Genomic DNA, 72,089 nt, shown 5'->3' on the forward strand with positions numbered 1-72,089 from the left:
CTGTGCTATATGCCATGTGATGCTGTGCTGTATACCATGTGGTGCTGTGCTGTATACCATGTGGGGCTGTGCTATATACCATGTTGCTGTTCTGTATACCATGTGGGGCTGTGCTGTATACCATGTTGTTGTGCTGTATACCTTGTGGGGCTGTGCAGTATACCTTGTGGGGCTGTGCTGTATACCATGTGGGGCTGTGCTGTATACCATGTGGGACTGTGCTGTATACCATGTGGGGCTGTGCTATATACCATGGTGCTGTGCTGTATACCATGTGGGGCTGTGCTATATACCATGGTGCTGTGCTGTATACCATGGTGCTGTGCTGTATACCATGTGGGGCTGTGCTATATACCATGGTGCTGTGCTATATACCATGTGGAGCTGTGATGTATACCATGGTGCTGTGCTGTACACCATGTGGGGCTGTGCTATATACCATGTGGTGCTGTGCTATATACTATGTGGGACTGTGCTGTATACCATGTGGTGCTGTGTATCATGTGGTGCTGTGCTGTATACTATGTGGGGCTGTGCTATATACCATGTGGGGCTGTGCTTTATACTATGTGGGGCTGTGCTGCATACCATGGGCGGCTGTGTTGTATACCATGTGGTGCTGTGCTATATACCATGTGGGCTGTGCTATATATCATGTGGGGCTGTGTTATATACTATGCGGCTGTGTTATATACTATGTGGGCTGTGCTATATACTATGTGGCTGTGTTATATACCATGGAGGGGTACATTGTACATTATGTTCTATGGGAGAGGCTGTGTTATATAATATGGGGGGCTACATTATATTCTATGGGGAGGTTGGCTGTATTATATTCTATTAGAGGCTACATTACATTCTATGGGGGGGCTGTATTATATTTATTATATTCAATGGGGGTGATTGCATCATACTCTATGAGGGGCTACATTATAAAATATGTGGAGGCTACATTGTATTCTATGAGTGGCTGCATTATATTCTATGGGGGGTAGATTAAATTGTATGGAGGCTTCATTATACTTTATGAGGGGGCTACATTATATTCTATTAGGGCTGCATTATACTATATGAGGAGGGCTACATTTTATTCTATGGAGGCGCAACATTATACTATATATGGGACTGCATTATATTCTATGGGGGGCTGCATTATACTCTATGAGGGGGTTGGTGGCTGCATTATACTATAAGAGGAGGGCTGCATTATATTCTATGGGGATTACATTATATTGTATGGCGGGGCTGCATTATACTCTGGGGTGGCTGCATTATACTCTGTGGGGTGGCTGCATTATACTATATGTGGGCTGCATTATACTGTATCAAGGATTATGGGGAATACATTATACTATGTGAAGAACTATGGGGTGCATTATACTATGGGAAGTGAATTGTACTACATGGATGACTGATGGTGTATTATACAATATGGAGCACTATGAGGAGTGTATTATACTATATGGAGGACTGAGCAGTGTATTTTAATATATGGTGGACTATGACGAGTGTATTATACTATATGGAGGACTATGGGGAGTGTATTATACCATATGGAGAACTGAGGAGTGTATTATACTATATGGAGGACTATGGGGCACATTATATTACATGGAGGACTATGGGGTGTAAACTGTGGAGAAAGTACATAACGCCCCCCAGTGTCGGATTTTCTCCTGGGTCTCAGCTGCCAGGGGTAGCTGAGACCCCAGAGAACATGAATCGGTCGGTTTTTACTGACCCCGCTTTTGCAGTCGCTGTTATTAACCCTATAACGGCAACCGTAAAAAAAAAGAAGCCGCGATTATGCATTAAATTTCTCTTTCCTCTGATGTGATCGCACATCAGAGGAGAGACAAATAGGGTCCCCGATCCCCCCCCGATTCCTCTCCGTGGTCCTCACTTCCCTCCCGGTGGTCCCGCGTCCTGCCGGCGTCCTCCGATGGGCGCCGCCATCTTGAAAATGGCGGGCGCAATCGCAGTGCGCCCGCCAGGAATCTGCCGGCTCCAGCTGGCAGATTCCATTCATTATTTTTGATCACTATTATAAACGATCATGGTGATAAAAATAAAAAAAATAGTACATAACCCCCCCGTTTATCACCCCCTTATATAGGCAAACATAATGAAATAAAGAAAATATTTTTTTTCAGTTTTCCATTAGGGTTAGGGTTAGGGCTAGGGCTAGGGCTAGGGTTAGGGTTGGGCTAGGGTTGGGCTAGGGTTAGGGTTAGGGTTGGGCTAAGGTTAGGGTTGGGCTAGGGTTAGGGTTGGGCTAGGGTTAGGGCTAGGGTTAGGGTTAGGGCTAGGGCTAGGGTTAGGGCTAGGGTTAGGGCTCGGGTTAGGGCTAGGGTTAGAATTAGGGTTAGGGCGAACTAGGATTAGGGTTAAAATTAGGATTAGGGATTAGGGTTGGGATTAGGGTTAGGGTTGGGATTAGGGTTAGGGGTTTTGGGGTTAGGGTTGGAGCAAGAATTGAGGGGTTTCCACTATTTACCAACTTTTGGGGTCTAAAAATTGGGGTCTAAAAAAAAATCACTTTTGTGGAAATAAAAAAGACTTTTTATTTTCACGGCTCTGCGTTTATAAACTTCTGTAAAGCACTTGGGGGTTCAAAGTGCTCACCACACATCTATATAAGTTCCTTAGGGGTCTAATTTTCAAAATGGGGTCACTTGTGGGGGGTTTCCACATGTTTAGGCCCATCAGGGGCTCTGCAAACGCAACATGATGCCCACAGACCATTCCATCAAAGTCTGCATTCCAAAATGGCACTCCTTCCCTTCCAAGCTCTCCCATGCGCCCAAACAGTGGTTCCTCCCCACATATGGGGTAACAGCATACTCAGGACAAATCACACAATAACTGTGGGGGTATGATTTCTCTTGTTACCCTTGTAAAAATAAAAATTTTGGGGCGAAAAGATCATTTTTTGTGGAAAAAAATGGATTTCTTATTTTCACGGCTCTACGTTATAAACTTCTGTGAAGCACTTGAAGGTTCAAAGTGCTCACCACACATCTAGATAAGTTCCTTAATGGGTCTAGTTTCCAAAATGGGGTCACTTGTTGGGGGTTTCCACTGTTTAGGCCCATCAGGGGCTCTGCAAACGCAACATGATGCCCGCAGACCATTCCATCAAAGTCTGCATTCCAAAATGGCACTCCTTCCCTTCCAAGCTCTCCCATGTGCCCAAACAGTGGTTCCCCACCACATATGGGGTATCAGCGTACTCAGGACAAATCGCATAATAACTGTGGGGGTATGATTTCTCCTGTTACCCTTGTAAAAATAAAAATTTGGGGGCAAAAAGATCATTTTTGTGGAAAAAAAATGGATTTCTTATTTTCACGGCTCTACGTTATAAACTTCTGTATAAAAAACTTCTCAGTTCAGATTCATTTTTTATTCATTTCATTGTGCATTCAGTGCATACATGGGTGTGACCGCCCTTTTTCTGAGCTGGGAAAACCATCCTGTCTGGCCTAAGCTTTTACTAGTGGTTCAGTCGCTCGACCCTTGCTCACATTTACGTCACTTGGCAAGTGAAAAGGTTTTAAATACTAGAGTAGGGACTGTCCCACAAGGGTTGCCGTGATGTGGCGGGATAGCTTGTACATTATTTTGATCAAAATTATGTTTACTAAATACCCTTATTATTATTATTACTACCTTTATGCATTATTTGCAGTTTATTTTTTACCTTTTAGTTCAGGATATTTGTGTTTTTTGCTTTTTGTTTTTTCTGTTATAAACTTCTGTGAAGCACTTGAAGGTTCAAATTGCTCACCACACATCTAGATAAGTTCCTTAATGGGTCTAGTTTCCAAAATGGGGTCACTTGTTGGAGTTTTCCACTGTTTAGGCACATTAAGGGCTCTCCGAATGCAACATGGCATCTGATCTCAATTCCAGCCAATTCTGCGTTGAAAAAGTCAAACGGCGCTCCATCCCTTGCGAGCTCTGCCGTGTGCTGAAAAAGTGGTTTACCCCTTCATATGGGGTATCGGCGTATTCAGGAGAAATTGTACAACAAATTTTGTGGTTGATTTTCTCTTTTAACACTTGTGAAAATAAAAAAAATTGGTTCTGAATAAATTTTTTGCAAAAAAAAGTTAAATGTTAATTTTTTCCTTCCACATTGCTTTAGTTCCTGTGAAGCACTTAAAGGGTTAACAAGCTTCTTGAATATGGTTTTCAGCACCTTGAGGGGTCTAGTTTTTAGAATGGTGCCACTTTTGGGTATTTTCTGTCATGTACACCCCTCAAAATGACTTTAAATATGATGTGGTCCCTAAAAAAATGGTTTTGTAAATTTTGTTGTAAAAATGAGAAATCGCTGGTCAACTTTTAACCCCTATAACTTCCTAACAAAAAAATTTTGCTTCCAAAATTGTGGTGATGTAAAGTAGTCATGTGGGAAATGTTATTTATTAAGAAATTTGTGTGACACATCTCTCTGATTTAAGGGCCTAAAAATTTAAAGTTTTAAAATTGCAAAATTTTCAAAATTTCTGCCATATTTCTGTTTTTTTCATAAATAAACACAAGACTTATTGAAGAAATTTTATCACTAACATGAAGTACAATATGTCACAAAAAATCAGACTCAGAATCAGCGGGATCCATTAAAGCGTTCCAGAGTTATAACCTCATCAAGGGACAGTGGTCAGAATTGTAAAAATTAGCCTGGTCATTAAGCTGCAAACTGGCTCTGTCGCTAAGGGGTTAATACTATAGTGCCGACATATTCCGCAGCACTTTACATTTTAGAGGGGACTTGTCTAACAATAGACATTACAGCATAACAATAAACGCATAGAACACACCAGATACCAAGAGGAGTGAGGGCCCTGCTTGCAGGCTTACAATCTATGAGGAAATAGAGGAGACACGAAAAGTGGATGATAACAATTGTTTTCATTGTTCAGACCAGCCATAATGTAAGAAATCAAGTGTTCATGTAATGCTGCATGAACTGGTTATCAGCCTAAGTATGTCACAGTACAGGCACAGAGGGCTATTAAATGCATAAAGCATGTGAGAACATGATTCGAGGAACCTGGTTATGGTTAAAAATTTGAATGAGCAACACAGGGATAGGTTACTGTGTTGAGGAGGTATGCCAGCCTGACCAAATGCATTTTTAGGGCATGCTTAAAACTGTGGGGATTGGGGATAAATCAAATTAACCTGGGTAGTGCATTCCAAAAAATTGGCGCAGCACATGAAAAATCTTGAAAACGGGAGTGGGAGGTTCTGATTTTTGAGGATGTTAATCTCAGGCCAATAGCAGAACTGAGGGCACAGGTAGGGTGGTAGACTGAGACGAGGGAGGAGATTTAGGGTGGTGCTGAGTCATGGAGTGCTTTGTGCGTGAGGGTAAGGCTGGAGACTGACGCCACTGAAGCTGCAGGGAGTCCCTGGCTGATCTGTGAATGAACTAATGGAACTAATGACCGTGGAAAAAAAGTCAGAAACTTTCCCACGGAAATTAGTTCATCTACAGGCAGCCATTGAGGCTGCGCAAAGCTGAATCAATTCATTTTTAGTAGATTACAGTGAGGCTGGTCGCATTAGCAGTGGTCCTCATTGTAAACTATTTAACCCCTTCTGATGGATTGCAGCGTGGGACTGAACGGCAGAGAGGTAAGGATATTGGTGATTTTTTATGTCATTTTTGTTGCAGGTCATGTTTTTTTTGGGATTACCAGACTAATAAAAATTTGTCAAAAACTTGGTGCATTTATTTCATTAAAAAACTTTTTGATTAATGTCTGTGTGTGGTTTTCAACCCTTGCTTAGAATAGGGTTAATAATGGATCGGTGTCTTATTGACATCTCTCTATTATTAATCGGCTTAATGTCACCTTACAATCGAATGGTGACATTAACCCTTTGTTATATTAACCTATTCGCCACCACTACAGGGCAATGGGATTAGAGAGGATAAGTGCCAGAATTGGCACATCTTATAGATGCGCCTTTTCTGGGGTGTCTGGGTCAGATTTTTGTAGCCAGGGGGGCCAAAAACAATGGTCCCTCTCATGGCTATTAAAATCTGCCCTCACTCACTAACTCACCTGCTTTACCTCTCTGGTTGACAAATTACAGTGGGAGCCCACGCATTTTTTTTTACAACAAATTAACCCCTTAAATTAACACCTACACCTCCCAAATTTTGCACACAAACCCTAATCTAATCATTAGTCAGGGACATATAAAAAAAAACATGAAATGAAATGGTTTAGGCTGAGTTCACACGTGGCGTTTTTTTCGCGTTTCCGCGGCAGTTTTAACCGCGCGATTTTGCCACGAAAACGCAAAAAATAAGCATCCCATGCATTCCTATGGGATTCCGCAATGCTGTGCTAATGCTGCGTTTTTTACCGCGGCGGAATCGCTTCGTGGTAAAAAAACGCAGCATGCTCATTATTTTCACGGAATCGCGGCGGTCCCGCACCCATAGGAATGCATTGTTCTGCTTACTTTCCGCATGTGGCTGTGCACACCATGCGAAAAGTAAGCAGAACATTTGCAGATGGTACCCACGGTCCAGAGGAGAGGAGACTGTCCTCCGGGCTTTGGGTACCATATCCCTGTAAAAAATAGAACTTAAAACAAAAAATATTGTTATTCTCACCTTCCGACGTCCCGCGCAGCCTTCCCACCTCTCTCCACGCTCCCGGTCCCTGTAAGCCTTTGCGAGCGATGACGTCCGTTCTCGCGGGATCGCGAAGTCTCGCGGTCATTCACGCGACGTCATCGCAAATGACCGTGAGATGTCACGATCCCGCGAGAAAAAAAGTCATCGCGGTAATTGTCGCAAAGGATTACTGGGACCGGGAGCGTGGAGAGAGGCGGGAAGGCTGCGCGGGACGTCGGAAGGTGAGAATAACAATATATTTTTTGAAATTATTTTTTACATTCTATCTTTTACTATTGATGCCGCATAGGCGGCCTCAATAGTAAAAAGTTGGTCACACTCGTCAAACACTATGTTTGACGAGTGTGACCAACCTGTCAATAAGTTCTCCAAGCGATGCTCCAGTTCGCTTGGAAAGCGCTAGCAATTCTGCGAGCTAATTACGCTTGCAAAATGCTAGTTTTTCCGTGGGAAAATCGCGGGAATTTAAAATGCGATTTTCCCGCGGAATGGAATTCCGGAATTCTCGCGGTAATTTCCACGAGAGTTCCGCTACGTGTGAACCCAGCCTTACTGTATGTAAACCATGTGTCATTTCATGTCGGGTTGGGGAATGATTTGACAGAAGCCGGCAATTGAATTAGCAGCTATTCTGCTATGAAGAACTCTGTGAAATATAAATCTAATATATAAAGCTCAAAGTGTGTATATATGTATGTATGTACTGTATGTGTGTGTGTGTGTGTGCATGTCTGGGATAGGCATCCGCACCGTCGCAGCTACAGCCACAAAATTTGGCACAGTCACACGTCTGGACCCTGAGAGCGTCCTAAGCTATGTTGTGAGGCAAAATTTTAACCCCGCATGTTCCAATTCACCAAACAATTTTGCCCCTATCTACATACTGGGGAAAAAGTGTGTGCGTATCAAGCCCCGCCCCTCATTATGATGTCACAATGGTTGCCATGGCAACGCTGATGTCATCAAGCCCCGCCACTCATTATGATGTCATAATGGTTGACTATGGGATGGAGGATGTGTGATGGGTATATGGGCACTGGACTATGGGATGGAGGATATGTATGACGGGTATATGGGCATGGGACTATGGGATGGAGGATGTGTGATGGGTATATGGGCACTGGACTATGGGATGGTGGATATGTATGATGGGCATATGGGCACGGGACTATGGGATGGAGGATGTGTGATGGGTACTGTATATGGGCACTGGACTATGGGATGGAGGATATGTATGATGGGTATTTTGGCACAGGACTATGGGATGGCGGATATGTATGATGGGTATATGGGCACAGGACTATGGGATGGAGGATATGTATGATGGGTATATGGGCATGGGACTATGAGATGAAGGATGTGTGATGGGTATATGGGCACTTGACTATGGGATGGTGAATATGTATGATGGGTATATGGGCATGGGACTATGGGATGGAGAATATGTATGATGGGTATATGGGCATGGGACTATGGGATGGAGGATGTGTGATGGGTATATGGGCACGGGACTATGGGATGGAGGTTGTGTGATGGGCATATGGGAACTGAACTATAGGATGGAGGATATGTATGATGGGTATATGGGCACAGGACTATGGGATGGAGGATATGTATGATGGGTATTTGGGCACAGGACTATGGGATGGTGGATATGTATGATGGGTATATGGGCACAGGACTATGGGATGGAGGATATGTATGATGGGTATATGGGCATGGGACTATGAGATGAAGGATGTGTGATGGGTATATGGGTATATGGGCACTCGACTATGGGATGGCGAATATGTATGATGGGTATATGGGCATGGGACTATGGGATGGAGAATATGTATGATGGGTATATGGGCATGGGACTATGGGATGGAGGATGTGTGATGGGTATATGGGCACTCGACTGTGGGATGGAGGATATGTATGATGGGTATATGGGCACGGGCCTATGGGATGGAGGATATGTGATGGGTATATGGGCACGGGCCTATGGGATGGAGGATATGTATGATGGGTATATGGGCACGGGCCTATGGGATGGTGGATATGTATGATGGGTATATGGGCACGGGACTATGGGATGGAGGATAATTATAATTTGCTATATCTAGCCACAGTTAGTTACTATGCCCGGGCAGCGCCGGGTTCTTCAGCTAGTATATATATATATATATATATATATATATATATGTGTCTCAATGACATGTATATATACAGTGGGGCAAAAAAGTATTTAGTCAGTCAGCAATAGTGCAAGTTCCACCACTTAAAAAGATGAGAGGCGTCTGTAATTTACATCATAGGTAGACCTCAACTATGGGAGACAAACTGAGAAAAAAAAATCCAGAAAATCACATTGTCTGTTTTTTTTTCATTTTATTTGCATATTATGGTGGAAAATAAGTATTTGGTCAGAAACAAAATTTCATCTCAATACTTTGTGATATATCCTTTGTTGGCAATGACAGAGGTCAAACGTTTTCTGTAAGTCTTCACAAGGTTGCCACACACTGTTGTTGGTATGTTGGCCCATTCCTCCATGCAGATCTCCTCTAGAGCAGTGATGTTTTTGGCTTTTCGCTTGGCAACACGGACTTTCAACTCCCTCCAAAGGTTTTCTATAGGGTTGAGATCTGGAGACTGGCTAGGCCACACCAGGACCTTGAAATGCTTCTTACGAAGCCACTCCTTCGTTGCCCTGGCGGTGTGCTTTGGATCATTGTCATGTTGAAAGACCCAGCCACGTTTCATCTGCAATGCCCTTGCTGATGGAAGGAGGTTTGCACTCAAAATCTCACGATACATGGCCCCATTCATTCTTTCATGCACCCGGATCAGTCGTCCTGGCCCCTTTGCAGAGAAACAGCCCCAAAGCATGATGTTTCCACCACCATGCTTTACAGTAGGTATGGTGTTTGATGGAGGCAACTCAGTATTCTTTTTTCTCCAAACACGACAAGTTGTGTTTCTACCAAACAGTTCCAGTTTGGTTTCATCAGACCATAGGACATTCTCCCAAAACTCCTCTGGATCATCCAAATGCTCTCTAGCAAACTTCAGACGGGCCCGGACATGTACAGGCTTATGCAGTGGTACACGTCTGGCACTGCAGGATCTGAGTCCATGGTGGCGTAGTGTGTTACTTATGGTAGGCTTTGTTACATTGGTCCCAGCTCTCTGCAGTTCATTCACTAGGTCCCCCCGCGTGGTTCTGAGATTTTTGCTCACCGTTCTTGTGATCATTCTGACCCCACGGGGTGGGATTTTGCGTGGAGCACCAGATCGAGGGAGATTATCAGTGGTCTTGTATGTCTTCCATTTTCTAATTATTGCTCCCACAGTTGATTTCTTCACTCCAAGCTGGTTGGCTATTGCAGATTCAGTCTTCCCAGCCTGGTGCAGGGCTACAATTTTGTTTCTGGTGTCCTTTGACAGCTCTTTGGTCTTCACCATAGTGGAGTTTGGAGTCAGACTGTTTGAGGGTGTGCACAGGTGTCTTTTTATACTGATAACAAGTTTAAACAGGTGCCATTACTACAGGTAATGAGTGGAGGAAAGAGGAGACTCTTAAAGAAGAAGTTACAGGTCTGTGAGAGACAGAAATCTTGATTGCTTGTTTCTGACCAAATACTTATTTTCCACCATAATATGCAAATAAAATGAAAAAAAAAACAGACAATGTGATTTTCTGGATTTTTTTTTCTCAGTTTGTCTCCCATAGTTGAGGTCTACCTATGATGTAAATTACAGACGCCTCTCATCTTTTTAAGTGGTGGAACTTGCACTATTGCTGACTGACTAAATACTTTTTTGCCCCACTGTATATATGTATTCTATGTGTATATATCTATTCTTTCGTTTCTTTATTAAACCTGTCAATGTGAGTTTACTGTATAGCGCACTGAATTGCCGACTTTTGTAAAAGACACCGGGTGCGTATTTCTCGCAAGTCACACATCTGGTCCATGTGTAATGCGTATTTTTAGCGCACCCATAGACTTGCATTGGCATACTATGGCCGTAGTACGCTGACAATCGCAGCATTCTGCGATTGGCATGGACCGTAAAATATATGCAAGAAAAATACGACTGATGGGAGCTACCCAATAGAGAATTATTGGTCCGTGTACAATGCATTTTTTTAACGCCTCTCACTCGTCCGTATTCCTCTCTAGTGTGACGCCGGCCTAATAAGTTTATACTGAATTAGCATTATTTACTTAAGACACAAGACATACTGATTCAATTGGTGCCTTCAGGGGTAGGAATGCAATGCCAGGGGTCCACTACCGATACAATACATCACTGGATTCAGGGTCTTTGCACTTGCGTCATGCTGCTCTCAGATGGGATAAGAAAAACCTGGTGACAAATTCCTTTTGAGAGCTTGGTTTTTGACAGTTATGATTATGCACTAATTCTTTTATGCACACTAGATCAAGTGCATAACTTGATCCAGTGTGCTATCCATTATGTCAATCTCACTCACTGGCCACAACAGATATGGAAACACAGCTTTACTTAACATTATGTAAGTGATAACACAGCTGTTGACTTCTGCTACACACAGTGAATGGCAGCATCATTAGGATCTACTATAATTTAGCAAAACATACTTTCTCATTAACTCTGATTACTAACTCTGGCTCCAGGTGACAGAACTGGAATCCATGTTTGCCTCATCATCAAAAAATAACTCATGGATTTGTTTAAATAATGCTATGTGAACCCAAAAAGTTTTTTGAAACAGATGATACTTTGTTCATAAACATCTGTCTCTGTTAAAATGGATTTATGAGATGTCTCCAACCTCAAAAGACTTGGAGAAGTAATTAAGGCAAAAGGGGGTCCTACAATTTATTGACTCAGGGGGACTGAATACAAATGCACATCACAATTTTCATATTTATATTTTTAAAATAATAATTTCCTCTACCTTTCACAAATACTTGCCACTTAGTGTTGGTATATCACCTAAAATCACAATAAAATACATTTAAGTTTGTGGGTATACTATGAAAAAATGTCATTGGGTATGAATAATTTTTCAAAGCACTGTATACAGGAATGCTTTGATCCTTATGCCCACCAAGAAAATGTGTCAGGGGAAAGTCGATATTGCCATATAAAGATCAGCTGATGCAACCAAAATTGGTGGGTTTGTCTGTCCTTCATCTAATGTGTGTGGAGAACTTTTGACATTGCTCTACCAACTGACATTCTGTATCAACTCTGCTGGCATCACTGCATGGCCTCCCATCCCCCACACATCAACTTACTCACTGCTCCAGGACTTGCTGTGATTTCTGTCTGCTGCCAGCTCCATGCTCTGTGCCGCTTTTCTCCTATCTGCTCTGTGCATGTTTCCTGGCTGTGTGCATAGGGGGGCGTCACCAGAACTCTCTGGTTCTTATGGAGTCAGGGTGCACCTGTCTAATGTGTCCCAGACCAATTACCAAGAGCCCTCTAGTATTTAGGGCAGCTCCACCCAGTGGAACCTTGCCTGTGCAATGTGTTAACTCAGTTAGTGTCTTGCTACTAATATGCCAGGTCTTGCTCTGTGTTCCTCCTTCTCTGGAGGCTTTACTCCTAGCTTTGCTTGGTACTTCTCTGTCTTCCCTCCAGGAGGCAGAATATCCTGGTATCTGTGTCTTTATTCTTGCCTTGCTTTGTACCTGTGTATACTCTGGTCCCTGTGTCCTTGGCCATGTCTTGTACTGTTGCCCTGTCTGAACTCTGTCCTACCTTTGTCTGTCTGTCTCCTTGTCTGTGGCTTCTTTCCCTGCTGTGTCTTTCCTGTGTCTTCCTGTTCGTGCTCAGCTCTCTTGCAACTCTGCCTGCACTGTACACTTTAGGCTCTGCCTTTGCTCCGTACTCTTGCGGTTCTGCTTGGTTCTGCTGCTGCAGAACCTCTTGCTGCTCTGCTACTCTTTTCTGCAGTCTTGCGCCTCTGCTCTTGCTCCGCTCTCTCGCAACTCTGCCTTCTCTCTACTCTTTAGGCTCTGCCTTTGCTCTGTACTCTTGCGGTTCTACTTGGTTCTGGTTCTGCTGCTGCAGAACCTCTTGCTCCTCTGCTACTCATCTTTGCAGTCTTGCGGCTCTGCTCGTGCTCCGCTCTCTTGCGACTCTGCCGGCTCTTTACTCTTTAGGCTCTGCTTGTGCTGCGTACTCTTGCGGTTCTGCTGCTGCAGAACCTCTCGCTGCTCTACAACTCTTCGCAGCCTTGCGGTTCTCCTCCTGGGTGAACAGGTCCAAATCTGTTCCGTCATACTCCACTCTGTCCTGTCAGTACCCATACCTGCTCCTCCTGTGTGAACAGGTCCAAACCTGTTCCATCATACTCCACTCTTACCTGTCTGTACCAATGTAATACTCACAGGTACGCGGGATGCAGTGACGAGGCGTGAGACGGGTTGAACTTTAAGGTGTAACTTTTATATATATAGATGCCTATAGGGGCTATCTTGAGCAACCAAAACAAGCTAACAATAATTGACCTCGCAGGGATCAAGACAAGAATACACTAGTAATGTGAACATGACCAGGGGAAGAGTCTTGAGGAGATCATTTGCATATTCCCAGTGCCTTCTGGGATAAGTGAAGAGTCTCCGCGAGCTCAACGATCACTGGGTTTTGGCCGTTGCAGCTGAAAAGAGGAAATCGGAAAACCAGGGGAAGAGTCTTGAGGAGATCATTTGCATATTCCCAGTGCCTTCTGGGATAAGTGAAGAGTCTCCGCGAGCTCAACGATCACTGGGTTTTGGCCGTTGCAGCTGAAAAGAGGAAATCGGAAAACCAGGGGAAGAGTCTTGAGGAGATCATTTGCATATTCCCAGTGCCTTCTGGGATAAGTGAAGAGTCTCCGCGAGCTCAACGATCACTGGGTTTTGGCCGTTGCAGCTGAAAAGAGGAAATCGGAGAAACCGCGCGAAAACTGTCGGCGCGCGAATTTTGGCTCATCTTTCATCGTTTTTAAGAAATCTCAAGATGGAAGAGGCCAGGAGCCATTTGGTGAGCTGCATTTCTTGCTACATGTTCACAGATTTACCAGTGGAAAAGCCAAACTTCACATGCCACAAATGCAAGCTTGTGACCCTGTTGGAGGAAAAGTTGCAAAATCTCGAAGAGAGGTTAGCTACGTTGAAGATCATTAAGGAAGGTGAAGAGTTCTTGGACAGAGCAGAAATATCTCTTCATGTTACAGAAAGAGAAGAAATTCGAAGTGCACCTGAAGAAACAGAGGAATGGAGACATGTGACCCAGAGAAGCAGGAGGATCAGGAGGCAGTCAGCACCCATACTGCTCAGAAACCAGTACCAGGCTCTCACGCAGGAAAACGATGAAGAAATACATCAGGATAAGACTTTGCCAACAAACAGCAACCTTGTACGCCTTCAGAGTCCTCCTGGATGGAGAAAGAAAAATGTTGTGAAGAAGAAACGGAGAGTGGTGGTCATGGGGGATTCCCTGTTGAGAGGAACAGAGGCCGCTATCTGCAGACCAGATATAACTTCAAGAGAAATGTGCTGTCTTCCAGGTGCAAAAATTAAAGATGTGTCTGACAGGATATCAGGACTCTTCAGACCTACAGATGACTACCCATTCCTGCTACTACATGTGGGGACAAATGACACCGCAAGAAACGACCTGGAAACCATCTGCAGAGACTTTGAAGACTTAGGCAAGAAAGTGAAAGAACTGGGAGCGCAGGTGGTCTTCTCTTCCATCCTCCCAGTGGATGGCCATGGAACAAGGAGGTGGAATAAGATTCTGCAGGTGAACAACTGGCTACGTCGATGGTGCCGTCAGCAACGATTTGGATTTCTGGATCACGGAGTGAACTACTTATACGATGGGCTACTTGCTAGAGATGGGGTGCACCTTACGAAGACTGGAAAGCAGGTATTTGGAAGTCGCCTTGCTACACTTGTAAGGAGAGCTTTAAACTAGAACAACATGGGAAGGGAAGAAAAAGACCAGAAAAAGCCATACACCTGACAAATGCTATTGAGAACTCTGCTATTCGAAGTGGAAAGGAAGAACAAAGACGAAAGAATCTAATTAATAAAAATATTGGAGAAAGAGAAACCTATCACAAACTAAAATGTTTCTATACTAATGCACAAAGCATGGGCAACAAACAAGGAGAATTGGAACTACTAACACAGGAAAAGAAATATGATGTCATTGGAATCACTGAAACTTGGTGGGACAATACACATGATTGGAATACAAGACTAGAAGGATACAACTTATTTGCAAGAAACAGACTTGATAAACGAGGAGGAGGTGTCGCATTGTATGTTAGAAACGCGTATATCTGCACAGAGATTGAAGCTTCAGAGACTGGGAGTTCTGTGGAAACTGTTTGGGTAAGAATACAAGGACAGAACAATGGAAAGGACACCATTGTAGGCATTTACTACAGGCCGCCTGTGCAAGCTGAAGATATGGATGAACTCTTTATGCATCAAATGGCCAAGTTCTCCAAAAAATATGACATAGTTGTCATGGGAGATTTCAACTATCCAGACATTTGTTGGGAATCTCTCTCAGGCAAAACTAACAGGTCAAGGAAATTCTTATCCTCTCTTGCTGACAACTTTATCTTCCAAAAGGTAAAGGAGAAAACAAGGGGAACTGCTACCTTGGATCTAATCCTTATAAACAGGGAGGAAATGGTTGAGGAGGTAAAAGTGGCTGGGACCCTATGAGGTAGCGACCATGCTATTTTAGAATTTTGGATAACTAGAGGCGGAAGACCTGTGATGACTCAGACGTCAAGGTTAGATTTCAGAAAGGCAGATTTTAAGGGATTCAGAAAGAGAATTGGAGGGATCCAATGGCTGGATATCCTTAAAGACAAAAATGTCCAGGAAGGATGGGAAATCTTGAAAAATGAAATTCTCAAAGCACAGTTGTTAACAATTCCGAAAAGAGGGAAGAATAGGAAGCATTTAAGGAAACCAGGATGGATGAACACAGAACTTAAGCACATGCTAAAAAGGAAGAAAAAAATGTTTATAAAATGGAAAGAGGGAGGCATATCTAAAGAAGAATATAATGCTGTCTGCAGAACCTGCAGGGCACAAATCAGAATAGCTAAAGCTGAAAATGAATTGAGGCTTGCAAGAGATGTCAAAAGCAATAATAAAGGATTTTGGGGATATGTCAAAAGTAAAAGAAAAGTCAAAGATGCTATAGGATTTTTACAGGATGAAAATGATGAAATGGTAAGACAGGATGTTGAGAAGGCTGAACTTTTAAATTCCTATTTTGCATCTGTTTTCTCTCAGAAAGGAAATGTAACATCAACTGTTATTCACTGTCCTATTAAGGGAATAGAAGAATCCAGGATATCTATAAACAGAAAGATAGTGAGGAAACACTTAGCTAACCTAAATGAATTCAAGTCTCCAGGTCCAGATGAATTACACCCCAGAGTACTGAAGGAGATAGCAGAAGAAATTTTTGAACCCCTCTCCATAATCTTTGAAAATTCTTGGAGAACAGGAGAAGTGCCAGAAGACTGGAGAAGAGCAAATGTTGTTCCTATCTTCAAAAAGGGGAAGAAGGTGGACCCAGGCAACTATAAGCTGGTGAGTCTGACTTCTATACCAGGAAAGATCTTTGAACAAATTATTAAACAACATGTATGTCAATACCTGGATAAGAATGAAGTGATTAAACAGAGTCAGCATGGGTTTGTAACTAATAAGTCATGTCAGACTAATTTAATTTCCTTCTATGACGGTATTACTGATTGGGTGGATCAAGGAAATGCTGTAGATATAGTATATCTTGACTTCAGCAAAGCATTTGACAAAGTCTCTCATACAATCCTTATTGAAAAAATGACTAAGTATGGAATGGACAAGGCAACTGTTAGGTGGATTCATAACTGGCTTAGTGATCGGACCCAAAGAGTGGTCGTAAATGGCTGCACATCCAGTTGGAAGAATGTCTCAAGTGGGGTACCACAGGGCTCTGTCCTGGGCCCTGTATTGTTCAACATCTTTATCAACGATTTAGATGAAGGAATTGAGGGTAAACTGATAAAATTTGCTGATGACACAAAGCTAGGAGGGATAGCTAATACTAGAGAAGAGAGAGAGAGGATTCAAAAAGATTTAAATAAACTGGAGAAGTGGGCAGCAACTAACAGAATGGTTTTTAACAGGGAGAAATGCAAAGTACTACATCTGGGCAATAAAAATGAAAAAAGCATATATAGAATGGGAGGAATAGGGCTAAGTGACAGCACATGTGAAAAAGACTTGGGTATACTAATAGATCACAGACTGAATATGAGTCAACAGTGTGATGCAGCAGCAAAAAAGGCAAATGCAATTCTAGGATGTATTAACAGAAGCATACAGTCTAGATCACGTGAAGTAATTATTTCCCTCTACTCCTCTTTGGTCAGACCTCATCTGGAATATTGTGTCCAATTTTGGGCACCACATTTTAAAAAAGACATCAACAAACTGGAGCAAGTTCAGAAAAGAGCGACCAGAATGGTGACCGGTCTGCAAACCCTGTCTTATGAGGAAAGGTTGCAGGATTTGGGAATGTTTAGTTTGCAAAAGAGAAGACTGAGAGGAGACTTAATAGCTGTCTACAAATATCTAAAGGGCTGTCACATTGTAGAAGGATCAACTTTATTCTCATTTGCACAAGGAAAGACTAGAAGCAATGGGATGAAGCTGAATGGGAGGAGACACAGATTAGATATTAGAAAAAACTTTTTGACAGTTAGAGTGATCAATGAGTGGAACAGGCTGCCACGAGAAGTGGTGAGTTCTCCTTCAATGGAAGTCTTCAAACAGAGGCTGGACAGACATCTAACTGGGATGATTTAGCGAATCCTGCTTTGAGCAGGGGGTTGGACCAGATGGCCCAGGAGGTCCCTTCCAACTCTACGATTCTATGATTCTATGACTAACCCGGCAAAAACCGGTTACTATAGGGCTGCGGTATTGCCGACTACGGGTCCTTAGCTACAACATGTCACTTATCCTCTTTGACGTCCGGCAGGGTGCTGTTCGATGATGCTTCGGCATTTCAGCTGCTGGGCCAAGCTGGCGGGGATCGCCCAGCTGATGAGGATCTGGTGAAGACTTCGGGCGTTCCTACACCCCGGTGAAGTGGAGGCACAGCAGGCCTCTGGTGGGTTCCCCTGCGAAGCGTCTCCTGGCAGGGATGATGCGGCGATGCCCGGGGATTGGGCAATGGAGGCCGCACCCGCAGGCCGGGGCTGAGCTGCGGGGGCCGCTGACGGAAGTGGGTAGGCCGCAGCCGCGGGCTGGAGTGAGGCGCCTGCGGCTGCAGACAGCAGCAAGCAGGCCACAGCCGCGGGCTGGAATGAGGCGCTGGCGGCCATGGGCAGCAGTGGGTAGGCCGCAGCCGTGGGCTGGAGTGAAGCGGCAGCGACCGCGGGCGGCAGCGGACAGGCCGCTGCCGCGGGCTGGAATCTGGCAGTAGCGGCCGTGAGCTGGAGTGAGGACGGACGGGTGGTGTTCCTCTGCTGAGTGGCGCAGTGCTGTCTCCGTCCTGTTGATGGTGAGTCCCCCTGAGGCTCTCTGGCTCCCTCTCACGTCCTTGCTGCTTCTCTGCCGCTCCGTCGTCTGCTGTCTGCTGGCGTCCTCCGCCCCTTTTATATTAGCTCCTCCCCCAACCTTTCTAGAAGTCTCTGCGGTCCGTCCCCTAATTATGTCCCCCGGAAACAGTCCCCCTAGGAACCTTGGTGATGGGCCCCTTAGTTTCGGCCCAGACACACGGCGGGGACTACTCCTCCCACACTCCCCCATCCTGTATGCTCGCCAGTCCTCACCGCTTTGGGAAAATGCTGCTGGAAATAAATCGCTGGCATGGTTGTTACTTGCAACCCTGTATCTACTAGGCATCGTACGGCATGATCTTTGACCTCTGCCCATATCACTGGACGCTGCGCAATCAAGTCTTCGGGTATTCCACCACCCCTCATCGTGAGTTCTGGCCTCGAGCAGTGTCCTCCCAGCTTAGATGGCCGCCGGGGTGGGCATCTCCCATGCTGCGGGCACTCTCGGGCTTGGTGGCCAGGTTCTCTGTATTCATAACATTCCTGAGGCTGTGAGGGCCAACCGCCCCTGGGATGGCGAGGACCCCAAGACCCCGGGTCGGCACTACGCCGATCACTCATGGCCTCGGCCCTTCTCTTCACCTTGGCCAGCTCGCCCCTGATGTCCTTCAACTCCCGTTTCATTTCTTCAACCCATTGGGGCTCTTCACTGGCATTCACGAAGACTTTCGTGCTCTGGGCCATCCCCACGGGGACCGTCAGCCCCCGCTCCTGCTCTCATGCGCACGCCTGACTCCCCACCTCGGAGAATGCCATACACGGGTTTACCCGGACTTGCTCCCAAAATGCCTGCTTAGTCAGAGGGTCTCGGAGTCCGGTCACTAATAAGTCACGTAGGGTGATGGAATCTGGCAGTAGCGGCCGCGGGCTGGAGTGAGGACGGACGGGCGGTGTTCCTCTGCTGAGTGGCGCAGTGCTGTCTCCCACCTGTCGGTGGTGAGTCCCTCTTCCGTCCCTGCAGTCACAACTGTTCTCTCAGGGTTTTGGCTTCCCCTGAGGCTCTCTGGCTCCCTCTCACGTCCTTGCTGCTTCTCTGCTGCTCTGTCATCTGCCGTCTGCTGGCGTCCTCTGCCCCTTTTATATTAGTTCCTCCCCCAACCTTTCTAGAAGTCTCTGCGGTTCGTCCCCTAATTATGTCCCAAGGAAACAGTCCCTCTAGGAACCTTGGTGACGGCCCCCTTGTCTGGCCCGGATACATGGTGGGGACTCCGCCTCCCACACGAGTACTAGCACCCGCTGTGTGAACAGGTCTCAACCTGTTCCTTCTTACACCACACCAGCCTGCCCTCTTGCCCTGTGTCTCAGCCGTGCCTGCTTGCCCTGTGTCTCAGCCATGCCTGTTGGCCCTGTGTCTCGGTCGAGCCAGCCTGCCCTGTGTCTCAGCTGTGCCAGCCTGCCCTGTCTCAGCCATGCATCCTGCCCTGTGTCTCAGCTGTGCCAGCCTGCCCTGTGTCTCAGCCATGCCAGCCTGCCCTGTGTCTTAGCCATGCCAGCCTGCCCTGTGTCTTAGCCATGCCAGCCTGCCCTGTGTCTCAGCCATGGCAGCCTGTTGGCAGCTGTTGTAGTCACACGCCTTCCAGGGTAGTCTAGTTTGTGCCACAATGGGGCCACAACCCCCTGACTCACGTCCACCAGTCAGGGCGTGAGCGTGACACATTCATTGCCACTGCCTTCAGCACATACACTCTACTCCACTGTCTACACAGAAAATACAAGAGAGAAATGTAAACATCCAACTACCTTATGAAAAAAATCTAATGGTTAAAACTTTAAGTTTTCCTACATCAAGTCCACTGCAGTCTTTGAGAAACTATGGCTTTCAGGGCCGGCTCCAGGTTTTTGTGGGCCCGTGGTGAAAGAGTCTCAGTGAGTCCCTTTAACACATACCACAATTCATGAAGCATAGATACGGCAGAGAAATATAGGTATAGTACAATGCCAAAGATTTCACTTACTTCTTACATTGCATAAGTGATATCTATTGTAAAATCTACAATAGCTTAGAAACCAGGCAGTATAGTGCTCCATACAGTATATGATGGGTCCCATATAATGCTCCACACAGAACGAGCCCCATATAATGCTTCATGTAGAATAGGCCCCATATAATGCTTCATAATATATAATGGGCCCCATATAATGTTCCATATATAATGGGTCCCATATAATGTTCCATATATAATGGGCCCCATATAATTCTCCATATGTAATGAGCCCCTTATAATGCTCCATATATAATGGTCCCCATATAATGCTCCATATATAATGGACCCCATATGATGCTCCATATATAATGGGCCTCATATTGATGCTCCAATATATGATGGACCCCATATATGATGCTCCAGTGTATGATGGGCCCTATATAATGCTCCAAATATAATGGGCCCCATATGATGTTCCAATATATGATGGGCCCATATAATAATCTATATATAATAGGCCCCATATATGATGCTCCAGTGTATGATTGGCCCCATATAATGCTCCATATATAATGGTCCCTATATAATGTCCTAGTGTATGATGGGTCCATATAATACTCCATATATAATGGATCCCAAATGATCCTGCAGGGTATGAAGGGCCCTTATAATGCTCCAAATTTAGTTTGCCACACATATGATGCTGCAGTGTATGATGCGCCCCTATAATGCTCCATATATAATGGGTCCCATATGATCCTAGAGTGTATGAAGGGCCCTTATAATGCTACAAATAAAATGAGTCACACATATAATGCTCCAGTGTATGATGGGCCCCATATGTAATGCTCCAGTACATGATGGTTCCAATATATTGCTCCAAATATAAAAAAAAGAAATACCTCTCCTCGCTAGCCACTGCTCTGGTCTGGACTCCTCAGTGTCACCATCTTCTGGCTCTTTGCACTGACTGCCCAGGCAGAGAGCGCACAGACGTGAAGTCATCCCGCCCTCTGACCTGAATCGTCACTATCAGATGACGCCGCAGTGGTGGAATGCGGAGAGGTAAGTATCGCAAGCAAGCAGGAACAGCCTGAGAGTGAAATTCAGCCATGGCATTTGAAAGCACATAGGCCCATGTTGCTCCTCCTCCCTGATGCTTCATTTCAGCTACATCTCAGTTACTGATACTGTTAACAGCATAGTAGGAAATGCAGCCCACCACTGGACCAGCCCATCTGGCATTTGCCAGAATTGCCAGATGGCCAGTCCGGCCCTGCAAGCATGTGCCGGGGTTCGCTTGCTCAGGGCCCTGGCACTTGCCCGGATGCTGATGCATGCCCTGATGGCTTTAATTTAATCTAATAGGTTCTGTGTTCACCACTAGTACAAGACAGAGGCTCTTTGACGGTAACACTAGACACATAGGAAACAATACTACGTCATTTCTGGTCCTCAAGAAATGTTACCTTTAGATCATCATAGTAACATCGAACACTAATCAAGAGGATTAGCTTAACTTTGTTTGCGCATTAACAATAATGAAGAAAAGAGTAATTGCAAGAATTAAAAGGGTTGAAATGATTTCTAGTACATAACGCACAGTGTGTCGCTGAAGTGATGTTAGAGAAATTGTGTCAAGGTGCCTGCCTGTTGTGTTCAATTTAATCAAAAAACGACTTCTGTGTGGTTTTCATTTCTTAATTAGCATTAGTAAGTATGAATGATTGTTTAAATGTATTCAAGCAAAATCACACTGTGAAAATAGCACAGTTTAAATGTATAACGTGAAACGTCTGTGTTACACTAAAGTATTATCGATAATAAGAAGTTGTGTATTTCTAGGTGTAAGTGACACTGCACTGTGGACAGAATTACATATAAAACTGCTACATTGTCACATCAGAAACATTCTTTCCAAAACTAACAGCTAATTTAGCTTCTAACCTTTGCATATCACATATGCAAATAAAGCAGTTACACTGTAACACTAGACAACCCATAAAATGTTGTTTCTATCCAAAATTTAAGAAAATGATGGCAAAAAGCAATTGGTTGCAGCTCATAGTCATAATTTGAGCAGGAAATGAGGGAAAAGAGAAAGGAATGTGTGGAAGAAATAGGTAAGAAAGATAGAAAGGAAGGGAAAAAAGAGGAAGTAAAGGAAAAAAGTGAAACAAATAAGGGAGGATGGAAGGAAAGAAGAAAAAAAGATAACAAGTGATGTGGAATTAAAGGAAGGAAAGAAGGGATAGTGGAAGACGGGAATGGTGGGATGGGAGGAAGGAAAGAAGGAAGGCAGGGAGGAAGATAGGAATGGAGGAATGGAAAGAGGTAGGAAGCCAGGGATAGAGGGAGGAAGCTAGAAAGGAAGGAAGAGAGGAAGAGAGAGATGAAGGAAGAGAAGAATGAAAGGAGGAAGAAATACTGTGGCATGTAAAATTTTGGCCACCCCTGGTCAAAATTACTGTTATTGCAAACAGTTAAACTAGTTGATAAATTATCTCTAAAAGGGCTAAAGTTAAAGATGATACATTTATTTTGTATTTAGGCAAAAAAAAATAAAAAAAAAATAAATAAATATATATATATATATATATATATATATATAGTCCATCAAAAAAGAAGGCAGCACACCATGTTGGTTTTCAATAAAGTGTTTTTTTAATAGCCCATATGGCTATGTGCCCATGCAGCAACGTTTCGGTTCAATAAGTGTGAACCTTTTTCAAGCATTACAATGGTGATAGGTGAATGTCTTTTCAAGCATACAATTTGTAATGGTAATTTACAATAATAAGAGAGTATTCATTGTATAAAATACAATCACAAGGACTGTGTGTCATCATTAGAAAGTGCGAATATAGTGCAATGTGTGAAAAATAAAACTCATGATGAAAATATTTACAATCAGCATAAGTCCTGTTATTGGACAGTGATTAGTAATCAGCGGCAGCTGTAAACATAGAAAATAGACGTGAATCACCCCATTAGAGTAAACAAAATGCACGCCATATATCAGCGTTACCAAATGGACTATTTGGAGGTTTGGTATGTACCTGGAGGGCTCGCACCAGAATCTTTTTTCTATCTTGTGCTGTTTTTTCAATTTTGTTGTGTATATATATATATATATATATATATATATATATATATACACTACGTTCCAAATTATTATGCAAATTGGATTTAAGTGTCATAAAGATGTAATTTTTTGTTTTTCAAATAAACTCATAGATGGTATTGAGTATCAGGGCTCTTTGGATCACTGAAATCAATCTCAAATTCCTGTGATAATTAGTTTACCAGGTGAGCTCAATTAAAGGAAAACTACTTAAGAATGATGTTCCACATTATTAAGCAGGGCACAGGTTTCAAGGAATTTAGGAAAGAAAAAGGACCTCTCTGCTGCTGAAAAGCATCAAATAGTGCAATGCCTTGGTCAAGAGATGAAAACAATAGATATTTCCCAAAAATGTAAACGTGACCATCGTACTGTTAAGAGATTTGTAGTTGATTCTGAGCACAGACATGTTTGGGCTGATAAAGCCAGAATGAGGAAGGTTTCTGCCAGGCAAGTTCATTGGATTAAGAGAGCAGCTGCTAAAAAGCCATTACAAACCAGCAAACAGATATTTAAAGCTGCTGGTGCCTCTGGAGTCCCTCGAACCTCATGCTGTAGGATTCTTCAAAGGCTTGCTGTGGTGCATAAACCTACTATTCGGCCACCCCTAAAAGGTGTTCACAAGCAGAAATTGTAGCAGTGGGTCCAGACATACATGAAGACAATTTTTCATACAGTCTTGTTTACTGATGAGTGTCGAGCAACCCTGGATGGTCCAGATGGATGGTTGGTGGATGGCCACTATGTCCCAACAAGGCTGCGACTTCAGCATGCAGGAGGAGGAGTCATGTTTTTGGCCGGAATCATGGGGAAACAGCTGGTAGGGCTCTTTAAGGTTCCTGAAGGTGTGAAAATGACCTCTGCAAAGTATATAGAGTTTCTGACTGACAACTGTCTTCCATGGTATAAAAAACAGAAATGTGCCTTCAGGAGCAAAATCCTCTTCATGCATGACAATGCACCATCTCATGCTGCAAAGAAGACCTCTGAGTCATTGACTGCTATAGGCATAAAAGGAGATAAACTCATGGTGTGGCCTCCATGACCTCAACCCTGTAGAGAACCTTTGGAGTATCATCAAGCAAAAGATCTATGAGGGAGGCAGTTCACATCAAAACAGCAACTCTGGGAGGCTATTCCGACTTCATGCAAATAAATCCAAGCAGAAACTCTCCAAAAACTCCCAAGTTCAATGGATGGAAGAATTGTGAAGGTGATGCCACAGAAGGGTTCCTATGATAGCATGGAACTTGGCCTGTTAGGATGTTTTGGAGTTAAATAGCTTTTTTGTTCAGTGAATGTGACCTCCTAATGCTGCAAATTCCACAAATGAACATTTTCAGTTCTTTAAAACAGATAAAATGTTTAGAAATTCTACTGTGCCTAATAATTTGGAACAGTGCAATTTGAGTTTTTATTCATTTTGGAGATTATACTGCTATCATTGGGAGGTTTCTTCAATAAAATTTGATGTATACTCTAACATGTGATGACTTTTATTAGACTGACTGTCATTTGTACTGACTATTTAGGAAAATCATAGAAAAATATCATTTGCATAATAATTTGGAACACAGTGTATATATACTGCTCAAAAAAATAAAGTGAACGCTATTTCATTTGCAACAGGCTGTTTGTGTTCCCTTTATTTCTTTGAGCAGTATATATTGCCATTGTTTTGCATTTTAAAAATTACAAAAATGAAAATGAGCTGATGCAAAAATTTGGGCACCTTTGGAGATTTGTGTGCTCAGATAACTTTGACCAAGGTTTCAGACCTTAATTGGCCTGTTAGGACTATAGGGGGTTTTACACATAGCGATATCGCTAACAATATCGCTAAAGCATCACCGATTTGGTGACGCAGCAGCGATATCGCTAGTGATATCACTATGTGTGATACTTACCTCCGACCGGCTCCCCCGCTGTCCATTGCTGATCGCGCGAGATCGCGCAGCTCCATTTCTCGTCGTCAGCTTCTTGCTGGGATTCCTGTGGCGCCGATGAGCGACGCGTGGATGCGGACGGGAGGACGTCAGGATCGCCGCGTCTGAAAGGTAAGTAATGACCACTAGATTGCTGCTATGTCGCTGTGAGATCTGCCTGTGTGGCAGCTCACTAGCGACCATTTAGCGATGCACCAGCGATCCTAACAGGGTCGTATCGTTGTCGGGATCGCTGGTACATCGCTAAATGTAAAGGGGTCTTTAGGCTTGTTCACTATCTTTAGTAAAGATCAGGTGATGCAAATTTCCCAGGTTTATAAAACCCAAGTTCCTCTAATCTTGTACCAGAAAACAGCAGCTGTGGGTTCTTCTAAGCAGCAGCCTAGCACTCTGAAAATGAAAATAATGGAGGCACACAAAGCAGAAGAAGGCTATAAGAAGATAGCAGACTGTTTTCAAGTTGCCTTTTCCTCAGTTCGAAATATAATTCAGAAATGGCAGTTAACAGGAAGAGAGGAGGTCAAGATAAGGTCTCTGGAAAACCAAGCAAAATTTCAGCGAGAGCTGCTTGTAGGTTTGCTAGTGTCAAATTACAACACCGCTTGACTGCAAAAGACCTTCAGAAAGATTTAGCAGACTCTGAAATTGTGGTTCATTGGTCTCTTCATGGAAGAGTCATCAGAAGCAAACCTCTCCTGCATATTCATCATAAAATTCATAGTGAGAAATATGCAAAAGAACATCTAAACAAGCCTGTTGCATTTTGGAAACAAGTCCTGTGGACCGATGAGGTTAAAATAGAACTCTTTGGCCACAACAATCAAAGGTAGGCATATGAGGAGAAAAAAGGCCACAGAATTTCAGGAAAAGAACATATTATTAACCATTGAGCATGGGGGTGGATAAATCATGCTTTGGGGTTATTTTGCAGCCAATAGTATGGGGAACATTTCACGGATAGAGGGATGAATGGATTCAATTAAATTTCAACAAATTCTTGATGCAAACATAACACCATCTATAAAAAAAAGCTGATGTTGAAAAGTGGATGGCTTCTACAAATGGATAATGATCCTAAAAACACGTCAAAATCCACAATAGACGACCTCAAAAGGTGCAAGCTGAAGGTTTTACAATGGACCTCACAGTCCTCTGATCTGAACATTATTAAAAAAAAACTATGGCTAGACCTCAAAATAGCAGAGGATGCAAAACGACCCAAGAATTCCACAGAACTGGAAGACTTTTCCAAGGAAGAATGGATGAAAATCCCTAAAACATGAATTGAAAGACTCTTGTCTGGCTACAAAAAGAGTTTTCAAGCTGTGATACTTGCAAAATGGAGCTTCTAGGTACTAACCATGCAGGGGGCCCACAATTTTGCATTGGGTCATTTTCCTTTTTGTAATTTATAAAATGTAAAAAATTACAATCTCTATTTTTTACTTAAAATACAAAGGAAATGTGTCATCTTTAACTTGAGCCCTTTTAGAGATTATTTAATCTTCAACTTGCTTAATTGTTCACAATAACAGTAATGTTGACCAGGGGTGTCCAAACTTTTACAAGCCACTGCATGTAGAGACAAAGAAATGGATGAATTGAGAAAGGGAGGAAAGAACAGAGAAAGGAAATTAGGAAGAGAGAGTGGAAGGGAGAGAGGAAGGGAGTAGAAGGTAGAGAGGAATGGTGAGAGTAAGGAAGAGGAGGAGGGAATGAGATCGGATTGGAGCAAGGAAGGAATAAAGAGAGGGAAGGAGAGAGAGGGTGGAATGGACAAAGAAAGCAAATAAGGAAATGAGGAAGTGAAAGGAAAACTGCTCGGGAGGAAGAAATCGAAGAAACTCACCCTTAGTTGATTCCCAATGAACTTGATGGGATGAAATTCAGTATTGCATCACTGCCAGATGGTAAGGCAAGGTGCTTGTATGTGGAGAAAGATCAAGCTTCAGTAGGTAAAATCAAAAGTCTTTATTAGATCCATTAAAATGAAAACTGGCTGTTGCGACATGAATGACGGTGATGATTGATATGGGAAAAGAAGGAAGGGTATCAGAAGAATGAGGAACTGAACGCGTTTCGAACACTTCGGGTGTTCTTAGACTCAATTTAGCATGTTCAAAATGCGTTCAGTTCCTTTTTCTTCATGTCGCAACAGACAATTCTCATTTTAATGGACTTTAATGGACTTTTGATTTTACCTGCTGAAGCTGGATCTTAAGCCCCTGTCACACTTATTGCTGTTTTGTGACGCAACAGTGACCTCAGCAGTGATCTTGCTACGTTTGACAGGAAGCAGCGACCAGGCCCCTGCTGTGAGATCGCTGGTCATGTCGGAATGACCTGGACATTTTTTTGATCGCTGAGGTCCTGCTGCGTAGCATGCATCGGTATGTTTGAACCTTACCAACTACCTCATTAGCGACTCAAAAGCGAGACACATAGGTGTGGATTTGCGTTGATTCGAGGTCTGAATCATCAGAGTAGCTGCTATGTGACAGGGCCCTAACGACTGCCGACTTCGTTACACAGGTCGCTAGGGGTCGGCGTATCGTTGCTGCATCGTTGGGAAGATCTTACTGTTTGGCATCTCACCAGCGACCACATAGTGACGCAGCAGTGATCACTACCAGGTACCAGGTTGTATCGTTGTCGGGATCGCTGTAGCGTCGCTGAGTGTGATGGGAGCTTTACTCCACTTACAAGCAGGAAGAAAAGTATACAAGGAGGGAAGAATGGAGGGAGGAAGGGAGGAAAGACGAGATGAAAGAAGAAAGGAAGGTAGGGAGGAGAGGAAAAAATAAGGGAGACCGTAAAAGAGGAAGGAAGGGAGGGAGTAGAATGGTAGGAATAGTGGAAAAGGTAATAAAAGAAGAGAGAGGGAAAACGAGAGAGCGGTAGGGAGGAAGGTATAGGAAACAGAAAGAAAGGACAAAGGAAAAGAAGAAAGAAAGGATGAAAAAAGAAAGGAAGAATATGGAAGATAGGAAAGGAAAAGGAAGATAGGAAAAAAGGAGAAAAGGAAGAATGAATAGGGAAAGGAAGGAGGGAATAAGTGAGAAAAAAAGTAGGTCATAAGGAGGAAGGAGGGATGAAAAAATGGAGGAAAGTAGTAAGGGAGGGGGAAAGGGAAAAAAATTAAGGGAATTAGGAATGGGGAATAAAGGAAAATGAAAGATAGGGAAAGTGAAAGGGAAGGAGCTAATGAAGCAGGCAAATAGGAGGAAAGAATGAGAGGCGAGAATAACATGAGGAAGAAAATGGAAAGAAAGAAATAAGGAAAGAAAAATGAAGACAAAGGAAAGGAGGAAGGGAGGGCGAAAGAGTAGGATAAATGGAATAAGGAATGAGGAATAAACTAGGAAAAGTGGGAGGCAAGACAGAAGGGATAGAGGGAAAGTTGAAGGGAAGAAGGAAGTGAAGGAGAAAGGGAGGAGGAGAGAAATGGAGGAAGATGAAAATGGTGGGTAAAAGGGAGAAAAATAAAAGAAGGAAAGAAAGAAAAGGAAGAAAGAAAGGAAAAAAAGAATGAAAAAGGAAGGTAAAAAGAAAGACAGAAGGAAGATGAGAAAAAAGGAAGCAGAAAAAGAAAGCAAGAAGAAAGGAAAGAAAGAAAATAATTACATGTTATTGCATAAATGTAAAAAAAACAAAAACTGTCTTCTAATCTAAAAACACATGCTGGAAAATAATGAGTCTGATTATCTTTCTTGTAGCTTGTAATAAAATGTTAACTGTTTTCTCTAAATTTTGTAATTTCCTCATATATTGTTAAAATTAAGGAAACCTGCTTGTCGTACCCACTTGTAAGTGGGACTCTACCTTTAAATCATAGTTGCAGATTCAACAAATGAAGAGCTTCTGTATATTTCTCTTGTAATTAGTTAATCATCTGCGAGGAGCTAATGTATTCTGTGTGACTAAGATTTGCACTTAATCAGAGAGCTGGGTTATGAAAAAGTAAATAAAACAGCCCGACCCTCCTTTATCATTTTAAAGAGAGAAAAATACACAACTTTTACAAATTAGATTAGAGAGAAGATGCGTGCTGCATTACGATGGGTGAGTAGCAGGCAGCAGATGAATAATTAACTTTCACTTAACCACAGATTTAAATATACAAGACTTCAATAATAGCTTTATTTCTTCATTTCAAATTTGACAGTGAAGTAAAAATCAGTTATGTAATTATTAACTAAGAAATGTCAGGCTCTTATTTCTCAAGATCCCAATTGTTTGCCCTAATAAAGTAAGACCCCTGACTTGCTGCTGTGCTGTCAACATGATGCCATCACTACAGCCAATGCCAGACACTGGTAGCAGCGGTGCAAAGTCACCTGGGAACCTGGGAACGGTGTGGATAGCGCATTTTTTTATGCTAAACTGTATCGGGGACAATTGTTTCTTGAATGGGGACAAGCCATTTAAATGCATAACTTTAAAATGCCTACTACAACCAGACCGATAAAAGAGTTCATAAAAAAGAAACCTGATATTGGTAGTTTATGAGGCATAAGTCTAAAATATTGATATCAGTTTCAACCTCACAACTTTACCAGAGATGACGGAATCCATTGAAATTTAAATTTTTCATCCTTGACAATTTCTACAAACCATTTAATCTGGAAGGCAAATAGAAAGTATTGCAAAGCCTCCAATTGGCCTGAGTATACTGTATATATATATATATATATATATATATATATATATAAACACTTAAGGTCTTCTTGGACTGCATCCTACCCTTTTTATGCTCTTTAACGCAAAAATACTCTTAATAAAGTAAAAGTATCCTCATCATACTGTAATAGACTGAAAATAAAAGGTTGATAGTACATAGTATCCAACATCCTGTTTAATAGCATACTGCACTGTCAGACTTTTTATGCTCTTTAAAATTAATAAATTTTCAAAAAATAATACCTTTTTGAGGTGAGATGCCTGCAATGCAAGTTTTTATACTCATGTGGCATATATGGAAGAAGCCATGGCTGTATGACAAGAAAAGGCCTAACAATTTTCCCTTTCTGAGGAGTAGCAACAGAATTCGTATTTGCTAACTGAAAAAGCAATGGCTTGACTTCTTTCAACATCACATCAAAAAATATTAATTGTTCCTTTTTTGTGGAGTAGCAACATGTTTGGTATTTATTCATAAAGGTGAAATACCAGTTCTGTGACCAGCTCATACTAACTGACCTGAGAAAATTCTTTAAAAATGTATAGACTTTGTACACAGCAGTAAGGTTTACAAAAAAATAATGAAAGAAAATTTTGGATTTGGTTTTGGTGGGTAAAACAAAATGATGAAGAAGCCATGGCTTATTTTAGCCATGACCACGAATTTGAAACTTTGTTAGGCATCAATATAATCTTCGTTGCAAAAGTGTAAAATTTCTTGCCATTTGAATAAACACAGTAATGGCCCATTAATAAATAATTGATTTTAATAATCATCTTTTTTTTGTTTGGCCAACAAGTTTGCTGTTTGGAAAACAAAGTAGTGGCTTTTATCCCATATTGGGAAAGTGAGGAAGCAATGGATTTTTAACCCCTTAAGCCCCAAGGGTGGTTTGTACGTTCATGACCGGGCCAATTTTTACAATTCTGACCACTGTCCCTTTATGAGGTAATAACTCTGAAATGCTTCCATGGATCCCGGTGATTCTGACAATGTTTTCTCGTGACATATTGTACTTCATGTTAGTGGTAAAATTTCATTCAAATAACTTGCGTTTATTTGTGAAAAAAACGGAAATTTGGCAAAATTTTGAGAATTTCGCAATTTTCCAACTTTTAATTTTTATCCCTTAAATCACAGAGATACAGCACACAAAAAACTTGATAAGTAACATTTCCCACATGTTTACTTTACATCAGCACAATTTTGGAACCAAAATAAGGGTTAAAAATTGACCAGCGATTTCTGATTTTTGCAACACCATTTTATTTTTAAGGACCACATCACATTTGAAGCCACTTTGAGGGGTCTATATGATAGAAAATACCCAAAAGTGACACCATTCTAAAAACTGCACCCCTTAAGGTGCTCAAAACCACATTCAAGAAGTTTATTAACCCTTTAGGTGCATCACAGGAATTTTTTGAATATTTAAAAAAAAAATGAACATTTAACTTTTTTTCACATAAAAAATACTTCAGGTTCAATTTTTTTATTTTACCAAGGGTAACAGGAGAAATTGGACGGCAAAAGTTATTGTGCAATTTGTCCTGAGTACGCTGATACCTGATATGTGGGGGGAACCACTGTTTCGGCGCATGGCAGTGCTCAGAAGGGAAGGAGCGCCGTTTTACTTTTTCAATGCAAAATTTCCAATTGGCTGGAATTCTGATCGGACACCATGTCGCGTTTGGAGAGCCCCTAATGTACCTAAACAGTGGAAACCCCCCACAAGTGACCCCATTTTGGAAACTAGACCCCCCAAGGAACTTATCTAGATGTGTGGTGAGAACTTTGAACCCCCAAGGGCTTCACAGAAGTTTATAACATACAGGCATGCAATTAAAAAATCATATTTTTTCCACAAAAATAATCTTTTCACCCTCAATTCTTATTTTTCCAAGGGTAACAGGACCCGAAATGTTATTGTCCAATTTGTCCTGAGTACGCTGATACCCCACATGTGGGGGTAAACCACTATTTGGGCGCATGGCAGAACTTGGAAGGGAAGCAGCGCCATTTGACGTTTTTGGCTGGAATTGACACCATTTTGGAAACTAGACCCCCCAAGGAACTTATCTAGATGTGTGGTGAGAACTTTGAACCCCCCAGTGCTTCACAGAAGTTTATAATGCCTGGGCGTGAAAATAAAAAAATCGTATTTTTTCCACAAACATGACCTTTTAGTCACCAATTTTTTTATTTTCCCAAGGGTACCAGGAGAAATTGGACCCCAAAAGTTGTTTTCCAATTTGTCCTGAGTACGCTGATTCCTCATATGTGGGAGAAAACTACTGTATGGGCACACGTCAGGGCTCGGAAGGGAAGTAGTGATGTTTTGGAATGCAGACTTTGATGGAATGGTCTGCGGGTGTCATGTTGCTTTTGGAGAGCCCCTGATGTACCTAAACAGTGGAAACCCCACACAAGTGACCCCATTTTGGAAACTAGACCCCCTAAGGAACTTATCTAGATGTGTTATAGAGCACTTTGAACCACCAAGGGCTTCACAGAAGTTTATAATGCCCGGGCATGAAAATAATAAAATCGCTGATCTGTCACATCACAGACCACTGTGACAGATCAGCGATCTGTTACAGGCATAGATGCAGACTTCCTCATGCCTGCGCTTTGCAGGCACTGAGGAAGTCAGCTCCCTACAGGCCCCCAAAGGTCCCCGTCACCATCTTGGATCTGGGGACCTGTAGGGAAAGAGACCCCCGCAGCAGCGCTGCACATTGCGCTGCTGTGAGGGGCTCAGGGAAGCACGGAGGGAGCCCCCTCCCTGCCGATGCTTCCCTTTAACCCCCGGTACACCGCGATCGTGTTTGATCATGGAGTGCAAGGGGTTAACGTGTCGGGGCGGTCCGTGACCGCCCCTGACACATAGTGCCGGGTGTCTGCTGTGATAATTAGCTGACACCCGGCCGCGATCGCTGTGATGTACTATCCCGTCCCTGGGAATTAAGTCCCAGGGCACATGGACGGAATAGTATGTCACATGGGATTAAGGGGTTAACCAACCATTCAAAAATCTGTTTGCAACGTGAAGAAGCAATGCCCTTTTAAAAAGACATCCAAAAACGATTTTTCTTGTGTAGTGTACGGTTTTGAGCAAAGGGAAATTATAGAAATAGAACACAATTGACAGGTAGGAGATGTGTGGCTGTCTACTGGCAGTGGCAGTATCATCACAGTATGGAATTGTGGTGCCCCTGAGGCTCAGTCGCCACAGAAGTACTGCACTGTACTGTAAGTTGGAGGCTCCTGACCACTCTCCAACATCTGCATCCCACACAACACAGTAGTTCAGCAAAGCCACATTGCAGCTCCCTGCTTGGAGTGTAGCAGAGCACCTTTGGTGGCTCCCTGCTTGGAACACTAAATGTGCTGGGAGGCGGGTGGAGTTGAGAATACATAAAAGAGTGGGAAGGTTTAGAATTTCAGTCAGTCAGTAGGTCAGTCTAGGAGAGGAAGCCACTCAGAGAGGAGTGAGGAAAGAAGATCCCTGAGAGAGGGATGGAGGGAAGGAGGTGCTGCAGCAGACCTGAGTGACCCGGGTCTGCTGGCACGGGAAAGGAAAGAAGGAGAAAGACATTGAACTGAAACCTGATCTTCCATAAGAGAGAGAGAGATTAGTACGGAATGAAGGAGTAAAAGGGAACAGAGAGGCCGTTAGGAGAGAACCCTGCCTAGAAGTTCTAAGCGCAAGGCCGGGGCCCAGTCCCCGAGGTTGTATGGATGCTAATGGTCCTGCGGCAGACACCGGTGGAGTAGTGGGCTGTAAATGCACTACTCCCATCTAAGACTTGGGGGCACAACAGCAACTTGGGTAGAGAGCCGGGACTCAGGAGTAAGGGGTCCCCGAAGCAGGCTACAGCTGTCTGCCGTACAAGTAGAGTTCTTGGTAACATCTGTCAGGAGGCACTCCAGTGTAACTCAGTACTAGGAGTACTTCACACTTAAAGGCGCTATAAAGGAGACGTTCAGAAAGGCACATGTTGGCGGAGTGTTGGAAAGGAGCATTCCATCTTGCCTGGAGGTTGACTGAGTCCCTGACCCGGAGGACACGGCACGGAGGCAGGCACCTGTGTGTACTACAGACTGTGAGTAAAGCTTTGGAACTACAAGTCCTGGTGTCCTCCATTCATTCTTGTGCCAACACACCCGGCACCGCTACATCTGGGTACCGGCTTCTATACCGATTGTGCCTCTCCTCTAATTCCACATCTACACTGCCCTGGGGCTACAGCTTCACCTGTGGGGAGCTTCACCATCTTGGCTGCAACACACCACCAGCCCCAGAGGATCTGCAAGCAGCGTCGACTTAACACCTCACGAACACCACAGGTGGCGTCACGAACTATTAATCTAACTACATTCATTCCACCACCTGTTATGATTGAGTCACCGTGGGAGGCAAAAACAGAAATGCTAGCTAAGTCCAGAAAACCAGAGAGGTTGGCAGCTATCGGATTGCAGACCCCTGATCCTATCCACAACAACTAACAGTAGCCGTGGGGGGTTCCTACGATGCCCTAGACCCCTTGATCACAGCTGGAGAATTAAATAGGCCTAAAGAAAGAAAGGGGAAATCTAAACTGCCCCAGAGCAGACCCCAAAGAAATAGGCAGCCCCCAACATATAATGACGGTGAAGCAAGATGAAAACACTAACACAGACAGAAAGATAGACTGAGCAAAGACGGGGCCCAAGCTAATTAGATAGGAAAGGACAGGAAGGCTGCTGTCTGCAATCCGTGAAAAACCCTATGAAAATAAGAGCCAACAGACTGACAGTGAAAAAGGCCCTGAAGACGCTAGGCTTCAAAAAAGCTATGTCAGTACTCAGGAATATTCTGAAGACAGAGCAACCGGCAAAAGGAGATTCATTGACAGTACAAAACCCTGTCAATCCCTATGGGACACCCGTTTAGGGAAAGTGCAGGGCATGTGCAATACAGGGTTAGACGTGGACTGCCCTTGTTAGGGTGGGAGTTTTGGGGAATAGATGATTGCTAGCCCCATAGGGATTGACAGGGTATTGTCTTCCCAACCTCCTGTTCCAGGGACCTTCGTTATTATATGATCCCTGAAGACTCCCGTCCTTCTTTCAACTCTTTGGTGAGATTGTTCCAATTTTTCCTCTTATTTCTATGGTCTCATCTTTTCATACATATGTATAGCCAGCATTATGGGCTCTCAATACTTGTATTTACTATGTATGTGCATTTTGGGTTATGGCGCGTATACATGATGAACTAAAATTGCTGTATCCTATTACTTGTCTTGTTGTCTAATTGCATTTAGGTGTCAATTGATATCCTTAAATGTGTCGATTTGGGGCCTGATTTCTGTTGTATCACTAGGTACCCTTACTAGATCGACAATTTTAAATGATTTTTGGTGACACATGTTTTTCAAGTCTTTTATTGAACAAAGTAAAAGTTATGTTTTAAATTTCACTGATTGCTGTATATTATACTTTTCCCTTTTGGTGAACCCTGCATATGTCAATTTTTGACAAATTGTTTTTTGCTTTATAGTTACACTAACAACTCATTAAAAATATTTGGTTGTGGACCATTCGTACAGCCATTTTTCCAAAGTGTCCTAGGAACCATTTTTCAGCATGACCACGCCAAGCCACATGTTGCTCATGCTACTGTAAGCAACCTGCATGGCCTAAACATGCTACCATGACCACAGCCTCTGTGTACTTGTCTGCAATTGAGCTGGGTCTGCTATTGATCTTGAACATCATTGGTTTGCAAGTGCAAATGAACCTGCCAGCAGAAGACCATGATGATTTATGTATCCAAGTCCATTCCGCGTGGCAGAACATTCCTCAGACAACCATTAATATCCTCATTGCAAGCAGACAAGGCGTGTAAGTGCTTGTATTTCTGTTCCTGGTGCGTATACTCAATACTGAATAAATCTAAATATTTTGAAAATTGTGTTTCCATTTTTTCATCATTAGTGTATCGTTAACATGCCTATTCATCCTGTGATTTCCGTAACGCCATGACTTTTCTTTATTGGTGTTGCAATTTTAGTGTTGAGGAGTGTAGGAAACATACCACTGTGCGTGGTGGACACCATTCACTAATAATAAGAACTGTCAGTCTGTTGCAGCATCCATTAATGTGAAATAGTGCTGCATGCATTGTTATTTTTTTCTATCTAATCTGATGTCTTGTGGCCAAGGCTCTAAACAGAGATACCAAAGCAAATATGTACAGAGTCTCATCTGTTTTTTAGCTTTTCATTCATATCATTCCTTCATGACATATTTCTCCTTGACAACCTATAGCTGGTATTCAAAGGAAACCATGATATTTGCTATGCACAGCAATTTTGAAGTATTGCTGTACATAGTGCAAACATTTGGACCATTGCAGATTCAAGTACAAAAACAATTACATAAAAATTTGAATCACTCTTTTCCCCCTTTAAAAATAATTAAAAAATTCACATATGAGTATAGCTTCGTCCATAGAAGTCTGATCTATTTAAGATATAGAGTTAACTTGCCCGCTAAACACAGTAAACATAAAAAAATTGAAGTGGCTAAATTGCGTATTTTCTTGGTTGCTGCAGTGCCACAAAAAATGCAATAAGTAATCAAAATGTTATTTTTATCCCAAAGTAATATCAATAACAATATCAGCTTGCCCCACATAAAAAACCTTTACACAGCTCCATTGTCATATCCTGGAAAATGGATATCCAAACAAAAAAGTTTTTCTTTCAAAATGTTACATTTTTTTGCACTACTAGAATAATAAAAAAAACTGGACAAGTTTGATATCACTGTAATTGTACCGACGTGATAAATCTGGTTATCCAGCCATTTTTACCACATAATGAACATCGGAAATATAAAACCCCAAAAATAACATCGAAATTGCATTTTTTTTTGCTAGTTCACCACATTTACATTTTATTTTTGTTTTCCAGATTTCCAAAAATCATTTGGATATTATCATCACATTCACTATTGGGGCTCACTATCTAAATTCCTTATCAGTATCTCTTTGAAATGTGAAAGGAGACCGTAATACCAGGAGAAAACCCACACCTAGTTGCAAAACTCATGCAAACACCCATGGAAGATCCTTGCAGATGTCGTTGTTGGTGGGTTTTGAACCCAGGACCTCAGTTGTGCTAACCACTGAGCCACTGTGCTGCTTATCATTGCATCTCTGCGCTTAACCATTACCACGTTACAAGTTACAGTTTGCATACAATGTTGCTATTAATTAATGCCTTGCTGGAAGATTCCAAGCTGCAGTTTTTCCTTGAATTGGATTTTTATGCTATTGGTATAGAAGCAGTTAAAATTCTTCAGAAACTTTAAATTATCAGTGCAGTTTCTTCTCTAAAAAATATCTCTATGGCATTTCAGAATCCATTGGTGATCGAGAATCCTAGTCATGAATTCAGGACTGGAAGAATGACATCATCTACTTGAAGGAGCAATATGAAAGTTAGACTTTTTCCATATTATTTGAAAAAATTAACTACGGTAATTTAGAAATGAATGACAAAAACACATCTTTAAAGAGTTGGGGCAGGGCCATGTCTATCGTTGTGTAATATCCCCTCTTGATTTTACAACAGTCTGTAAACATCTGGGAAATGAGGAGACCAATTACTGGAGTTTTAGGATAGATAGGTGGTCCCATACTTGTTTTATGTAGGACTCTAGCTGCTCAATAGTCCTGGGTCTTCTTTGCTAGATTTTTCATTTCATAGTGAGTCAAATATTTTTTTTAAATGGACAAATGGCCCATTGGCAGAATCCCCGTAAAGCCTGATGACCACTCTTTTATTTTTTTAGTTTGACATAATCCTCACCTACTGTTCAGAAGGGAAAAATATGCAGGGCTGACACCTTATCTAGGTTCATTGATCCATGTGATGCGTCGGAAGATGAGCCTTCATATATGATATTATTCATAATGGTTGTCCACACTAAATTCTCAGCATACAAGTTACCAACTATGTTCCTCTAGTTTCAGTCTTGCTTACACCTAATTTCTGCAATCAAAGCAATATATCTCTTTAAGCCTGTCTCCCATTTCCCTATACTTCTTTGCATTCCTGTGATTAAACATTTTCACTCTGCAAGTTCTAGTTTGTATACACTGCTGCTATTAACTATTCCTTAAGATGCCAAACTGCTTTTACTTTTCTGTTACACTGTTAATATTAACCATTTGCCAGACAAAACTTACCAGTTTCCTCTACTGTTGCTGTTCCTATGTGTGTCATACCTGTCTCTGCTTCATCTATGATATCTGCTGCACTTGCTGTTAGCCATCCTGTATACCCTGCTGTCCTGGTCCTTGCTGAACCACCTGAGTCATCCATCAAGTCTTAAATTCTAGAGAATCCATCTCACGAGGTGAGCCCATAACAGTATTTATTACACATTTTTACTGAATCTTCATCTTTTGGGGAGGTGAAATTTTGTGGCTTCAGAAATCAATCTCGTGTTTTCCAAAGATTTTCAAAGTATAATATTTTTTATTTAGTTTTTTGAACTAGACTTTGAAGATGATCAGCTCCTAAATCCATATACAAAAGAACTTCTAAAACTCTATAATACTCTTTGATTTTGATTCTGCCTCAAAATCCACATAAATATACAGTAGTCATCTCATAATAAATGAATGTTAAAGCTCAAGGGATTGCCGTATTTCTTAGCTATGTAAGCTTCCGTTGACTCCATAAATATGGCAGGACTAAGCAAATGTCATTAGACTCGTAATGTATTGTTGATGGTATAGGAGGTATTTTAAATGTTCACAGGGATTTTATCAATGATGTTGGATAAAGAAACTTGACATTTTTGATTTATAATCCAGAATTTCTGAGGTGGGAAATGTATGAAGTGCTAGGCAAACAATTGATGGTTAGTTAATATTCAAGTTGTTTTCTATAACAACATCCATTATTTTGCATGTGATCAGCTATAATAAACCTACAAACAGTTTATAAAATTGCGTGGTCCAAACTGAAGAACTTAAACTGGCCAAAGATATTGTTGCCAGGAATTTGGGTGGTCCAATGATCATTGTTATACACCCTATTGCTTAGACACTGAGGCTATAAGCTACTTTAATGCTACTTAATTAAGATACAACTAAGTCAACATCATTTTCTTTAACAACCGATAAAGCTGAATTCAGCCGTCAACAGAGTCCACCAATCAAAAATCAAAAAGTAAAACCAAACTCCAGTGAAGAGGAGGGAATGTGAAAAGAAGAACTGCTCAGTGGGTTGCTTAAAGTCAGTATTAAATGAAAGAGAAACCCGTGTGTCAGTCATCACCTGACATCCTTGTCTGGCATGTCACTGCCATGTGGTTTCACGGCAGGAAAAAGGAAAGCTAAAAATCTTGTCCTCAATTGAAGCTGCACAGCAGGGAGAGGGGAATCCCTGTTGTGTGGGTCAAGAGGCTGTTCTTTTCAGTCATAGGTTTTATTTAAGAGCCAGTGAATGGATTATGAGTGATAAAAAGAAGTCATACTGAATCTACTATAGAACCCTGTTTTGTCTAAACATTATGACCAATCTGTGTGTAACCTGCAGATATGGAACGGAACAGGAATTTTATTATTTAATGTATGTATTTTTAGATTAATATTTTTAAAGGAATTTGTTAACATTTCAAAAATTGTAGATATTTCAAAAAAATTGAACAAAATCTTTTTGTTTTGTTATAAACAAATACTACAATTTGCCTCCTGCTTAGTCTCAAAATGTATATTTTTTTTAGTTTGTCAGCATTTTTTCATTTACTTTTTAAATAAGCATTTTTTAAAAAATGTATCCTTTTGTAATTAACAAATTTTTCTTTAAAACTTGCAACTAATAAAATCGTAGAATAACACCGCTAAACACAAATGTATGATTTTAAAAAGGTTATAATATTGATAGCATCACTTTTTTTTATATTTACAGTTCTAAGAAAAGACAAAATGTTAAAAATGACAAAGAGAACAAAAGAACAGAAAGAAAACCAACTATAACTAAAGGCCAAATCATTATCTTATCATATTAATGAAAGCAATAATCTTTATTAGATAGAACTGTCAGTGGTATGATTTCAGCACATTTTTAGCCTGTACAGCATGAAGGGGGTTAATTAGTTACACAGATTCAAGCTGTAAACTTTTCTAATAGCGAGTGATTTCTTTTCTATTAGGCTTTCGAACATCTTTGTTACATGGTTTTGTCAACGGTGTATGGATCCTATTTGCATGTGTTAAGCTCCCTGTGTGGTCTTTGTGGCAAGCTTGTAACTGTTAAAAATGACTTGTTAGGAAGTGTGTATACTCTTCACGTCTCTCCATGCCCCCCTTTCCAAAAAGACTCAGTTGGGCCTGTGAGCTTTAACTAGAGAATCCACCTGAGCCCCTGTACTCAATTAGTGCTTAATCTCACTGCAATGACCACTGTGTTACAATTCAGTTTCCTTGTTTACTCCAATTAAAACAAGAAAAATCCTTTAAATAAAAAAATCACTTTCTCTTTTTTTTTTAGTTCCAACCTTGGGAATTTCATTCTTGGGTTCCTATAGTGATTTTAGCTTCTTTACACATACTGTCTAGTTCCATAAACATGTATCAAACTCGTTAAAAACTTTAAGCCCCCAACCAATATTTTCTCTGCAGAAAGCTCAAAAAGTTCACAGTGGGATTGTTAGGTTATTGATATTCCGTTTGGAAAAAAAAAATAAAGATACAGCAAAAACAAATTAATTTAGAGAAAAGAAAAGCAGCATCTTGGAAAAGTTTTAGCAATAGTCAAAAGCTGGTTGATCTGAAATATTGTTCTGTGGAATCAGAAGGCTGACATTTTGCGACAGGATGAAAATAGTTTTAATTTACTATATATATATCTACTACCAACTTATGCTCAAGTGGGGTATAAATATAACAATGATATCCTGAGATAATTAAAACAGTAAACAAATTAGAAAAATGTTTTAGTGCAAAGTTTCTCCAATCCTGTCCTCAAGGAACCCCCAAACCCACAACATCTATGTCTTGAGAACTTTCAATATGGAAATAAATGCTAATTTTTCTTTTACGGAAAACAACTTTATCAGCTGTGCATTTCCAAGGTTATGTGCACAGTTTAGTATTTGCAGCAGATTATTTATGCAAAAATCTGAGTTTTGGCAGAAAAAACTCTGTGTGAGATACATGCTTTTTGTGTGTATTTTTAGGTGTTTTTATTTGTGTATTTTACCTGTTCATTTGAAAGGCTGAAAAACACTACAAAAAGTTTAAACAAATTGACATGCTGCAGAGTTGAAAAACTGTTTTGAAGGTTAAAATCTGCAATGAAAAAATAGAAGAGGGAGAGGGGGATAACCCACCAAAAGATCAAAAAAGACCACAAAAATTCTTATATTTATTGAATCAATATTAACAAAGTCACAAGTAAGGACAGACAAAGGGTAAAAATGACACACATATTCAGTTAAACATTCAGGGGCATGGTGGACCACATGGGCAGATCATATCACCAAATTTATAAGGGTGCAAAAACATTACCCATCTTAGTAGAGTAATAGGGTGAGATAATTCCAAAAGACAATCATTGTCAGTGGAAAACATAATATCACATGGCCGGTCATTACCTGATAAATCACACCCAAACAGTCCAGCGGTACACCTGCCTGCCCCAACGCATGTTTCAGATTAAACTCCTTCCTCAGGGTGCGCTGCATATCCCGTAAGAGTGAAGTTTATTTATACTGTGTCTAGGAAGTATAATACACTAGTACCAGAGGGGAATGTTGCGATGTCATAGGCACTGACGTGTCATCCGGCGACTGCACCAACAGACAGCTGGCACCGAAAACACTTGGGGCTCCACGTGATCCGACGCCGGGTGCACAGTTGACATGAATGCCAAGTCGGGTGGCGGGAGAGAGACAACACATGTGCACAGTAACTAAACCACCATCTTAAAAGCTGGCAGTATCATGGGCAAAACAGAATACTTGATAGAGACTCAGTATATTAATATGAAGGAACCACGCACTCGCCTATCACTGAAGCACCCAAAGTATCTGCATCACACAGCAGCCGACACTGGAAACACGCAGGGGCCACATGACCAGCGCTGGGCGCAGAACAAATGCAGAAAACACTGAGGGTAGCAGAGAGTGGCCAGCGTGTGCGCAAAGAGACCACACGGTACAAAAATTCATTTTGGAATCTGGCAAGATAGAATAAACCCAAGATTAACATAAATATGTGCATATATATGCACACATGTATATATTCTTCCATAAAAGATATGAGAATGGTGAGGGTGAGCACCATTATAGCAAATGGCTTGTATGTTGTCATAAATCTTCACCACATATTAATTAACACAAAAGGTGCTTTACGAGAATAACAGGACCATAATATTTTAGTAGTATTAGTAACAGTATCAACTTGTATTAATTATGACCTATTATGACAGCGAACAGAGAGATGATGATAAGGCAGCCATTAAACTGTGTATAGATGGATGGTCTCCAGCAGATACTTTAAGTGGAAATAAAGACCGACTTAATGTCCTTTCAAATCCAAGGCATAGACATAGGAAACGCTTGATGTAGTGTGTATGCATATAACCTAAAATACATATGCAATAATTAATAATAGAGAAAAATAACACTAAAACGTATAATAACAACAAAAACAACATAAAAGACTTTATGGATTTCACATTGTAGAGTACACAGCAGAATGGTGATCACAAAAAAGGGGCAAAACTTTAAGTTTTAATTTAAGCCCCGTGGATGAATAGTCTGGAGGGTCCAAATCCACCTAGTCTCCAGTCTAGCGAGGCGCTGGGACAATCCCCCCCTGCGAATACCAGTTTCCAAAAAGGTCAATGCCCTTAACCAGCAAAAGTGCACTGTCGCAAGTATGGAAGGACTTAAAATGAAGTGGCAGTGTTTTCAATGTGGTTGTGTCCGTGTTACCTGCCGCTCCCTAAATAACCAATACATGTTCCTTCACCCGGACTTTCAACTGTCTTGTGGTAAGACCCACATAGATCAGGCCACAGGGACATGTTGCATAATAGATGACATAATGGGAGGTGAATGAAATTTGTTTACGGATTTTAAATTGTCTTACCCCTGCCAAATCCAAAATGAGTCACACCAGTCGATATTGGGAAAGGCTACACAGCGACCGCATGGAACACAATCAGATTTTGGCCTAAAATTACCCAAAAATGTCATTTTCTGTTCACCAGAGTAATGGCTACTAACATGGTGGTCCCGTAAATTTTTTGCACGTCTGAACGTAATGGCCAGTTTATCTGCTAGAAATTTATTAATTATTGGGTCTATCTTAAGTATTGGCCAAGATCTTTCTAAAGCAGCTTGTACCTTATCAGACTGTGACAGAGATGAACTAATTCATTCTGGCAGTGGTTTAGACATGTATATATATATATATATATATATTTATATATAGGTAAAAAAAGAAAATTTTTTCAGCTCACCCCAAAGAAGACAGCTATAAGTCCGATCGGTGCACGGAATGTGGAAACAGGATCCCTCTGCAGCAAAGCGTAATATGGAAAAAAATTCCAGCATCCAGATCAGTAATTAGATTAAAAATTTTTTTATTCCTTTATTCCAAAATTTAAAAAAATCATAAGATTCTCCATCATGATAAGAGACGCATCAGGACGTGTAGTTGGACGCGTTTCGGACAAAAAACCAGTCCTTATTCTAAGACAACACATAATACATCTGAACACATGCTTATAAAGGGAAACAAAGGAAGTCAAGGAACAATCAAGACTAAACATAGCCAGCTGATTAATAGGAGGTAGTAAGTCAAAATCACACTTACAAAACACTCAAAATTTCATTCCTAATATTCATACCCGTTGGATCTCTGCTTTGTAACAATAACATCCATTTTGCCTCTCGGCGTAATAATAAATCATTTAAATTTCCACCTACCCTCTTTGTCTGCACCTTCTCTATGGCATTAACCCTAAAGTTGCTGAGATCTCCTTTATGTATATGCAAAAAATGTCGAGAAGCAGCAGACAAACTGCGTGTAGTAGTGTGACCTACGTCATAAACGTGCTCGGAAATACGACGTCTCAAGGTGCGTGAAGTATTTCCCACATACTGAATATTACAATCCACGCATGTTATGACATAGATCACACCAGTAGAACCACAGTTCAAAAAAGATTTTATTTTAAATTCCTTTCCATTAACAGAAGATACTATTTTTTCTGTGTTCCACATAAACCTACATAGCCCACAGTTTTTCTGAGCACATTTAAAAGATCCACAAGTGGGTAACCAATTAGTTATACTTGCTGAACTGTCTGAAAAAAATTTATTAGCATGTCTATTGACAGTAGTATGATCACTTGGAGATACCTTATTAGCAATAGTTTTATTCCTCCTTGAAACAAATCTAATCCCGTCCTTCAGTATATTCTTTAATGTATCATCAACATACAAAATAGGGAGGAATTTTTTAATAATATGAACAATCCTGTAGTAGTCAGTCCTAAAATTAGTTGAAAAAACAATAGGTGACCGACCCTCCACAGAATTTGGTGTTTTTCTGCTTTCTTTCTGCAAATAATCCTCTCTACTTTTTTCATCCGTTCTATGTTTAGCTTTCTGAATGTCTACCTTAGTATAACCCCTCTTTATAAAACGTTTACCAATGATCTCACATTGTTTATCGTATAAATTAGGCGTGGTACATGTTCTTTTTGCTCTTACAAACTCCCCTGTAAGTATATTGGCTATAACATGACGTGGATGGCAGCTAGATGCGTGTAACAGTGAATTACCTGCCGTAGGTTTTCTAAAAATATCACAATCAATCTTTCTTTCTTCCAAATTTGCCAACAAAAGAATATCCAAAAACGAAATTGTCTTGGCATCAAATTGATATGTGAAACGTATATTGCATGGATTATTATTTATATAGAACATGAAATTCTCAATATTAAATACATCACCATCCCACACAATTATAACATCATCAATAAATCTCAAAAAAAGAAAAATATCAGAAGAAAAAGGATTTTTTTCAGAAAAAATATACTCCTCCTCCCACCAGGCCATAAAAATATTAGCAAGAGACGGTGAAAACTTGGAACCCATGGAACAGCCTTGCACCTGTAAATAAAGATCATCCAAAAAAGAAAAAAAATTGTTTTTTAACAAAAAATAGGTCACTTCAATCAAATACATCTGTAAATCTTCTGAAAAATTACTGTATTTCTGTAAATAAGTAGTAAGAGCCAAAATAGCCAAATCGTGTGGGATAAGTAGTAAGATTTATATATATGTATTCTATGTGTCGAAATCTATTCTTTTGTTTCTTTATTAAACATGTCAGTGTGATTTTACTGCATTGCAAAATGAATTACGGGCTTCTGTTAAAGGACACCGGGTTCGTATTTCTCGCAAGTCACACTTCTGGTCCGTGTGTAATCCTTATTTTTCTTGCCCCCTTAGACTTGCATTGGCGTATTTTGCCCGTAATACGCTGACAATCGCAGCATGCTGCGATTGTCTCGGCCCGTAAAATACGGGTGAGAAATATACGGCTGTCGGGAGCTGCCCCATAGAGAAACATTGGTCCGAGTGTAATGCGTTGTTTTTACGCCTCTCACTCATCCGTGTTTCTCTCTAGTGTGACACTGGCCTAACTCTAACTATAGCACTAATCCTAACCTGTCTTATCTGTTTTTTTACTTTATAACAAGATCGCTGTCTGGCACAGCTGTTTCCAGCAGCACTTGTCACACTGTTTCTCCTCTAATCTGTCGCTGACAGGAGATCAGTGGAGAAACTGCGTTATTATGAGGCAGATTGCCTGGGAAAGTTTGTTGCTACAACAAACTTTCCCAGTGACTCGTCTCATTGGCTGGTGTGACGCTGACGTAATCAGTACCTGAACCAATCAGGTCTCGATGAGGTTGGGGGTCACAGGAAGCACTGTGCGCCAGAATCTCCTCATTAAAAGATACGTGGGGGACCAGGGCTGCCACTAGGAATTTTGGGGCCCCATACTGGCAACATTTTCGGGGCCCTCTTGAGACTCTGCCCAGGCTCCACCCCAGCCCCGCCTCCCTGTGTCTCCAATCATGCCCCGTATCTCCATTCTGCCCACTGTGTCTCCAATCATGCCCCATATCTCCAATCATGTCCTGTATCTCCAATCATGCCCCCTGTGTCTCCAATCATGCCCTGTATCTCCAATCCTGCCCCCAGTGTCTCCAATCCTGCCCCCAGTGTCTCCAATCCTTCCCCCTGTGCCTCCAATCATGCCTCCTGTGCCTCCAATCATGCCCCCTGTGCCTCCAATCATGTCCCCTGTGCTTAAAATCATGCCCCCAGTATCTCCAATCATGCCCCCAGTATCTCCAATCATGACCGTGTGCCTCCAATCATGCCCCCAGTATCTCCAATCATGCCCCGTATCTCCAAACATGCACCTGTGCCTCCAATCATGCCCCCTGTATCTCCAATCATGCCCCCGTGTCTCCAGTCATGCCCCCTGTATCTCCAATCCTGCTCCCGTGTCTCCAATCATGCCCCCTGTATCTCCAATCATGCCCCCGTGTCTCCAGTCATGCCCCCTGTATCTCCAATCCTGCCCCTGTGTCTCCAATCCTGCCCTGTGTATCAAATCATGCCCCATCTCCATCCTGCCAGGGAAACATATTGACCACTTTCAATAATTAAATTAAAAACAACAAAAAACTTTCTTCTTATTCGTCCGCGCTCCTGCGGCAACGATGCAGCTGCTGTGTGAGCTCAGCTGAAGGACCTGTGGTGATGTCATTGTCATGTGATGAGGGGGCAGAGCTTATCAATGGTGAAGGCCTGTGATCAGCTCCGCCCCCTGATCACATTACGATGACATCACCACAGGTCCTTCAATGCTTCAGCCGCAGCGCATAGCACGTGGGGCCTGATGACTAGAAGCACAGGAGCGGGGCCCCTGACCTGCCGGCCCCCTTCTGTACTGCTGTTCACCGGGCCCCATACAGCAGTAAGGGCAGTAATGCCCCGATGGCGGCCCTGGGGGGTCCCAATCAGCACAAAACCACTGACTGTAGACAAACGTCAGCGCTGCACAAAACCCTGCTAGTGCCGACGTTTATCTACTGTTGGCAGTCACGAAGCGGTTAATATTTGTGTATAGGGACTCTACATCCGCCATGACCAATGCGGAGTCACTATCTAAAGATAGGCCATCTAACCTATAGAGGAGTTAACCAGTGTCTTTTAACCCCTTTACCCCCAAGGGTGGTTTGCATGTTAATCACCAAGCCAATTTTTACAATTCTGACCACTGTCCCTTTAATAACTCTGGAACGCTTCAACGGATCCCAGTTATTCTGACAATGTTTTCTCGTGACATATTGTACTTCATGATAGTTGTAAAACTTTTTTGATATGACTTGTGATTGTTAAAAAAATGGAAATTTGGTGAAAATTTTGAAAATTTTGCAATTTTCAAACTTTACATTTTCATGCCCTTAAATCAAAGAGATATGTCACATAAAATACTTAATAAGTAACATTTTCCACATGTTTACTTTACATCAGCACAATTTTGGAACCAAAATTTTTTTGTTAGGAAGTTATAAGGGTCAAAAGTTAAACAGCGATTTCTCAATTTTACAACACCTTTTTATTAGGGACCACATCACATTTGAAGTCACTTTGAGAGGTTTATATGATAGAAAATACCCAAAAGTGACACCATCCTAACAACGGCACCACTTAAGGTGCTCAAAACCACATTTAAGAAGTTTATTAACCCTTCAGGTGCTTCAGAGGATTTTTGGAATGTTAAAAATAAAAAGAACATTTAACTTTTTGTCACAAAAAATTTACTTCAGATCCAATTTTTTTCATTTTTCCAGGTGTAACAGAAGAAATTGGACACCAATAGTTGTTGAACAATTTGTCCTGAGTATGCTGGTAACCTATATATGCAGGTAAAGTAATGTTTGTGCGCATGGCAGCGCTCAGAAGAGAAGGAGCGCCGTTTGACTTTTCAATGCAAAATTGACTGGAATTGAGATTGGATGCCATGTCACGTTTGGAGAGCCCCTGATGTGCCTAAACAGTGGAAACCCCCCACAAGTGACACCATTTTGGAAAGTAGACCTCCTAAGGAACTTATCTAGATGTGTGGTGAGCACTTTGAACCCCCAATTGCTTCACCAAAGTTTATAACATTGAGCCGTAAAAATAAAAAATCAATTTTTGTCACAAAAATGATCTTTTCTCCCCCAATTTTTAATTTTTCCAAGGGTAACAGGAGAAAATGGACCCCCAAAGTTGTTGTGCAATTTGTCCTGAGCATGCTAATACCCAATATGTGGAGGTAAACCACTGTTTGGGTGCATGACAGAGCTCGGAAGGGAAGGAGCACCGTTTGACTTTTTCAACGCAGAATTGGCTGGAATTGAGATCAGACACCATGTCGTGTTTAGAGAGCCCCTGATGTCCCTAAACAATGGAAACCCCCACTTCTATCTCCAACCCTAACCCCAACACACCCCTAACCCTAATCCCAACCCTAACCATAACCCTAACCACAAACCTAAACCTAACTCCCTCCTAACCCTAATTCCAACCCTAACTCTAATCCCAATGTAACGGTAATCCAAACCCTAACCCCAACCCTAACCCTAACTTCTGCCCCAAATCCAACCCTAACTTTAGCTCCAACTATAACCCTGTTTGGGTGCATGACAGAGCTCGGAAGGGAAGGAGCACCGTTTGACTTTTTCAACGCAGAATTGGCTGGAATTGAGATCAGACACCATGTCGTGTTTAGAGAGCCCCTGATGTCCCTAAACAATGGAAACCCCCACTTCTATCTCCAACCCTAACCCCAACACACCCCTAACCCTAATCCCAACCCTAACCATAACCCTAACCACAAACCTAAACCTAACTCCCTCCTAACCCTAATTCCAACCCTAACTCTAATCCCAATGTAACGGTAATCCAAACCCTAACCCCAACCCTAACCCTAACTTCTGCCCCAAATCCAACCCTAACTTTAGCTCCAACTATAACCCTAAATTTAACCCCAGCCCTAACTTTAACCCCAACCCTAACCCTAACGTTAGCCCCGACGCTAACCCTATCTTTAGCCCCAAACCTAACCCTAACTATAGCCCCAACTTTAACCCTAACTTTAGCCCAACTCACTTTAGCCCAACTCTAACCTTAATGGGAAAATGGATATAAATAAATTTTTTTATTTTATTATTTTTCCTTAACTAAGGAGGTGATAAAGGGGAGTTTGATTTACTATTTTTTTATTTTGATCACTGTGATAGGGTCTATCACAGTGATCAAAATGAACCAATAGGAAAAAATCTATTGTTGCTGGGTGGCGGCTGGCAGATCTCGGTGGGCGCACTGCGCATGTGCCCACCATTTTCTCCCGAAAGAAGAAGCCGGTGGCCCGGGGGACTTCAGGAAGGCCTGCAGGGACAACAGAGGTACTGGGGGTGATCAGCCAACCGGGGGACCCTATTTCTCTCTCCTCTTATGTGCGATCACATCAGAGGAAAGAGAAATTAAATGGAAAATCTGACTTTTTTTGCAGTTGCTGTTATACCATTGATAACGGTGATCGCAACACCAGGGTTGGTTAAAACCAACCTGAATCATGTTCTCTGGGGTCTCGGCCACCCCCAGCAGCTGAGACCCTGGAGAAATTCTGATGCTGAGGGGCGCTATAACCTTTAGGCTGCGTTCACACATTGCGTTTTTTTTGCGTTTTCACGGCGGTTTTTAATGCGCGATTTTGCCACGAAAACGCAAAAAACAGCATCCCATGCAATCCTATGGGATTTTGCAATGCTGTGCTAATGCTGCAGATTTTCCTGCTGCAGAATCGCATCGCGGAAAAATACACAGCATGCTCATTATCTTTGCGGAATCATGGCGATTCCGCCCACATAGGAATGCATTGTTCTGCTTACTTTCCGCATGTGGCTGTGCCCACCATGTGAAAAGTAAGCGGAACATTTGCAGATGGTACCCAGGGGGTGGAAGAGAGGAGACTCTCCTCCAGGCTGTGGGTACCATATCCCTGTAGAAAACAGAATTAAAATAAAAAATCGGGTTATATTCACCTTCCGGCGTCCTGCTCAGACTTACCAATGCTCCCGCCAACTCCCGTTCCCAGTAATGCCTTGCGGCAAGGTCATGTGATGACGTAGAGGTCTCGCGAGACCGCTACGTCGTCAAAGGTCTCGCAAGACATTACTGGGAACGGGAGCATTGCGATGATCGGGAACGCTGCGCGGGACGTCGGAGGGTGAGAAAAACACGATTTTTTATTTTTTTATTATTTTTAACATTAGATCTTTTTACTACTGATGCTGCATAGGCAGCCTCAATAGTAAAAAGTTGGTCACACTCGTCAAACACTGTGTTTAACGAGTGTGACCAACCTGTCAATCAGTACTCCAAGCGATGCTACAGATCGCTTGGAAAACGCTAGCATTCTGCAAGCTTATTACGCTTGCAAATCGCTCATTTTTCCGCAGGAAAATCACAGGATTTTAAAATGCGGTTTTCCCGTGGAATGGAATTCCAGAATTCCCGCGGTAACTTCTGCGGGAGTTCCGAAACGTGTGCACATAGCCTAAACCTCAGCGCCGTGGTTTAAGTACCCTTAACTGCCTCCGTTAAAAGGTGTATCGGCGGTCATTAAGGGGTTAAATGTAACTGTCATCATTCTCCCCTGCTTGTGCCAATCGCCAGCAGAGCAGAGGAGAATGATGAGAACCGTGTTTAGCATCTGACGCCGGGGAACAGCGCTTACTGTAAAGCTTCTTCCCTGGCGCCCGTCTGTGTGGTACTGATGCGGCACACACATGCCACACATGTACCGCAAGTATTACACACATGGACATTGACATCTCCGGTATCAAAAATATCAGGACATGTGAAAGAGGCGTTATAACAGGTTTTTATGTTTCGCAGCTGTCACATGCGAAAAGACGCTTTTTATTGTAAAAAATATTTGCATCACCACATTTTGAGAGCTATAATTTTTCAATATTTGAGCCCACAGAGTCATATGGGGTCTTGTTTTCTGCAGGACGAGTTGACGTTTTTATTGGTACCATTTACAGACACATGACATTTTTTGATCACTTTCTATTTTGGGAGACAAAATGAGCAAGAAGCAGCAATTCATGAATTTCTTTTGGGGGTGCGTTTACACCATTGCGCGTGTGGTAAAATTGATAAGGCAGGTTTATTTTTGGGTCAGTATGATTACAGCGATACCTCATTTATATCTTTTTTAATGTTTTGGTGCTTTTATATAATAAACATTATTTTATAGAAAAAATAATTATTTTAGCATCACTTTATTCTGACAGCTATAACTTTTTTATTTTTTCGCTGATGGCGCTGTATGGCAGCTCTTTTTCTGGGGGAGAAGATGACGTTTTCAGGGGTATCATGTTTATTTATATCCGTCTTTTTGATCGCATGTTATTCCACTTTTTGTTCGGCGGTATGATGATAAAGCACTGTTTTTTCCTTTCTTATGGTGTTCACCAAAGGGGTTAACTAGTGGGACATTTTTATAGGTTGGGTCATTACAGACGCGGCGATACCAAATATGTGTACTTTTATTGTTTAGATTTTTCTTCATTCAAATATTTAGTGATCGAATAAAAATTCATTTTCATATTATTATTATTATTATTATTATTATCAATATTATTTAATATTTTTACAATTATTTAAAAAAAAAATCACTTAATTTTAATTTTTATACTTAGTCCCACTACGGGACACTCATTTTTTGCAGGCTGTTCGCTTCTATAGCATGCAGATGAAGCAGCATCTGCATGCTATAGAAGCTGTCAGCGCTGCACTCTGTACACACTGACCTGAGAGACTTCCTGACATGCTCTGCGCATGACAGGAAATTTCTCAGCTCTGGTAACCCGGATATCGTCATGATGACATCGAGTTACCATAGCAGTGATTGGGACCCTGCATCACGTCGCGGGGTCTCCGATCCAAAGACAGAGGGGCTGTCAGCCCTCTGCCTGCTCCTGGAATGCTGCGATTGTGTTCACTCTTTGTTTCATTGCAGCTATGTGGTAAATTCAAAAAAGTTCATTTTTTTCCCTCATTATGTACACTTTGCACCCCATCTTGACCCAAAAAAAACAGAAATGTTTGCAAATTTATTAAAAAAGAAAAAAACAAATATCACATGGTCATAAGTATTCAAACCCTTTGCTCAGTATTGAGTAGAAGCACCCTTTGAACTAGCACAGCCATGAGTCTTCTTGGGAATGATGCAACAAGTTTTTCACACCTGGATTTGGGGATCCTCTGCCATTCTTCCTTGTAGATCCTCTCCAGTTCCGTCAGGTTGGATGTTGAACGTTTGTGGACAGCCATTTTCAGGACTCTCCAGAGATGCTCAATTGGGTTTAGATCAGGGCTCTAGCTGGGCCAGTCAAGAATGGTCACAGAGCTGTAATGAAGCTACTCCTTTGTTATTTTAGCTGTGTGCTTAGGGGCATTGTCTTGTTGGAAGGTGAACTTCAAAAACATTGCACCTCAAAAACATTTCTAGAATTCGACCCTTTATAACTTTCGACTCTGTAAAAACTCTTATTGTTTCTCTTATTCATTATCGTCTGGACTATTGTAACTCTCTACTAATCGGTCTCCCTCTTACCAAACTCTCCCCTCTCCAATCCGTCCTGAATGCTGCAGCTAGGATCATATTCCTCACCAATCGTTATACCGATGCCTCTACCTTTTAACAGTCCTTACACTGGCTACCCATCCACTCCAGAATTCAGTATAAACTTATTACCCTCACTCACAAAGCACTCCATGGCTCAGCACCACCCTACATCTCCTCCCTCATCTCAGCCTACCACCCTACTCGTTCCCTCCGTTCTGCTAATGACCTGCGGTTAACATCCTCATTAATCAGAACCTCCCAATCCCGTCTCCAAGACTTTTCACATGCTGCGCCAATTCTTTGGAATGCACTACCCAGGTTAATACAATTAATCCCCAAGCCCCACAGTTTTAAGCGTGCCTTAAAAATGCATTTGGTCAGACTGGCCTATCGCCTCAATGCATTAACCTAAATCTGTGTGGCTCATTCAAAATTTTTTACCATAACTAGGTTCCTCGCATCATGTTCTCACATGCCTTTTGCATTTAATAGCCCTCTGTGTCTGTACTGTTACATACAGTATTTCGACTGTTAACTGGCTCATGCAGCAACAGGAACACACGATTCTTACACTAGGGCTGGTCCAAACAATACAAACAATAAAATAAGTTTTTACCATCCACCTTTCATGTCTCCCCTTTTTCCTTATAGATTGTAAGCTTGTGAGCAGGGCCCTCATTCCTCTTGGTATCTGTTTTGATTTATGTGTTTATTGCTGTGCTATGCTGTAATGTCTATTGTCTGTAGAAGTCCCCTCTATAATGTAAAGTGCTAAGGAATATGTTGGTGCTATAGAAATAAAAAAAAAAAATAATAATAATTATTATTATTATTATTAAAATCAGCCAAATCTGAGGTCTAGAGCACTCTGGAAGAGGTTTTCATCCAGGATATCTCTGTACTTGGCCGCATTCATGTCTCCGTCAATTGCAACCAGTCGTCTTGTCCCTGCAGCTGAAAAACACCTCCATAGCATGATGCTGCCACCACCATGTTTCACTGTTGGGCAGGTGATGAGCAGTACCTGGTTTTCTCCACACATACCGCTTAGAATTATCACCAAAAAGTTCTATCTTCGTCTCATCAGACCAGAGAATCTCATTTCTCATAGTCTGGGAGTCCTTCATGTGTTTTTTAGCAAACTCTATGTGGACTTTCATATGTCTGGCACTGAGGAGAGGTTTCCATCTGGCCACTCTGTCATAAAGGTCCGACTGTTGGAGGGCTGCAGAGATAGTTGCAGAGATAGTTGACTTTGTGGAACTTTCTCCCATCTCCCTACTGCATCTGTGGAGCTCAGCCACAGTGATCTTGGGGTTCTTCTTTACCTCTCTCACCAAGGCTCTTCTCCCATGATTGCTCAGTTTGGCTGGACGGCCAGGTCTAGGAAGACGACTGGTGTCCCAAAGTTCTCCATTTAAGGATTATGGAGGCCACTGTTCTCTTAGAAACCTTGAGTACTGCAGAAATTCTTTTGTAACCTTGGCCAGATGTGTGCCTTGCCACAATTCTGTCTGTGAGCTCCTTGGCCAGTTCCTTTGACCTCATGACAGATGTGTGACTTTACAAATCAAGTCCTATCAGTTTAATTAAACACAGCTGGACTCCAATGAAGGAGTAGAACCATCGCAAGGAGGATCACAAGGAAATGGACACCATGTGACTTAAATATGAGTGTCTGATCAAAGGAGCTGAATACTTATGACCATGTGATATTTCTGTTTTTCTTAATAAATTTGCAAAAAATTCTACATTTCTGTTTTTTTTCATTCAAGATGGGGTGCAGAGTTTACATAAATGAGATAAAAATGAACTTTTTTGAACTTACCAAATGGCTGCAATGAAACGAAGAGTGAAAAATTTAAAGGGGTCTGAATACTTTGCATACCTACGGTAAAAGGGAGTATGATTGCATGACCTGATTATAAAAGGTGTGTTTGTAGTCTGTAACTATGCAGTCACATTGGTCTGTATTTGAACAGCAAACACTAAAGAAATATTTTCAGTCAATACTATCAGCAATGATTTTTTGTTCAGCAATAAAATAATTTGTTTTGGAATGACAGACATAAAGAGTTAGCAGAGTTGTCCTTTATGATTGTGCTGGTTAGAGAAATAGTGACTTATGCATGAGCAATTTGAAGCTTGTAGCATGCAGGGAGATGTGTAAACTGCAAACTGGTCAAGTGATAAATTGAATTGATAGTTACACATCCTGAAGATACAGTTTTTATTTTACCTTTTAACTAAATTGTTACAAGTTTTAAGCCAAAGGGAATCTGTCACTTAATTCACACTTCCCAAACTACAAGCAGCATTAACCAGAGCCTCGCTACACAATTTTACAAATATAGCTTTAAGAACCAGCTGGGAAAGATATGAATAGTCTGGGGCTGTCCCATCCGGCTTCTCCTTGCTACAGGTGATTGACAGGTCTTTCCATATGTACACACATGTTTGAGACTTGTCCAGTGTCAGACCCTGGACAGGCCCACCAATAACATTGACTCCAGGGGCCTAATGTTTAGCTATATGCAAATATTTCATTACTCTCATTCACAAATTTAGCAATGCTTCTATATAATAAATAACTGGGTAGTTTGTTAAATGAATTATGTTGCCTTTGTCTGTTCACAGTGGATTAAGCATATTATGTCAACTACTGCTCATATAGAGTGATGCCTACTTCTGCAGAGGGGCCCTCCGGAGGATTCATCTGTTCTCCTATGGGCCAGTCCAAGCCTGGACCTGCTAATCAAGTAGAGCCGTGTGATGAGAAGCTGGCCAGAGGCTATGCCAAACAAGTCACTTCTTTCCCTATTGTAATTAGTCGGCTATACAAACGTTTGGTCTGAGACGCCAGGTTAGCTTCTCAACGCACTGCTCTACTTTATTGACACGTCTCTCCAGGCTGTTCAAACTATGTTTTTTTCTGAAACACCAGAGCATTTCAGAGTGAAACTGTGCAACCAGGCTCTGACTCATATTGCCCGTGGTTTAAGCAGCATTAATTATCTGACAGGTTTCGTTCTACTTAATTTTTTAGGCTAGAACTCATGCACATCATAAAGTCCCTTTAACTCATAGTAAAGGTACAGCTCTCCCTATGGTAAAAAAAATGTTGCAAGGAGCCATTAAAAAAATATTACTAGTCTGTTCGAGAGCAAAAAGATAAAGATTATGCATGAGCATTATTGCAAGACCTGACAGGATGGAAAGTCTTGCAACTCTACACATTACAGCAAAAACATGTGTAGTACGTCTTAAAAATGAAGGTTTACAGGGGGCTTAGTCTCCTGTTTATGTCGTGCCCCATCAGCACCTATTATCCAGCCTTGAGCTGCTTTGTACTGTTGCTGAGCAGCAGTCTTTAATTGAGTCCTGAAGAAACATACATTGCCTTTGTTCATTCTTAAACCATGTGTATTTGGGTCCTGGATGTAAATCAGCATAGAGAGCAAGTATACGTGAACTGCTTATAAATAACATGCCTGCACTTCATATGTGGAGTGTCCAGCATTAATAAAACAAAGTCAATTTATGGGATAGAGGTGCATATTGGTCATATTTTATCTTATATGCATTTTTCCCATAACTCATAGAAGTCCTATGCGGAGGCGTAGCTAGGGTTTTGGTTCGGGGGGGGGCAAAACTTCTGAGTGGGCCCCTAACCAGGTAACTTTGATTACAACTCGGTGACGCACCCTAATAGTGGATGTAGGAGATGACTGCATTGTTACTGAAAATAATCTCTATATAAAGACCAACATTATTATTATTATTATTTATTATTATAGCGCCATTTATTCCATGGCGCTATACATGTGAGGAAGGGTATACATAATACATACAAGTACAGTAATCTTAAACAATACAAGTCACGACTGGTACAGGATGAGAGAGGACCCTGCCCATGAGGACTCACAATCTACAAGGGATGGGCGAGGATACAGTAGGCGAGGGTAGAGCTGGTCATGCAGCGGTTTGGTGGATCGGTGGTTACTGCAGGTTGTAGGCTTGTCGGAAGAGGTAGGTCTTCAGGTTCTTTTTGAAGGTTTCCATGGTAGGCGAGAGTCTGATTTGTTGTGGTAGAGAGTTACAGAGTAGGGGGATGCGCGGGAGAAGTCTTGTATGCGATTGTGGGAAGAGGAGATAAGAGGGGAGTACAGGAGGAGATCTTGTGAGGATCGGAGGTTTCGTGCAGGTAAGTATTGGGAGACGAAGTCACAGATGTATGGAGGACTCAGGTTGTAGATGGCTTTGTATGTCATGTTTAGGGTTTTGAACTGGAGTCTTTGGGTAATGGGGAGCCAGTGCAGGGATTGACAGAGGGGAGAGGCCAGGGAATAGCAGGGGGACAGGTGGATTAGTCAGGCAGCAGAATTTAGAATAGATTGGAGGAGTGCAAGAGTGTTAGAGGGGAGGCCACAGAGCAGGAGGTTGCAGTAGTCAAGGCGGGAGATGATGAGGGCATGGACTAGGGTTTTTGCAGATTCTTAGTTGAGGAATGTACGGATCCGTTAAATATTTTTGAGATGAAGTCAGCGGGAAGTGGAAAGGGCTTGGATATGTGTTTTGAAAGAGAGATCAATGTCAAGGATAACCCCGAGGCAGCGAGCTTGTGGGACTGGAGAAAATGGCCAGCCATTTACTTTAATGGATAGGTCCATTGGAGGGGTCACGTGAGATGGGGAAAGATGATTAATTCTGTTTTGTCCATATTAAGTTTTTAGAAATCTAGCGGAGGTGATAGGTTGAAGAGGTGGGTTAAGGTTGGGATGAAGACAGTGGTGAGTTTTGGGATGAAGTGGGATGGGATCGGGTCAAGTGCACAGGGAGTGAGATGTGATCTTGAGAATAGAGAGGAGAGTCAATCTTCTGTAAAGATATTACCACCATATGGTCAGTGGTAAATACCAGTCCTACAAAACATATCAGTGATTACTGCACAGTTATAGTTGGTGACTTACCGCTGACTTTCTTTCTGATTGAATCGTTCACTTTTCACGTCTTTTACATCTGGCCCAGACCGACAATGACAACGTCTTCAGCCAGGACTCGTGTAGGTCTGTGTGACCTCTAAATTCTAAAGCATCCCTCTATAATATAGTAATGCTGGGTGCAAGTGCCCTAGAAAACAGTGGCCACATTTTGACCCTAGAATGTAATAATGCCCTCTGTGTGCCCTATTTGACAGTCACAGTAACCTGAGTTCCCCTATAACAATAAGTTCCCACTTTACATTTAATAATCTCCTGAGTCTCCCACCTGTACAGCTCCCCTATACACAGTGCAATGCCCCCTCACTGTATACATACTGACCCCTTAGTATCCCCCAATGATGGCTCCAACACTGTATGATGGCCCCCTCACTGTAATCTCCACATTGTATGATGGCCCCCTTACTGTAATCTCCACACTGTATGATGACCGCCTAGATATCCTACATATAGTATAATACACCATATAGTCCTCAATATAGTATAATGTAGCCCCCCATAGGCAGACTCAATAATATATTGCAGCCTCTCATAAGCAGACTGTAATGTAAGGCAGCACCCCCCTATAGGCAGACTGTAGTATAAGGCAGCACCCCCACCGTATAGGCAGACTGTAGTATAAGGCAGCCCCCATCCCCTATAGGCAGACTGTAGTATAAGGCAGCACCCCACCATATAGGCAGACTGTAGTATAAGGCAGCCCCCATCCCCTATAGGCAGACTGTAGTATAAGGCAGCACCTCCACCCTATAGTCAGACTGTAGTATAAGTCAGCACTCCCCTATAGACAGACTGTAATGTAAGACAGCACCCCTATAGGCAGACTGTAGTGTAAGGCAGCCCCCCATCCCCTATAGGCAGACTGTAATATAAGGCAGCACCCCACCATATAGGCAGACTGTAGTATAAGGCAGCACCCCACCATATAGGCAGACTGTAGTATAAGGCAGCCCCCATCCCCTATAGGCAGACTGTAGTATAAGGCAGCACCTCCACCCTATAGTCAGACTGTAGTATAAGTCAGCACCCCCTATAGGCAGACTGTAATGTGAGACAGCACCCCTATAGGCAGACTGTAGTGTAAGGCAGCCCCCCATCCCCTATAGGCAGACTGTAGTATAAGGCAGCACTTCCCCTATAGGCAGAATGTAGTATAAGGCAGCCCCCCATCCCCTATAGGCAGACTGTAGTGTAAGGCAGCCCCCCATACCCTATAGGCAGACTGTAGTATAAGGCAGCACTTCCCCTATAGGCAGAATGTAGTATAAGGCAGCCCCCCATCCCCTATAGGCAGACTGTAGTATAAGGCAGCACCCACATCCCCTATAGGCAGACTGTAGTATAAGGCAGCACTTCCCCTATAGGCAGACTGTAGTATAAGGCAGCCCCCCATCTCCTATAGGCAGACTGTAGTATAAGGCAGCCCCCTCTATAGGCAGACTGTAGTATAATACACCCCGATAAAAAAATAAATCCAATACTTACCTCGCTTGCTCCCTGCTCCTACGCTGCTCACTGCTCCCGCTCATCTCCTGACAGCGGGCGCCGGGCAGTGACTTCATCGCGCCCGCTGTCAGCGAGAAGGGGATGATGGGAGAAGGAGCGCTAGCTCCTTCTCTCGTCACTGCGGTCAGCTGTATTGGCTGGATGCCAATACAGATGAACCTGCAATGATGGGCGGGGGGCCCACTGCTGGCACCGGGGCCCCCCGCCTGCTCAGGGGCCCATAGCGGCCGGGCGGCAGAGCAGGGAGATCGATTCTTTGGTCTATTTTGAATCTTCTTTTAGTCTTCCCTGGATTGTAACTGAGTGTTGTAATATTGGATAATTATTATCAATTATCCTCACTATATCCTCACTATATCTGAAACTGAACCTGTCAAAGACTGAACTCCTGGTGTTTCCTCCCTCTACTAATGTACCTATACCCGACATTGCCATTTCTGTGTGTGGTTCCACTATTACTCCCCAGCAACAGGCCCGCTGTCTTGGGGTCATACTTGATTCCGAGCTTTCCTTTGCCCCCCACATTCGATCACTGGCTCGCTCTTGTCATCTGCACCTCAAAAGCATTTCTAGAATTCGACCTTTTCTTACTTTTGACTCTGCAAAAACTCTTACTGTTTCTCTTATTCATTTTCGTCTCGACTATTGTAACTCTCTTCTAATCGGTCTCCCTCTTACCAAACTCTCCCCTCTCCAATCTGTCTTGAATGCTGCAGCCAGGATCATATTCCTCACCAATCGTTACACCGATGCCTCTACCTTGTGCCAGTCATTACACTGGCTACCCATCCACTCCAGAATTCAGTATAAACTTATTACCCTCACCCACAAAGCCCTCCATAGCTCAGCACCACCTTACATCTCCTCCCTTTTTCAGTATACCACCCTACCCGCGCCCTCCGTTCTGCTGATGACCTGAGGTTAGCATCCTCAATAGTCAGAACCTCCCACTCCCGTCTCCAAGAGTTTACACGTGCCGCGCCAATTCTTTGGAATGCACTTCCCAGGTCAATACAATTAGTCCCCAATCCCCACAATTTTAAGCGTGCCCTGAAAACGCATTTATTCAGACTGGCCTATCGCCTCAACACATTAACCTAATCTATCCCTGTGTGGCACAGCCAAAAGTTTTACCATAACCAGACTTCCCGTAGCATGTTCCCACATGCTTTATGCATCCATTAGCCCTCTGTGTTTGTACTGTTACACACTTAACATTATGGCTGGTCCATACAATCAGGGCAACTGTTACCACCCACCTTTCGTGTCTACCTCTTTCCTCATAGACTGTAAGCTTGCGAGCAGGGCCCTCTTTCCTCATGGTATTTGTTATAATCTACTGTATGTGATTATTGTTATGCTGTAATGTCTATTGTCTGTACAAATCCCCTCTGAAATGTAAAGTGCTGCGGAATATGTCAGCGCTATAAAAATAAAATTTATTATTATACGGTATTATTATTATTATCAATTACCTATTTATTAATATTTTTCTGTCACATACTTATTCCTTTATTTATTTTTTTATGTGTGATTCCTACCACTATTTTATGTATTTCATTATATGTATGTTTATCTCATTGCACTTTATGCACAACCAGCACTATTTCATGTCTATCATTGCATTGCCGTTTACTTTACATTAGAACTCAAGATAGTTGTTTTTATCAACTTCTGCTATAGAACTTTGCACTTTCTGCATACTCAGTACTTTACCATGTTTATCATGGTATAAACACTCAGTTTATATTTGCACACTAGATATTTACTGCTATCCAGGCATATACTATTTATTTTATTTTAGGCACCTTTGACCAGTCACTTGTTTAATTTTCACAGTTCATACCTGAAACGGCATGTTCACTTTGGATATATTGCCATTATAACAATATTTTTTCTAGTCACTTCTATTTCATGGTTTGTTTATTTTTTTATTTTTGTATTTATATCTAATTTTTATATTATTTATGATATTTTTTTCTTTAACTTATTTATAACAAATTCTCCACCAGTTGATATTTACATTAATTTATAAAATAAATCTCCACCAGTTCATATTTACATTATTTTCTAATATTACTTATTTACTTGGTTTTGGTCCAATTCACACTCAGTTCACCCTAGTTGCTTATTAATTTTCCCTTTACCTGAATGGTGCGCATGCTCACCTATCTCACTTCACTGACGTCTTAGTATGCGGCTGCAGGAACAATTGTGCATGCGCCGTCTCCATGATGGTATGTTAGCTTGTGTTCCACAGCTGTGTGTTGATTCGCCTGCTCCCTGTGCATGACGTCAGGATAAATTCCGCCCTACACATGATCGGCATACCCCCTTATTATTGCCTGATGATTGGGTATAATCCGGTCTACCCCTCACCAACACACGCCTCCTGACGAAGAAGCAAAACGTGCGTTGGGGTGATGGGGACTTCAGAACTACAGGTGATCTGTTATATAAGGCCTCTTTCACACATCAGGTTTTCGCCGTCAGGCGCGATCCGGCACTTTTGACAAAAACTGGATCCGGCGAAATGCAATGCCGGATCCGGTTTCCCCCCCCATTGAATTGCATTAGCGCTGGATCGGGCCGGATGGCCATGCGTTTCATCCGGTTTTCGCCGGATCCGGCAATCTGTCGAAATCCGGCGTCTGGAAAAAACGGCTACTGTAATGTTTTTTGTCTCCGGCGAAAAAGCCGAACACGCCGGATCCGGCTTTTTCACACAATGAAAGCCTATGAGCGCCGCAATGCGCCGGATCCGTTTTTTTGGGTCTGAGCATGCTCAGTAGCTCTGCCCACAAGCCACATATATAAAAGCATGACAGTGGGACCCTCAGCCACACCCAACATGCCACCCAAGACAGCAACCAGGCGCAGGAGAAGGCAGGAGACCACTGCAGCACCATCAGCACCACCACCACCACCCCAAATGGAGCAGCATGCTGAACAACGGGAGGGGAGTCCAGCAGCAGATGAGAGAAGGTAATTATCAAATCCCCCATTCCTCAAAACTAGGGCCATGGAATATCAAGATATTCATTGGCCCTTTGTTTCTCTTTATTCAACAGCCGCCCAAGAGATTCAGCAGCAGCAGCAGTGGCAGCACTGGCAGCGCTGGCAGCAGCAACAGCACCACCCACAGCCGTGGAGTCTGGCCAGCAAGAGGACAGCACATCTTCTTCTGGGAGCCCTCCCTCGCATCGTCAGCGTTTCATGGTAAGTTTTTATTTCCAAAATCCATCATCTCTGGAATATATGTATATTCATTGTCTTTTATTTCAAAACAGGATTCACAAGCTGAAGAGGAGCTCCCAGAAGAAGAAGGAAGGGGTGGACAGACACCTGTAGTGGGCTCACAATTGGTAAGTTTTTTGCATCAAACGCAGAAACACAACATCACACTACACACAATACATAGAAAACAATGTGCTGCAGACCACACACAGCAAACAAATGCCTACATCCAAACACATAAATTTTTTTCTTTTCTTCTCTAGTCTTCCCAATCTGGTTCTCGGCCAAGAGGTCCTCGCAGTGCCTCCCAGGGTCCTCGGCGACAGCAACGCGGCGGTCACCAGCGTGTAAGTATAATATTTAAGTTAAATTTTGGTACACTTTTTATTTCATGTCTTAAGTGTGGTGACTAATTTTGCTATTTTTCTCTCTTACTTTAACAGCCTTCACAGCGTGCTCCCGACTCAGACGGTGAGGATGGAGGAATAGATGTGGACCACCTCATCGATCTCGTCAGAGAAAGGGAGCCGCTATGGAATATGGCTGACCGCCGCCATGCTGATCTGATCGTTACCCGACGACTCTGGGAGGAAATCTGTTCGCTCCTTGTGGCCCGCTGGGAGGACCTCGATGCTCGGGCCCAGATTAAAGAGCGTAAGTATATACAGTACCGGTTGCTTGATGTAAACCAGTGTTTCCCGAACTCCAGTCCTCGTGGTCCCCACGGATCATGTGTTCAGGATTTCTATTTACTATGGAAATCCTGAAAACATGACCCCTGGGGACCTTGAGGACTGGAGTTTGGGAAACACTGATGTTGTATACTAACCACTTTGTCCTTTCTCGTTTCAGGGGACAGAATTGTGAAGCAGTGGCGGTCTGTGAGGGATCGTTTCAAGAAGGAGTTCAATAAAGAGATGCGGGCCCCGAGTGGATCTGGAGGACACAGGAGCAAGTACAAGTACGCACGAGCCCTGTCGTTCCTCCGGGATACAATGGTCACCAGAAGGTAAATATTACACACCACATGTGAAAAAAAAATGTTTAGATGTAAAAAAATTTTTTCAGCTAGGGCCATGCCATGTCACTATTTAATTGTTTTTTTTTTCTCTTTATTCCACAGCACGGTGAGCAGCACTCGGGAGCCTGCACGATTGGACCCTTCTGAGGCGATCCCTGAGGAGACCGGCACCGAGGGACACTTCGACCGCCCCGGTACATCTGCACCTTCCCAGCCTTCCCACACATTCGACCCATCTGTCCCATCCACCAGCACAGGAGCATCGTGGCCGCCTACATTACATGAAGCTGCTGGTGAGGAGATCGCTTTCCCTTTACCCCACCCTTCTGCCCCTGCCACCTCTAGTACACCTGCGGGTACTGGGCGGCAGCGGCAGAGGGGTCAGGAAAAGACTTATGCGCCAGAGTTCTTGCATCTGAATGCATCTTTCCAGAACTGTCTAAAAGTCTTGTCAGAGCAAATCTCCGCAGGCTTTCAGCAGATCAACTCCAGCATTCTGGAGGTGAAGACACTTCTGCAAACCATGCATTCAGAAGCAAGATCTTCGCCAAACCACACCTTTTCCAGGTCTGTTGTGGAGCGCATGGCAACGCTCTCTCCTACCCAGCAGATGCATGTAATGCATTCGTGCCACGGTGCTCTACAGCACGTTACCTCCCAACCTCCTCCTCCCACCCCAGTAGTTCCTCCACCTGCACCCCCTCCAGCCACTTTCCATCCTCCCCCTCCTATTACATACCAGCCACCTCCCCAGTACCAGCAACCTCCCCAGTACCAGCAACCTCCCCAGTACCAGCAACCTCCCCACTTCCAGCAACCTGCTCCGTACCAAACTCCTTCCCCATACAACTTTCCATCAACATCATCAGCTCCTACAGTCCCTGCCCAACCCTCCACTCCACCGCCCACCACCTCTTCTGCCTCCCACATGTCCACCCATTCTGTAGCTTTTTCCACACCTTCACCTCTAACTGTTCCTTCCCCACCACGATCCCAGTCCTCTCTCCACACTCCCAGTGTCGAAGTGTCCCGCAGCCCCTCCAGCAGTATTTCCACCCCACACTACACAGATTTATGATGTGTTTTTTAATAAAAATGGTCATTTGGTTTAAAACATTTATTAAAAAAGTTTTTTTCACTTTAAAAACATTTTACAAAAAAAAAATATTTTAAATAAAAGTTAAATTATCGTTTTACAATGGTTGTCTGTCATTTCTTTCTGCGGCGAACTATGTTTAAAAAAAAGGTTAAATACAGGGTATTTCAAAGGTAAAAAGGTATTCCAAACCAGGTATATAACTGTGGGTAAATTTTAGCTTTTTGCCACAGTTGTGTTCCTGGTTGTGTTTGAAGCAAAGTATTTCACCTAAAAAGTTGTGTTTATTGTTGGTGATTTCCTAACAATGTACACAACTTTTGTTAAAAGGTGAAATACTTTGCATAAAACACAACCAGGTACACACCTGTGGCCTAAAGGTAAAAATAGTAAGACCATGACAAGATAGCCAACTTTGGTTGGCAAAGGTATATACTGTTGGTACAGAAGGTACACAAGTTTGGGGCACAAATCTTTCACACTCTGTCATCCTGCCAGTGTACTCTGCTTTGAGGTGACATAAAGTATAGTGCAAAATTGTCCCTCATTACTGAAACCGTCACAGAACTTCTAGTGGTAATGTCATGGTAATCTTGCAAGGTGGTTTCTTCAGAGGTGTCCTCAATGGAAATGGGTTCCTTGCAGATAACAAAATTGTGGAATACCACACAAGCTTTGATCACCTCGTCCACAGTTTCTGTCTTGAGGTTGATCGCAGTCAATAGGACCCGCCATTTGGCTGTCAGAATACCAAAGGTACATTCAACCATTCTTCTTGCTCTTGTGAGGCGGTAATTAAAAATGCGTTTTGTTCTTGACAATCCTCTGCTACCGTACGGTTTCAAAAGGTGTTCTGACAGCTGGAAGGCTTCATCTCCTACACAGACAAATGGCATAGGTGGGCCAGATGTTTGCAGCAGCGGTCTAGGGGGTGGGAACTGGAAGGTGTCTCCATACAGTTTACGCCCCATGGCAGACAGTTTGAAAACTTGAGAGTCATTGGAGCGGCCATAGGCCCCAATATCAACAGCAATAAATTTGTATTCCGCGTCAGCGATGGCCATGAGGACAATTGAAAAATATTTCTTGTAATTGAAATATTCCGATCCCGATCCGGCTGGCTTTACAATGCGGATATGTTTCCCGTCCACAGCGCCAAAGCAGTTCGGAAACTGACATATCTGTTGAAACTTTTCTGAAATTTCAATCCACCTCTCTGTTGTGGGCTCTGGTAAAAACTCTTCAGCTAATGAGTCCCACAGTGCACGGCATGTTTACTTCACTATTCCAGATATGGTGGAAATCCCGAGTCTGTACTGGAAATGCAGTGACGAAAGGGATTCTCCAGTTGCAAGAAATCTGTGGGGAATTAAAAAACAATCAATTAGTTTAAAATCACAGCATTACATACCAAAGGTCAGCTCTAACACTTGGAGATGCAAACTACAACCAACAAGATTGCAGTGAAAGTGTGCTCTGATGCGAGCATATCCAATAAATGTGGCTTACCTTAAAGTCACCATCAGACGCTCTGCGGGTGAAACAGAGAAGCGGCAATAGGTGTCCGATTTTCTTATGAGGTGTGCAATGCGCTCCACCAAGTAATCAAAATTCTCCATTTTCATCCGAACATATCCAAAAAATGTATCCGGGTTTCGTCGAAGGTCCTTGCAGAGTGTAGAATAGACCCCACGCGTCATTCTCTTGGCTGTGATGGGGTGGATCCACAAACGTCGTCTACGATGCCTGATGCGCTGCTGTCTCACTCTCTCCTTCTCCAGAACAATCACCCTCAAACGATTCGCCTCCGCTGTAAAATCCGCCAAATTCTTCAAAATATTTCCAATCACAACATCCATCTTCGCCAGTAACTTGCTCTTCTCTCCAACCTGCACTTTCTCCTCTACAACCTGTCAAAGAAGGGCTGTAGGAACACGCTATATATAGTTTTTCAGTAGCCAATCCCTTTCGGAAGGCCACAAGGGTCAATTTTAAAAAACGGATAAGGCGTAATCCGTCGAAAAACGGATCGAAAACTGGATGAACCGGATGAGACGGATCCGGTTTTGGCTGTCAAGAGGAAGACGGATCCGGCAGAAAACCGGATCCGTCACATCCGGTTTTACTAAACATTTGCCGGATCCGGCGCTCCGGCACGACGCCGGAACGCGCCTGACGCCGAAAACCTGATGTGTGAAAGTAGCCTAAGTGTCACACTTTAATATATCATTGCCTGAACTGATAGACTTTCCCTCTTTCTATCTCATCGAAAGCACAAATATTGTTAAGTTCTATTTCTATTCTCTACAATGTGAACTGTAATCACTCTGTGCATTGCTTGCTGCAGTCCCTGCTCTCAGCCATCTCGTATCATTTGTTACACCACGTAATTATTTTTCTTAACTTGTTTAAAGTAAAAAGTTTTTTTATTGTGCATCATATACGCTGAGCTTTTTCTTGCTCCTTTTTGTGTGCTGGTGTGTGTTTTGTAGTACTTTTGCAAATCAATAAATCAATAAATCATAGCACCCTTCCCGTTGCCATTTCTAGGCCACAAAAATATTTTTCAGCCCTTGTGTCTTTTTTTCTAGTAGTTTTGCAAATCAGTATATCGCATAAGCCTTCTCGTTGCCATTTATAGACACCAAAAATAATTTTAAAGGCCTGGTGTGTGTTTTCTAGTACTTTTGCAAATCAATATATCACACTAGCTGTGTTGTTGCCATTTCTAGGCCCCAAAAATACTTTTTCAGGTCTGGTGTGTGTTTTGTAATTCGTTTCATTTGGGGGTCTTCTACACATATTAAACACCCAAAAAACTGAGTTGGCTACCTCCTCCTCTGCCTCTTCCACCTATACTGCCACATATAGGCCGGTGAGTCTGACTTCTATACCAGGAAAGATCTTTGAACAAATTATTAAACAACATGTATGTCAGTACCTGGATAAGAATGAAGTGATTAAACAGAGTCAGCATGGGATTGTAACTAATAAGTCATGTCAGACTAACTTAATTTCCTTCTATGACTGAATCACTGATTGGGTGGATCAAGGAAATGCTGTAGATATAGTATATCTTGACTTCAGCAAAGCATTTGACAAAGTATCTCATACAATCCTTATTGAAAAAATGACTAAATATGGAATGGACAAGGCAACTGTTAGGTGGATTCATAACTGGCTTAGTGATCGGACCCAAAGAGTGGTCGTAAATGGCTGCACATCCAGTTGGAAGAATGTCTCAAGTGGGGTACCACAGGGCTCTGTCCTGGGCCCTGTATTGCTCAACAAAGCTAGGAGGGATAGCTAATACTAGAGAAGAGAGAGAGAGGATTCAAAAAGCTATAAATAAACTAGAGAAGTGGGCAGCAACTAACAAAATGGTTTTTAACAGGGAAAAATGCAAAGTACTACATCTGGGCAATAAAAATGAAAAAATCATATACAAAATGGGAGGAATAGGCCTAAGCAACAGCACATGTGAAAAAGATTTGGGTATACTAATAGATCACAGACTGAATATGAGCCAACAGTGTGATGCAGCAGCAAAAAAGGCAAATGCAATTCTAGGATGTATTAACAGAAGCATACAGTTTAGATCATGTGAAGTCATTATTTCCCTCTACTCCTCTTTGGTCAGACCTCATCGGGAATATTGTGTCCAGTTTTGGGCACCACATTTTAAAAAAGACATAAAAAAACTGGAGAAAGTTCAGAAAAGAGCAACCACAATGGTGACCGGTTTGCAAACCCTGTCTTATGAGGAAAGGTTGCAGGATTTGGGATTGTTTAGTTTGCAAAAGCGAAGACTGAGAGGAGACTTAATAGCTGTCTACAAATATCTAAAGGGCTGTCACATTATAGAAGGATCAGCTTTATTCTCATTTGCACAAGGAAAGACTAGAAGCAATGGGATTAAACTGAATGGGAGGAGACACAGATTAGATATTAGAAAAAACTTTTTGACAGTTAGAGTGATTAATGAGTGGAACAAGCTGCCACGAGAAGTGGTGAGTTCTCCTTCAATGGAAGTCTTCAAACAGAGGCTGGACAGACATCTGACTGGGATGATTTAGCGAATCCTGCTTTGAGCAGGGGGTTGGACCAGATGGCCCAGGAGGTCCCTTCCAACTCTACGATTCTATGATTCTATGATTCTATGATCCACCTCTTCCTCAACCTCCTCCTTCTATATTTGGACCTGTTCCTCATGTTTCAAGATTCTTAATTTTTATTTCAATCTCTGTTTAAAGTAGTGACAGGGAACATTTGTTGTGAAGGACAGTATTAGGTTTTGCGTGTGTGCAGATTTACAAAAACATTCTGTATGTGTGCTCTGCATCTGTGTCTGTGATAGTGTAAGGTGGTGAGTAGTGTTGAGCATTCCGATACCGCAAGTATCGGGTATCGGCCGATACTTGCTGTATCAGAATTCCGATACCGACTTCCGATATTTTTTCAATATCGGAATTCGGCATCGGAATCAGAAGTTCAAAGTTGATTGACAGACTGTTGTCATCATGATGCGTGGTGTGTGCGCATCATGATGCGCCGTCATTTCGGGCCTTCCGGGGGTCTCTGCCGGCCTGCCGGGGGGCTGTGCCGGCCTGCCGGGGGGCTGTGTGGACTGCCCGGGGTCTGTACCGGCCTGCCGGGGGGCTGTGCCGGCCTGCCGGTGGTCTGTGCACCCTGTGGGGGTCTGTACCGGCCTGCCGGGGGGCTGTGCCGGCCTGCCGGTGGTCTGTGCACCCTGTGGGGGTCTGTACCGGCCTGCCGGTGGTCTGTGCACCCTGTGGGGGTCTGTACCGGCCTGCCGGGGGGCTGTGCCGGCCTGCCGGGGGGCTGTGCTGATGTCCGGGGGTCTGTGCAAGCATCGTCCGATGGGACTACAAGTCCCATCGGGCGATGCCTGCTACCATGACAGTGATTGACACATTAGCCAATGATGGGACAGTAGTAGTCCCATCATCCGGCTAATGTGTTAAATGTTAAAAAAAAAAAAAAAAAAAAAAAAAATACTACATACATACTACATGCATGCTACATACATACTACATGCTACATACATACTACATATATACTACATACATACTACATACATGCTACATACATACTGCATGCTACATACATACTACATATATACTACATACATACTACATGCATGCTACATACATACTACATGCTACATACATACTACATATATACTACATACATGCTACATACATACTGCATGCTACATACATACTACATACATACTACATACATACTACATGCATGCTACATACATACTACATGCATGCTACATACATACTACATGCATGCTACATGCATGCTACATACATACTACATGCTACATACATACCACATACATACTACATACATACTACATACATACTACATGCATGCTACATACATACTACATGCTACATACATACCACATACATACTACATACATGCTACATACTACATACATACTACATACATACTACATGCATGCTACATACATACTACATGCATGCTACATACATACTACATGCCACATACATACCACATACATACTACATACATACTACATACATACTACATGCTACATACATACTACATATATACTACATGCATGCTACATACATACTACATGCTACATACATACCACATACATACTACATACATGCTACATATATACTACATGCATGCTACATACATACTACATACACTCACTGGCCACTTTATTAGGTACACCTGTCCAACTGTGTGTTAAGACTTAATTTCTAATCAGCCAATCACATGGCGGCAACTCAGTGCATTTAGGCATGTAGACATGGTCAAGACAATCTCCTGCAGTTCAAACCGAGCATCAGTATGGGGAAGAAAGGTGATTTGAGTGCCTTTGAACGTGGCATGATTGTTGGTGCCAGAAGGGCTGGTCTGAGTATTTCAGAAACTGCTCATCTACTGGGATTTTCACGCACAACCATCTCTAGGGTTTACAGAGAATGGTCCGAAAAAGAAAAAAAATCCAGTGAGCGGCAGTTCTGTGGCCGGAAATGCCTTGTTGATGCCAGAGGTCAGAGGAGAATGGGCATACTGGTTCGAGCTGATAGAAAGGCAACAGTGACTCAAATTGCCACCCGTTACAACCAAGGTAGGCAGAAGAGCATCTCTGAACGCACAGTGCGTCGAACTTTGAGGCAGATGGGCTACAGCAGCAGAAGACCACACTGGGTACCACTCCTCTCAGCTAAGAACAGGCATCTGATGGCTACTTTCAGCAGGATAATGCGCCATGTCATAAAGCTCGAATCATCTCAGATTGGTTTCTTGAACATGACAATGAGTTCACTGTACTCAAATGGCCTCCTCAGTCACCAGATCTCAATCCAATAGAGCATCTTTGGGATGTGGTGGAACGGGAGATTCGCATCAGGGATGTGCAGCCGACAAATCTGCGCCAACTGTGTGATGCCATCATGTCAATATGGTCCAAAATCTCTGAGGAATGCTTCCAGCACCTTGTTGAATCTCTGCCACGAAGAATTGAGGCAGTTCTGAAGGCAAAAGGGGGTCCAACCCGTTACTAGCATGGTGTACCTAATAAAGTGGCCAGTGAGTGTATATACTACATGCATGCTACATACATACTACATGCTACATGCATGCTACATACATACTACATACATACTACATGCTACATACATACCACATATATACTACATACATACAATACATTCATACAATACATACATAGACATACAGTACATATAACATAGAGTAACATACTTACCAATACTTGTCACATTGTTCCCCGAAGCCATTGTCTTTTACGGAATAAATATTAACATAACAAACCACAAAAATACTCACCCACGATCCGAAGCAGTCCACGAGTGTGTCCCACGACGATCTTGGGTAGAGAACTGCAGCATCAGCTGTTGCTGCCGTTCTCTACGGGCTGCAGGAATCCAATGACGGAAGGTAGGTATCCTTCCGCACTGTATTCCTCCGCCACTTAAAAAAAAAAGACCCTAGTCTCACTTTATGCCATTGCTGCGTGGGAAATTCCCACACAGCAATGGCATAAAGTGAGACTAGGGACTTTTTTTTTTTTTAAGTGGCGGAGGAATACAGTGCGGAAGGATACCTACCTTCCGTCATTGGATTCCTGCAGCCCGTAGAGAACGGCAGCAACAGCTGATGCTGCAGTTCTCTACCCAAGATCGTCGTGGGACACACTCGTGGACTGCTTCGGATCGTGGGTGAGTATTTTTGTGGTTTGTTATGTTAATATTTATTCCGGAAAAGACAATGGCTTCGGGGAACAATGTGACAAGTATTGGTAAGTATGTTACTCTATGTTATATGTACTGTATGTCTATGTATGTATTGTATGAATGTATTGTATGTATGTAGTATATATGTGGTATGTATGTAGCATGTAGTATGTATGTAGTATGTATGTAGCATGCATGTAGCATGC

The sequence above is a fragment of the Dendrobates tinctorius genome, unplaced genomic scaffold (genome assembly GCF_039654945.1).
Source record: "Dendrobates tinctorius isolate UK_male_01 unplaced genomic scaffold, ASM3965494v1 ptg000208l, whole genome shotgun sequence".
Lineage (NCBI taxonomy): Eukaryota > Metazoa > Chordata > Amphibia > Anura > Dendrobatidae > Dendrobates > Dendrobates tinctorius.